General features: G+C 35.5%; 3 protein-coding genes and 1 non-coding gene across 8 annotated transcripts; 1 reads left to right on the top strand and 3 right to left on the bottom strand.

Annotated features, from left to right (window-relative positions):
* Positions 1–15,597: 15,597 nt before the first annotated feature.
* On the bottom strand, positions 15,598–15,704 carry LOC116109550. The gene has a single exon (XR_004124772.1). It is a non-coding gene; the product is annotated as a small nucleolar RNA R71 (small nucleolar RNA).
* Positions 15,705–27,499: 11,795 nt separating this feature from the next.
* LOC116109504 (putative lysine-specific demethylase JMJ16) lies at positions 27,500–34,281 on the top strand. 5 transcript variants are annotated; one of them, XM_031395720.1, is made up of 11 exons: positions 27,500–27,646; positions 28,230–28,376; positions 28,612–28,657; positions 28,752–29,034; positions 30,040–30,111; positions 30,242–30,319; positions 30,446–30,973; positions 31,066–31,290; positions 31,585–31,746; positions 32,502–32,870; positions 33,139–34,281. In XM_031395720.1, exons 4-11 carry the CDS (start codon positions 28,759–28,761, stop codon positions 33,790–33,792), a joined length of 2,364 nt encoding a protein of 787 aa, XP_031251580.1. In that variant the 5' UTR covers positions 27,500–27,646; positions 28,230–28,376; positions 28,612–28,657; positions 28,752–28,758; the 3' UTR covers positions 33,793–34,281. The 5 variants fall into 5 exon arrangements, with proteins under 5 accessions (XP_031251580.1, XP_031251579.1, XP_031251583.1 ...); XM_031395719.1 differs by having other exon boundaries at positions 28,147–28,376; XM_031395723.1 differs by having other exon boundaries at positions 28,147–28,376; positions 33,127–33,257.
* Positions 34,282–34,685: 404 nt separating this feature from the next.
* LOC116109509 (probable arabinose 5-phosphate isomerase) lies at positions 34,686–36,643 on the bottom strand. The gene is made up of 3 exons (XM_031395732.1): positions 35,970–36,643; positions 35,400–35,623; positions 34,686–35,103 (listed from the first exon to the last, which is right to left on the bottom strand). The coding sequence occupies exons 1-3, from the start codon at positions 36,597–36,599 to the stop codon at positions 34,947–34,949; spliced, it is 1,011 nt and encodes a 336-aa protein (XP_031251592.1). The 5' UTR covers positions 36,600–36,643; the 3' UTR covers positions 34,686–34,946.
* Positions 36,644–46,793: 10,150 nt separating this feature from the next.
* Positions 46,794–48,049, bottom strand: LOC116109514 (protein LIGHT-DEPENDENT SHORT HYPOCOTYLS 3-like). Its single transcript, XM_031395739.1, has one exon. The coding sequence runs from the start codon at positions 47,822–47,824 to the stop codon at positions 47,243–47,245; it is 582 nt and encodes a 193-aa protein (XP_031251599.1). The 5' UTR covers positions 47,825–48,049; the 3' UTR covers positions 46,794–47,242.
* Positions 48,050–52,401: the final 4,352 nt, after the last annotated feature.

Raw genomic sequence — 52,401 nt, 5'->3', positions numbered from 1 at the left:
AAAATATGGACGGAAGTCCATTTCCTTTGGATGGGCATCCACCTCACATGGACCCCCGTCCATAAATTTTTAAAAATAAAATAATAAACATCTATCCATATTATATGGACGGACGTCCATCTGAAATGGATGGTCGTCCATCTAAAATGGACAGCCGTCTATCTAAAATCGACACAAATAAAATATCTTTTTTAAAAAGAATTTGCTTTCTTAAGTTGAAGAAACCCCTTGTACACTCATGGCTAGGAAAAGAAGCTGAAGCTAGAATTTGATTTAAAAGAACCATTTCTAAAGTCTACTGCTCCTCAAATAAAGGCATCCTACCTTGGAAGTAACAACACTACTTCAACTGTTTCAGCCAACTATTACACACAACATCCATGCTTTCAGTTTGGTTTTTTAGTAATCCAAACAGCAAAAAAAAAAAAAAAAAAAAAAAAAAAAAGGATGAGCATTAATTGAATATGGAGTAGAAGGAAACTTGTTCAGTGTGCACTTGGAGAAGAGCAAGAAAGGGAACAAACTTTCACTTCTTCATCATCTCCTATTGCAGTGGCAAATGAAAAGCCAAGTGGAGATAAAAATGGAACTGAAGTGGAGGCTAGTAAAGAAAGTGAAGAACTTGAGCAACAACAAGAAATGGACTGGAAAACGGATGAGGAAGTTCAAGAAGTTCATGGTGAACCCTTCCATTGAAGCAACCATAAAGCTAGAGAAAAAAAGGGTTGATAGGAAGCTAAAAGAACTTGATAGGGAGAGTAGTGGCAACCCATTTGTGGAATTGTTCAATAGACTTGTTAAAGAAAATTTGATAAAGAGAAAGAGAGGCTGGAGAAAGCTGATGAGACTTTTAAGGCTCTTGACCTCAACAAGGTGATTCTTGTCCATTGAATATGGACACCTATCCATATAATATGGACGGGCGTCCATTCTTATTGTTTTATAATTTTATAATTTAAACTACGAACGGGCGTCCATTCGAGGTGGACGTCCATCCATAGTAAATGGACTCCCGTCCATATAATATGAACGGGAATCCATTGTTATTTTCGATTATACAGGAGTCCATTTGAAATGAATAACAGTCCAATAATCATGGACGCTCATCCATATTTGATGGACGGCGGTTCATTCATGGAATACTTGTTAGTATGCTACATGGTCGCGTCTAACTCAGATGACACGTCGGTCGGTACAAAATTCAATGTCTGTAGCATTATTTTATTTTAAATGAAATGGTTGAGTTCTATTGAGGGAACCCTACCTCTTCACACACAAGTGTAAACTTTGGAAATTTTAGATGCATTTTATTCATGTACATCAGCTCATGTATATACACTGCCTTTAACTGATAAAACAAACAAATAAATATCCCAGCCTTAGAGTGAGGAGCTAACACTGACTAAGTCCTCTTTATTATAGCTGAATTACTAACGTTTATTCTAGTTAAACTACTAACTACTCAAAATACCAATTCAACATAACATGTTACTGCCCATTACTGCCCTTCATATATGCCGCATTTGTAACATCTTCCTTCCTCCTTAAAATAGCACTTTTGTCCTCACAAGTGGTGTCTGAAAATTGAGTCTTCAAGCAGTTCTAGTTTTCCCATGTGGCCTTTGTTGGGGAGAGACCATGCCAATGAACCAATACCTTTTTTTCTCCCTTCTTCTGTTTATGCTCCAATATTGCGATCGGGTAGGGCAATATGCTATTGTCAATAGTTTGCATCTCTGGTAGCCATGTTTGGATGACAGCCTTTCGGCCAACGGACTTCTTTACTGGAGAAACATGAAAGATCGGGTGTAGTTTGGAATCTAAAGAGGGGTCCAGTTTGTATGCTACCTTACGAATTCGGCCTATGATTTTGTATGGCCCGTAATACTAATATCGCGCGACTAACTTCAAATTCTTCCAGGCAACCATTGACAGTTACTTGTATGGTTGATGTTTTAAGAAGACTTCATCGCCTATTGAAAATTGTCTTTCACAATGCTTACCATCATAGAATTTTTTTCATTCGAACCTGAGCTTGGAATAGCTTATCTTTTGCTTTGTGTAAGATGACATCGCAACTCTTCAATTCTTGATCAACGGCAGCAACTTTGGTTGTACTTGAAATATATGACGGGGGGGGGGGGGGGGGGGGGGTTTGTTTTCCATAGAGAACTTCATAAGGGGACTTTCCTATTGCTACATGAATTCCAGTATTGTAACAATACTTGACCTAAGAGAGCCATTTAAACCAGGTTTTGGGCTATGAATTCATCAGACAACGCGAATACATTTCCAATGTGTGATTTACAACCTCAATCTATCCATCTGTTTGGGGGTGGTCTGCTGAATTGAATTTAAATTTAGCCCCATTAAGCTAAAATAGCTCCTTCTAGAAACTACTTGTAAAGGTAGGATCGCGATCACAAATAATGGACTTCGGCATGCCATACAATTGAAAGATGCTTTCAAAGAATACCTGAGCAATACTCACTGTGACGTATGGGTAAGCCACAACAATGAAATGAGTGAACTTAGATAATTGATCCACCACCACAAAAATAGTGGTATTTCCATGTGACATCGGTAAGCCATTAGTGAAGTCCATGGATATGTCTTCCCATATTTGTGAAGGAATTGGTAATGGTTGGACACGGGTCTTGATGCTTCAGTCTTTTTATGTTGACAAACTTTGCAGTTCCAAATGAAGTGTTTATGTTGCCCTCTAAACCAACCCAATAAAATTTAGACCAAATCCGTTGGAGTGTTTTGAAGAACCCTTCATGAGTATTGTTGTGAAATAGAGCCAAAATGTCTTATGTAAGAGGGGAATCTTGTGCCAAATAGATTCTATATTTGAAGAAGATAATCCCATCAATGTACTGCCAAGGACCCACGACCGCTTCTTGTAAGATGAGCTTGACCATTTTTTGTTGTGAGCTATTGGTTTTAACCTCCTCCCGAATGGGCTCTAGGAAGTGTGGTTGGGGCAGGGATAAAGAGTTGGCTTCGACCTTGGAGTCATGTTATCGAGAAAGAGCGTCTGCCACTCTTTTTTCAGCTCTTTTTTTGTACTTAATTTTGAAGTCAAATTCCATGAGATTGAATTACCAGTTTTGTTGTGTCGTGGTTGTAACCCATTAAGTCTATAGATTTTTTAATGCTTGATTGTCAGTGCGAACTACAAATTCATGCCCAAAGAGACAGGGTTGTCATTTCTGTACATGCTAAGACAAGCGCCAATATTTCTTTCTCATAAGTGGAGAGGAGGAGATGATTACCGTGCAATACATGGCTGAAATAAGCAATGGGCTGCTCTTGTAGTAGTGCAACTCCTATTCACATGCCACTAGCGACGCATTCGACAAAGAAGACTTCAAAAAAAAATAAGAAGAGCTAACACCGGAGCTCAAGTCATGACATCTTTTAATAATAAGAATGTTCTCTTTGCTTGGGGAGTCTATAAGTAGGAATTTTTCTTGAGCATTTTCGTGAGAGGGCTAGCTATTGTGCCAAAATTTTGAATGAACTTCCTATAATAGCCACAAAGTCCTAAAACCCCGCATGACTTTTGGAGAAGTAATTTTTGGCCAATCCACTATGGCTTCAATCTTAGAGGGATCCACTGCCACTCCACGGTCTGAGATGTTGTGGCCGAGGTAACTAATTTCTCAAAGTCCAAAATCACATTTTTCTAATTTGACATACGACTCAAGCAATCGCAAAACAAAGAATACGGTCTCTAAATGTACCAGGTGATTGGCCTAACTTCGGTTGTAGATGAGTATACAATCAAAAAATACAAACACAAAGTCTCTTAGGTAATGGCAAAATACAACATTCATCAAAGATTGAAAGATCAACGGTGAGTTAGTCAAGCCAAACGCATGACCAGAAATTCGCAGTGGCCATGGTGAATGCGAAAAGCCGTTTTCTCAACATTCTCAAAGTGGACACGAATCTGATGGTAGCCTGAACGAAGATCTAGTCTCGAAGAATAGGTGACCCCGTTAAGTTCATCCAAAAGTTCGTCAATGACTAGGATGGGAAATTTATCTTTTATGGTGACTTTATTGAGGGCTCTGTAGTCGATGCACATACACCAGGATCCGTCCTTCTTCTTAACTAGGATGAATGGTGAAGAACAGGGGCTTCAGCTTGCCTTGATAATATCACTAATTAGCATTTCTGATGCTAATTTTTCAATCTCAATCTTTTGAAGAAGAGGAGAAACAAGAGTAATAAATAACTCTCTCACCGACAAGATTTACCAAACGTTGTACCCAACTTTTTTTTCACAACCAACGTCGCAGCTCATAATTGGTCAACTCTCCACACCAATTATAAATTGCCATGTGTGAGAAAAAATGGTCTCTAAATGTGCCAGATGATTGGCCCAACTTCGGTTGTAGATGAGTATGTCATCAAAAAATACCAACACGAAGTCTCTTAGGTACTGGTAAAATACATCATTCATCAAAAACTGAAAGGTCAACGGTACGTTAGTCAGGCCAAAAGGCACAACCAGAAATTCGAAGTGGCCATGGCAAGTGCAAAAATTTGTTTTCTTAACAACCTAAAGGTGGACACAAATCTGATGGTAGCCTGAACAGAGATCCAGTTTCGAAAAATAGGTGGCCCTATTGAGTTCATTCAAAAGTTCGTTAGTATAACTGGGATGAGAAATTTATCTTTTATGGTGACTTTATTGAGGGCTCTATAGTCGATACACATACGCCAGTATCCATCTTTTTCTTAACTAGGATGATCGGTGAAGATTAAGGGCTTCGGCTTGTCCTGATAATGCCACTAGTCAATATTTCTAATACTAATTTTTCAATCTCAATCTTTTGAAGAAGAGGAGAAACAAGAGTGATGCGTGCAAATGCAACACCTAATTTTACCTCACTAAATTCTAATGCAAAGTCGTGTAGTAACAAAAAGCAAGTAAGAGTCTTTCCTGCAGAGGATTTATGAACTTAACTAATTATCTACTTCTAACAGGGGTTTGTCCTAAATTAAAATAAATTAAAACAAAAACCAAGAAACTAAATTCAACAACTTAAATCAAGCAAATACTCACGAAAGAGAAATATATGAGAGAAACAAGATTGAAGGTTTATTCGCTTCCACCAGACATGAATTGCATAAAATAAAAAGCACTCTTTAACTTTCTACCCTCTTTGATTACATCAGCTCAAAAAATATCAAATGTTGATAAGTTCCATCTCTCCTTACTGAGTTGTTGGGCTAGACACGGTCGTAACCTAATTCCCTATTTATTAGATAACCTAGGATACGATCTCTAGATTCAAAGTAATAAAAGCATTAAGAAGCGAGAGACCTACTGAATCAAGGCTAAACTTATATGGTCAGTTTAGTTATCTTGAGTGTTTACCCCTAATGCATGCAAGCATACACTTTACCACTAGTTATTTAGGTTCATAAAGCGATTCCGTACTAAACAACCTAAATTGGTAATAATAGATTAACCCTAACTATTTAATTGGCCACTTAAACAATTAAGAAAATCTATTTAAACCCTATTCTTAGAGAATAAATCACATAATCAAGAGGGATCAAAAGATAAAAACATGCAGATTTTATTCATCATAAGATATATTTAGGGTTTTGAAATCACACTTAATCACAAAGGAATTAGTTACCCATGAATAAAAACAAAAACATCATAGCATTCATGATAACAAATAATACAAAGGGAAAAGAAAAACTTAGGAAAGCTTGAGTAGATTAATGGAGTTGATGATGATCTTCTCCAATCTTCTCTCCAAGCCTCTTTCAATCTCTCTTAATCTCTATATTATTGAGTATTTTTTTATTTTGTTCTCTATCCTCTCTCCTCTTTAAAAAAAAATACCTAAAGACATCCTTTTATAGTGCTAGGGTTATGGGAAAAATAATGGGAAAGTCCTATACAAAATAGGAGAACAAAATTCGGATTAAGTTTTATAAGACTTCTTGTTTATCTAAAATTCCTGTTTTATGTCGCGACGCCAATTTTTTATGCCTCGGCGCCAAACTCATTCATCACGCTTGCCTCGGCATGAAATGTTCATGCCTCGGCACACTTTTTCCAAAAATCCTTCAAACCCGAGAGCAGATGCCGCGGCGCCAAAAATTTTCTACTGTAGTGTCGAAATATCTTCATTTTTTAGTACAAAATCGTCAGAATCGAAGAAGTCATAAACATAAAAGTTGTAGCCCTGTGAGTTATCTTTCCAATTATTCAAGAATCAGCCCAATCCTATATCTACATCTCAATTTATCATCAAAACACCGAAGCATACTCAAAACTGGATCATTTTCCAGATTTTGCATGTGACGGTAAATCCACCTTAACTTCCTCGTCTCAACTCCGATTTTTGAACCGTTTGTTTCCAGTCATCAAAAATTCTCTCACCAACATCATCTCCCATCCGAATATTATTTTTAAACAATTATTCCCTGTAAACACAACAAAAACACCCGTGATCCCGAAAAGTGCATTTATGAAACAATTAAGTTAATGTATGCAAATTAACCCTACTTTCCCACAAACAATACCTATAAACCACTAAGTATAAGTGAATTTTCAAGCACTTATCAAAGAGTAATAAATAACTATCTCACTGAAGAAATTTACCAAACTTTGTACAAAACGTTGTACCCAACTTTCTCTCATAACCAACGTCACAGCTCATAATTGGTCAACTCTCTATACTAATTATGAACTGCCACGTGTGAGAGAAAATGGTTTCCAAATATACCAGGTGATCAGCCCAACTATGGTTGTTGATGAGTATGTCATCAAAAAATACCAACACAAAATCCCTTAGGTATTGGCGACATATATCATTCGTCAAAGACTGAAAGGTCAATGGTGCGTTAGTTAGGGCAAATGGCATGACCAAAAATTTATAGTGGCCATGGCGAGTGTGAAAAGTCGTTTTCTCGACATCCTCAAGGTGGACACAAATCTGATGGTAGCCTGAACAGAGATCCAATTTTGAAAAATAGTGGTCCCGTTGAGTTCATCCAAAAGTTCGTCAATGACTAGGATGGCAAATTTATCTTTTATAATGACTTTATTAAGGGCTTTGTAGTCGATACACAAATGCTAGGATTCATCCTTCTTCTTAACTAGGATGACCGGTGAAGAGTAGGGGCTTCGACTTGTCCTGACGATGCCACTAATTAGCATTTCTAATACTAATTTTTCAATCTCAATCTTTTGAAGAATAAGAGAAACTCTCTCACTAACGAGACTTATCAAATGTTGTACCCAACTTTCTCTTACAACCGACGTCGCAGATCATAATTGGTCAACTCTTCACACCAATTATGAAGTGCCACGTGTGAGAAAAATGTTTTCAACATGTACCAGGTGATTAGCCCAACTTCGGTTGTAAATAAGTATGTCATCAAAAAATACCAACCAAAGTCTCTTAGGTAATGACAAAATACATCATTCATCAAAAACTAAAAGGTCGACGGTGCATTAGTCAGGCCAAAAGGCAAGACTAGAAATTTGTAATGGTCATGATAAGTGCGAAAAGCTGTTTTCTTGACATCCTCAAGGTGGACATGAATCTAATGGTAACTTAAACGGAAATCAAGTTTCAAAAAATAGGTGGCCCCGTTGAGTTCATCCAAAAGTTCGTCATGGAATGGGATGAGAAATTTATCTTTTATGGTGACTTTATTGAGGGCTCTATAATTGATACACATACGCCAGGATCCATCATTCTTCTTAACTAGAATGACCAGTGACGATTAGGGGCTTCGGCTTGTCCTGATAATTCCACTAGTTAGCATTTCTGATACTAATTTTTCAATCTCAATTTTTTGAAGAAGAGGAGAAACTCTCTCACCGACGAGATTTACCAAACGTTGTACCAAACTCTTTCTCACAACCAACATCGCAGCTCATATTTGGTCAACACTCCACACCAATTATGAGCTACCACGTGTGAGAGAAAATGGTTTGTAAATGTAAGAGGTGATTGGCCCAACTTCGACTGTAGATGGGTATGTTATCAAAAAATATCAACACAAAGTCTCTTAGGCATTGGCGAAATACATCATTCATCAAAGACTAAAAAGTCAATGGTGTGTTAGTCAGGCAAAAAGGGTGATAATAAATTCATAGTGTTCATGGTGAGTGCGAACATTCATTCTCTCGACATCCTTAGGGTGAACACGAATCTAATGGTAGCCTGAACGAAGATTGAGTTTCGAAAAATGGGTGGCCCCGTTGAGTTCATCCAAAAGTTTGTTAATGACTGGGATGACAAATTTATCTTTTATTTGGACTTTATTGAGGGCTCTATAGTCGATACGCACACGTTAGGATCCGTCCTTCTACTTAACTAGGGTGAACAGTGAAGAGGGATGCGTTGCTACTACAACATGTATAAATAGCAAGTGCACTAGTCGCACAAAGTAATAAAGTGATGAGTGAGTATCGTTCCCACGAGGATTGGTTGCTAAGCACTAAGTTTTCTACTGTTTTCAAGTTGGAGCAATCGAATTTGTTTGGATTAATGGGAGAAAATTAAACTAAAACTAAAACAAAAATTACTAAATATTCGAAGCTAAAATTATGAAAGCAAGATTAGAAACAAGGTAATATCAATTCAAACAAACGGGTAAGGTTTTGACTTCATTCGGACTCTATTGATTAAACCTCCGGATTATGCTATTTCCATATTCACATGCATTGATTGTTAATCGAATTCTCTAAATTGTAAAACATACCTTCTCAGGCTATGTTTTCCTACTTTTTCCTATTAAACTTCCGCACCCAACAATTTGAAGATTAATAGTTCTAAGCTCATTAAGCACATGGAATCCTAGATTGATTTCATTGATTCTCAAATCTATCTCTAGCATTCAATACTACAATGGTGATTACCCAAGAAGCTTAACATGACTCATTTCTCAATCTCATCATGTTCATCAATTAAAAGCAATAAAATCAGAATAACCACACAATGCATGTAATAGCATATGAAAATAACAAAAATCAATTACTTAATCCATGGAAATCCGAATTACATCAAAACTCTAGTTCATAGCTAATTCAACACAATAAACAAGAAAAACAATAAACTCAATGTTCAACATATTGAAAAGAGAGAAAAGACAAGAGATCTCCCCTAGTTGAAGAATCCACCAGATTCAATCCCAAATCTTCTCACTTTTCAACCCAAAATTCGTCAAATCTAAACTAAGGAAGATGAAAATAAGCTGCTCTAGACTAAAAACGACGACCTTCTCAAAATGGCAAAGTTTTACTTTTATACCTCGCCCAAAATGAAACTGTGCGTTTTAAAGAAACTGAAATTTGCAGACTTCGCCGCAACGATGAAGTAAAATTAATTCTTGTGCGTAACTCATTTCGCCGCGGCGAATCTTCATGAAAAATTTTAAAATTACAGAATTGGCCTCTGCTTGCTTCTTTGCTTGAATCTTTAATCTTCGATGCTCTCCCATGGGAACAAGCTTCATAGTGCTTTACTCCACTTCAGAACTCTCCCAACATCTGAGATATGCTTACTTCTGAGTCCAGAAACTCCAATTTGCTCGTTATTTGCTCAAAATGTCTATTTTGGCCTAAAACACAATATGTAAAGAATTAAGTAGCAATTTAGGCATAAATGAAATAAGAAGTATCTAAAATCCGGCCTAAAAGCCTAAATAAAACAATATAATCCTCGAATTATCAGTAGAGGCTTCGACTTGTCATGATAATGCCATTGGTCAACATTTCTGATACTAATTTTTCAATCTCAATCTTTTGAAGAAGAGGAGAAACTCTCTCACTAACAAGATTCACCAAACATTGTACCCAATTTTCTCTCACAACCAACGTTGTAGCTCTTAATTGGTCAACTCTCCACACCAATTATGAATTGCCACGGGTTAGAGAAAATGGTCTCCAAATGTACCAGGTGATTGGCCCAACTTCGACTGTAGATGAGTATGTCATCAAAAAATGTCAACATAGTCTCTTATGTACTGGTGACATATATCATTCATCAAAGACTGAAAGGTCGACGGTGTATTGGTCAGGCCAAAAAGCATAACTAGAAATTCGTAATGGCCTCAGGGTGAACACGAATCTAATGGTAGCCTAAATGGAGATCTAGTTTCAAAAAATAGGTGGCCTCGTTGAATTCATCCAAAAGTTCGTCGGTGACTGGGATGGGAAATTTATCTCTTATGGTGACTTTATTGAGGGCTCTAGGTCAATACACATATGCCAAGATCGGTCATTCTTCTTAACTAGGATGACCGGTGAAGAGTAGGGGCTTTGGCTTGTCCTGATAATGCCACTAGTCAACATTTCTGATACTAATTTTTCAACCTCAATCTTTTGAAGAAGAGGAGAAACTCTTTCAACAACAAGATTTACCAAACATTGTACCCAACTTTCTCTCACAACCGACGTCACAGCTCATAATTAGTGAACTCTCCACACCAATTATGTACAGCCATGTGTGAGAGAAAATGGTCTCACAAAGTACCAGGTGATCAGCCTAACTTCGACTGTAGATGAGTATGTCATCAAAAAATACCAACACAATGTCTCTTAGGTACTTGCGAAATATATCATTCATTAAAAACTTAAAGGTCGACGATGCGTTAGTCAAGCCAAAAGGCATGACTAGAAATTTGTATTGACCGTGGTGAGTGCGAAAGATGTTTTCTCAACATCCTCAAGGTGGATACAAACCTAATCGTAGCTTGAACAAAGATCCAATTTCAAAAAATAGGTGGCCTCATTGAGTTCATCCAAAAGTTCGTCAATGATTGAGATGAGAAATTTATCTTTTATGGTGACTTTATTGAGGGCTCTATCGTCAATACGCATACACCAGGATTCACCCTTCTTCTTAACTAGGATGACTGGTAAAGAGTAGGGGCTTCGACTTTTCCTAATAATGTCACTGGTCAGTATTCTGGTACTAATTTTTCAATCTCAATCTTTTGAAGAATAGGAGAAACTCTCTCACTGACAAGATTTACCAAACGTTGTATCCAACTTTCTCTCACAACCAACATTGCAGCTCATAATTGATCAACTATTCACACCATTTATTAACTGCCACGTGTGAGAGAAAATTGTCTCCAAATATACCAGGTGATCGACCCAACTTTGGTTGTAAATGAGTATGTCATCAAAAAATTACTAGCATAGTCTCTTAAGTACTAGCGAAATGCATCATTAATCAAAGATTGAAAGGTCGATGGTGCGTTAGTGAAGCCAAAAGGCATGACCAAAAATTCGTAGTGGCCGTGGTGAGTGCGAAAAGTTGTTCTCTACATCATCAAGGTGGATACTAATCTAATGGTAACTTGAATGGAGATCCAATTTCAAAAAATAAGTGGCCTCGTTGAGTTCATCCAAAAGTTTGTTAATAACTGGGATGACAAATTTATCTTTTATGGTGACTTTATTGATGGCTCTATAGTCGATACACATACGCTAGGATCCATCTTTCTTCTTAACTAGAATGACTAGTGAAGAGTAGGGGCTTCGACTTGTCTTGATAATGTCACTAGTTAGCACTTTTAATACTAATTTTTCAATCTCAATCTTTTGAAAGCATGGACAATGGTACAGACGGCTTGAGATTGGTTCTGCACTCTTTAAGGGGATGCGATAGTCATGATCTCAAGAAGGTGGAAGCCCCGCGGGTTTAGGTAGGACATCAGAATACTGCCAAAGGAGTTGCTGAATTTCTTCAGGAATTACAGGTGTTATCGCTGGTTGAGGAACAATTCCCTTTAGTTGTAATAGCTATCCTGGTTTTTTGTTTGTAATTTTTTCCAAACAAGCCATGCTAACAAACCGATTAGCAGGTTTGCTTGAGCCTTGCAATGTGACCCTTTTAGCTTGAAGTTGCAAGTTCATCCGAAGCTGAGTGAAATCCCAATTAATTACTCCCAATGTTCTCAACCATTGTGTACCCAATACAATGTCGTATCCTTCTAGAGGTAAGAGAAACAAATCAATTAACATTGTAACCCCTTGCAAGGTAATTGAAACCTGTAAACATATTCCCAAGCTTGTTAATTTCTCCCCAGATGTCGTAACAACTTCTAATTTGCGATTGTGGTTGGATGGTCGAAGCTCAATTCGATTGGAAAATTCTTCACTCACGAAATTGTGAGTCCTGCCTGAATCGATCAGAACAAGAGTTGATTGCAAATTTACTTTTCTTGTTATCAGCATGAGGGCGTCATTGCCGCCAAAAGCATGGAGGGAAATTCCTAGATATGTTGAGTCTGCAGCTTATATCGGTGTCTCAATTATTTCCATCTCCTCATCACTATCAAAGTCGTCCAAAACTGCTTGAATGGAGAAAAGTTTCTGGCAGCGGTGACCTGGTATGTACGAATCATTGTAGAGAAAACATAATCCCTTTCACTTTCGTTCATTAATTTCATCAAGTGGTAATTGACAGAAAAAAGAAGTTGGACGAGGTGGATGTCGTGTATTTGGAACAGCCAATTTGGTGGAATTTTGGGAATGATTTTTCTGCGTAAGTGTCCTAGTGGATACTTGTATTCTTTTGTTTTTGGCCTCATAAAGTTTGGCAAGCCCAATTGCAGTTGATAAAGTTGTGGGACAACCCGTTGTACTTTAACTTGGAGAGAATTCGTAAGCCCACTGATAAAACAAATCGTCGTGGAACGTCCAATCTTCCTACCTTAGCGAGGAGTTTTTCAAACTGAGTTTGATAATCTTGAACGCTTCCAACTTGTCTCAGTTTCGTAAGTTCGCCAAAAAAATCAAAAAACTGATTCGGCCTAAAGCGTTGTAGGAATTCATCTCGGAAGTTAGGCCAAGTGATGGTTGGAGTTTCCTGAATGAGTAATTGATGCCACATCTAAGGGTCTCCTGAGATATGGAATGAAGCCAACAAGACTCGTTCTTCAAATGGAGTTTGGTGATATTGAAAGAATTGCTCAACGCGGCATAACCAACTAGTTGGGCCCTCATGCTTGTCGAAGCATGGAAAGTCTAGCTTAACTAACCTTGGTGCGTATCTGGATGTGGATCCTGTCCCAGTTAATGTGGTGCAGCCTTGGGTGGGTGCTGAACCAAAGCCTTGTTGATGAGCCACAGAGTGGTCCCTTTCCTCTTGGTTCCGTGGAAAAGCAGGTTGATCGAGTCGAGCCGTGATTCGAGAGAAGATTTTTGTGATCTAATTGGAAATGTTTTGAATAGTGGACTCCAACTACTCAACACACTGGTCCATACCTGAACTCTGATACCAAGCTGGTACGATCGTGGTCTTTGCCTTGTGACCTATCTTGATATTTTAAATGAAATGGTTGAGTTTTATTGAGGGAACCGTGCCTCTTCTCATACAAGTGTAAACTTTGGAAAATTCAGATGCCTTTTATTCATGTGCAACTGATAAGAGCTTGAAATTTTATATTTTGTTAGTGATTTAATTGGATTATTTATGGAAAAATGTGTTTAAATTGTGGTATTTGAATAAATTCTTTCATAAATACCTTTTAGGGGATCACGGGTGTATTTTGAGTATTTTCAGGTTCAAACAAATATGTGAAGGGAAAAGAATGATGTTGATGAATTCATGACGCGTAGGAACAAACGGTACAAGAATCGAAGTTAAAACGAGAAAGTTGTGACGCGTCGAAGATATAACATAAAATCTGTAAATCCTTCAAGATGAGCGTGCTTCGATGTTTCTGTCATAACTTGAGCTGTAGAAATCAGAATTTGATGATTCTGGTGGCGTTGGAAAGCTTCTTCAGAGAGCTACAAAGTTCATGTTGATGACTTTACCAAATTCAGAAGATCATGGATGCCTTGGACAGAAAGAACTATCACCGCAGCGACTGTTCTTACTGCCGCGGCGATGGGTCACGGGCTTATTATGTTAATGCATTATCCTAATCCGAATCTGAATGGGCTAAGGCATTTACTCTTTTCCTAAGTAAGATCAAAACCCTAGGATATAAAGAAGGGTCTTTAAGAAGTTTTTAGGGAGTTTTTTTGGAGAGAAAGAAAAGGACGGCTACTCATTTGGAGATCGGGATTCTTGAAGCTCTCGTTCAACGATTAGAGAAGTGTTTATATTTTTTTTTTCTTGAACTCATGTCATTTAATAGAATGATGGTTTTTATTATTGCAATTATGAACTAAAACTCTTTTCTAGGGCTAAAGATGTAGCCCAATTTATGAATATGTGTTGACGTTATCTTTATTGATTTCTTATTGAGCATTAAGTCTAAGTTTTATTATTGTGTGTAATGCTTTCAATTCTTAAGGATCCGAGGGTTGAATGATATCCTGGGTTGAGTTGGGTTGAGATCGAGAGATGAAACCCGATTTGTCTAAGGTAATAAAACCATAGATTGAGCGAACGCTAGAGATAGGTTGCCACGATCTGTGAGGCTCTGGTAAATTCCATAGAACTTAATGATCTCTTAGCTTCTAAATCCAACTTAGAGATATTTTGAGTTGTTGTTTAAGGGTTAATTCACTAATTGTTCGAGAGAAAATTGGGGTAATAATAAGGAGTTCGACCTTTAGAATAAGCTTTAATAGGTTAGTAATGATCGTCAATACATAGGATTAAATTGGTGTGAAATCTGTGCCCTAGGGTTTAGCCATATTGATTTTTATACCAAAGTTATTCTAAAATTCTGATTTCATTTAGATTTTAATTTGTTTTCTTTTTCATTAAAGTCATTCATAAAATTCTATTTCATCAAATAGCAATAAAATAGACTAGTTTGGTACTTGGTAGGTAGTTCTCTTGGGATTCGACACTCGTTTACTCGAGCTTTATTACTTACACGATTTCGTAAACTTGCGAATAGCCTGTCAAGTTTTTGGCGCCGTTGTCAGAGAACTATTTTATTTTACCAATATCAATACGAAATATTTAGTTGCTAATTTGATTTGTTTAATTTTTGTTTACTAATTAATTTTTATTTTTGTTTGTTTTGTTTGTTGTTTTCAGCTAGAATCTGGAGAGTTTACGTTCAAGAGGTGGTGGTGATCTTAATCCACTAGATTTTGAGATTGAGAGAACCGCTAAACAGTTGAGGAAAGAAAAGAGGCAAGCTGAATCTGAAAAATCAATGGCTATCACAGGAATTATCAATCCTAATATGGGAAATCAAAAGAATGAGAATGAGGATACCTTAGGAGGAAATGCAATAGGTGGAGCAGCAGTGGTTTAGAGAGCATTGAAGGACTACTCTAGTCCTACTATTAATGGGTGCTATTCTAGCATCAGGAGACCACCCGTTCAAGTGAATAATTTTGAGATTAAGCCAGCAATTATTGGAATGATTCAGCAGTCGGTCCAATTCGCTGGGTTACCTAATGATGATCCCAACCTGTATATCGCAAATTTTCTGGAGTTATGCGACACATTCAGGCATAATGGAGTATCCGATGACGTAATTAGGCTAAGGCTTTTCCCATTCTCTCTTCGGGATAAAGCCAAGGCTTGGTTGATTTCTCTACCATCTGGGAGCATCACAACCTGGAACGAGTTAGCTCAAGCATTCCTCACTAAATAATTTTCACCTGCCAAGTCTGCCAAGCTGAGGAGTGAGATTACGAACTTTTAACAATAAGATTCAGAGTCATTGTATAAAGCATGGGAAAGGTATAAGGATCTCTTACAGAGGTGCCCTCACCAATGTTTACCAATCTGGTCGCAAGTGCAAACGTTCTACCAAAGGTTGCTACCAACTATTCAAGCTATGATTGATGCTACAAGTGGGGGAGCCTTGAACAATAAAACGCCAGAGGAAGCATACAATCTGATTGAGGTGATGGTGAACAATAACTATATGAGGACTCCAGAGAGAACTTCAATAAGGAAATCAGCGGGAGTGCACGAAGTTGACAGTTACACTACATTGGCAGCTCAACTTTCGAACATCCAGAAGCAATTAGGTAATGTGTTGAAAGTAAATGCAATTGAATCTTCTTCTCTAATATGTAACCTTTGTGTAGGAAATCATTTATCGAAGGATTGCCAAGAAGGGAACCCATTTGCTCAGCTTGAACAAGCCAATTACATCAATAATTTCCAAAGGGGGCAAGGGAATCCATATTCTAATACATGTAATCCAGCATGGAGGAAACACCCAAACTTTTCATGGAGCAACAACAATGAGCAAAAACAAGCTCCTGTTTTTCAACCTCAAGAGCCAAAATCTAATTTAGAGAATGTATTGACCAAGTGAAGAGACAAGCAAGAGTTTTGAGAAGACTGACGTCCTGGTTCAAAATCAATCAGCCTCTATTAGGAACCTTGAGACTCAAATTGGGCAAATTCACAACATATTAGAGGGAAGAGTTCAAAGAGTTTTGCTGAGTGATACAGAAAAGAATCCCAAGGAACAAGCACATGCAATCACCTTAAGGAGTGGATGAATTTTGAAAAATTCAGAGGGTGAAAAATCGAGGCAAGAATAAGACCTGAAGGATGAGCAGAAGAACGATTGTCGCAACGGTGATGACGGTGGCCACGACGAGCGTGAGAATGCGAAGAAATTCTTCAGAAATAGGGACAATCGCCGTGGCAAGCGTGATCATGCTTGCAATTCGTCAGAAATTTCAAATAATCGTCGCGGCGATGAATCTGGTGGTCGCGGTGAGCGTGCATCTGAGCAGAAACTTCTTTCAAGCCAGGCAACCCTTCCATACCCACAACGGTTGAAAAATCAAAAGCTCAATAAGCAATTCGGTAAGTTTATTGACATGTTTCGAAGTTTACATATTAATATCCCTTTTGTTGATATGCTAGAATAGATGCCGAAGTATGCGAAATTTTTGAAAGAGATCCTCATGCACAAGAGAAAATTCGAGGAACACGAGAAAGTTATAGTCACGAAGGAATGCAGCGCACTGATTCAAAAGAAAATCCACCTAAACTACGAGATTCGGAGAGTTTTACTATCCCTTGTATTATTGGTAGTTGTTATTTTGATAAAGTGTTATGTGATTTAAGGGCAAGTATTAACTTAATGCCGTTTTCCATCTACAGGAAGCTTGGATTAGGAGAAGTGAAGCCAACCACCGTGTCTCTTCAATTAGCTGATCAATCGATAACATATCCTAAGGGGGTGGTAGAAGACGTCTTGATTAAGGTAGACAAACTGATTTTTCCAGTAGATTTCATAGTGTTAGACATGGAGAAAGAACCTTTAATTTTAGGACGACCTTTTCTAGCCACGAGTAGAACATTGATAGATGTCCACCAAGGGAAATTAATCTTAAGGGTAGAAGATGAGCAAGTAGAATTTGATGTTTTTGAATCTATGAAGCATCTATCTAAACTAGACTCATGCTTTAAGATTAATGTTCTCGACACCATAGTGGAGCAGAATTTTGAAGAGAGTTACCCCATTTTTCCTTTAGAGAATTATTTGATGAATTCTAGAGATCAAGAGGATGAAGTTGATAGTGAAGAGATGAGAAAGTGTTTAAGATACTTAAATGCTTTACCACCCTTGGTTCGTCCTGAAGCTAATTCGATCAGAGAAATTGGAGCTATGGCATCTCAGTCAACTTTACCAATCACAAAGGCACCTACACTTGAGCTCATGCAACTACCATCTCATTTAAGGTATGCATTTTTAGAAAAGGGTAAATTTTTTCCAATCATTATTAATGCTTCTTTGAGTGTTATAGAGGAAGAAAAGTTGTATTAATGCTTCTTTGAGTGTTGTAGAGGAAGAAAAGTTGTATTAATGCTTCTTTGAGTGTTGTAGAAGAAGAAAAGTTGTTGCGCATATTGAGAAAATACAAGAAGGTTATTGGATGGACAATTAGGGATATAAAAGGCATCAGTCCTTCAATCTGCACGCACAAGATCCTAATGGAGGAAAGTTATAAGCCTACTGTCCAACCACAGAGAAAATTGAATCCATCAATGCAAGAAGTGGTCAAGAAGGAGGTGTTGAAGCTCTTAGATGCAGGAATCATATATCTAATTTTGGATAGTGCATGGGTAAGTCCAGTCCAAGTAGTGCCAAAGAAGGGAGGAATGACAGTGGTCCGTGATGATAACAACGAGCTGATTCCAACACGAACAGTCACGAGATGGAGAGTATGTATCGACTATCGCAAACTGAATTTCACGACTTGTAAGGACCATTTTATATTGCCATTCATCGATCAAATGTTGGAGAAGTTAGCTGGCCATAAGTTCTATTATTTCCTGGATGGTTATTCAGGCTACAATCAAATTGCTATAGCACCAGAAGATCAAGAGAAAATGACTTTCACGTGCCCATACGGAACATTTGCCTATCGAAGAATGCCTTTTGGCTTGTGCAACGCTCCTACAACTTTTCAACATTGCATGATCTCAATATTCTCTTATATGGTTAAGAAGTCCATTGAAGTTTTCATGGACGATTTTTCTGTTTTTGGAGATTCTTTTGATGATTGTTTAACTAACTTATCTAATGTTTTGCAGAGATGTGTTGACACTAACTTGGTGCTAAATTGGGAAAAGTGTCATTTCATGGTACGAGATGGGATTGTGTTAGGTCATCGGATATCCGCGAATGGAATTGTGGTGGATCGAGCGAAGATTGAAGTCATTGAGAAACTACCTCCTCCAAATTCAGTGAAGGTTGTCAGAAGTTTCCTTAGGCATGCGGGCTTTTATAGGAGATTCATACAGGATTTCTCTAAAATCTCTAAACCTTTTTTGTGATTTATTAGCTAAGGATGTTCCTTTTAATTTCAGTCAAGAGTGTTTAGATGCATTTAAGTGTTTAAAAGCAAAGTTAATTTCTGCTCCTATTATTGTTGCGCCCGATTGGGAACTACCTTTTGAACTCATGTGTGATGCAAGTGACTATGCTTTAGGGGCTGTTTTAAGACAGCGGAAAGGTAAGGTTTTGCATGTGATTTATTATGCCAGCAAGACTTTAACAGGACCACAGTTAAATTATGCAACAACTGAAAAATAATTTTTAGCAATAGTATTCTCTATTGACAAATTTCATTCTTATTTGCTAGGTACCAAGGTTATTGTGTACATTGACCACGCTACGTTGAAGAACCTCGTAGCAAAACGGGATTCTAAGCCAAGATTATTGCGCTGGGTATTGCTTTTACAGGAATTTGACTTGGAGATTAAGGACAAGAAAGGAACGGAAAATCAAGTGGCTGACCATTTATCCCGATTGGAGTCTAATGAAGAAGTTCGAGAGGAAGAAAAGCCAATCAACGAATACTTCCTGAATGAGCAATTGTTTGCTATTCAAGAAGGGTCATGGTTTGCAGATATTGCTAACTATTTGGCGTAGAAAGTATTGCCTCATGGAATGAACTCCCAAAGACGAAAGAAATTTTTTGCAGATTTAAAGTACTACTTTTGGGAGGATCCATTTTTGTACAAGCATTGCGCCGATCAAATGATAAGAAAATGTTTGCCAGAAGAAGAGATGACGAATATTCTTCGTCATTGTCATTCAATGGAAGTTGGTGGTTATTTTGGTTCGACAAAGACTGCCGCTAAAGTTCTTCAATTAGGATTTTTCTGGCCAACTCTTTTTAAAGATGCTTTTCATTTTGTTATGAGCTGTGATGAGTGTCAACGGGTTGGGAACATATCTAGGAGAAATGTCATGCCTTTAAATAATATCCTAGAAGTAGAATTGTTTGATGTGTGGGGGATAATTTTATGGGATCTTTTCCTTCTTCGTTTTCTAACCGTTTTATTTCAGTTGCTTTAGATTATGTTTCGAAGTGGGTGAAAGCTGTTGCGTTGCCAACAAATGATGCTTGCGTAGTTATCAAGTTCGTGAAGAAGAATATCTTTTCAAGGTTTGGCACACCAAGAGTCATTATCAGTGATGGTGGTTCTCACTTTTGCAATCGCCAATTCACAACATTGTTAAGCAAGTATGGGGTTACACATCGAGTTACTACCCCATATCACCCTCAAACCAGTGGCCAAGTAGAAGTATCCAATAGGGAGCTGAAACAAATCTTGGAAAAGACAGTAAACACCTCTCGAAAGGATTGGGCAACCAACCTTAATAATGCACTATGGGCATATAGGACGGCATTCAAAACACCAATAGGAATGTCGCCCTATAAGATGGTTTACGGAAAAGCTTGTCACTTGCCAGTAGAGTTAGAGCACAGGTCATATTGGGCAATGAAGTTTCTGAATTTTGATCTACCAGCCGCAAGAGCAAAACGATTACGGCAACTCAATGAGATGGAAGAGTTTCACAATAATGCATACGAGAATGCCCGAATCTACAAAGAAAAGACTAAGCAGTGGCATGACAAACACATTGTGAACAAGGAATTCAAGGAGGGCGACAAAGTGTTGTTGTTCAACTCAAGACTACAACTTTTTCCGGGAAAATTGCGCTCAAGATGGTCTGGCCCGTTCATCATTCATCGCGTGTTTCCGCATGCGGCGATAGAGCTTCACCACCCGACGAAGGGAACATTCAAAGTCAACGGCCAAAGATTGAAACCTTATATTGAGAATGGGAATGAAGACGAGAGGGTTTCAATTCTTCTTTAAAATCCTAATTGATGACAACAAGGAGTTGAGCTTAAGACTTTAAACAAGCGCTTTTTGGGAGGCAACCCAAGATTTCAATTCCGTTTGGTTTTTATTTAATTATTCTTATTTTTATTTTTTTCTATTTAGTAATTTTTGGTGTGTTATGTTGTAGCGTTATTTTATTTTATTTTTTTAGTTCGTTAATTCAGTGTTCCAATTGTCTTTTTCAGGTTATTGGCAAAACACATTCAGGGAACAATCAATGAAGGCACCATCACGGTCGTCACGGCGGTATAAACCATCGCTGCAGCGAGCGTGAATTTGCGCATGAACAAAGGAGATTAGTGATTAATCACGCTCGCCGCAGCAACGCACATCATCGCCGCAACGAGCGTGAGTCCAGCGCGAAGCCACGACGAAAAGCACGATCGCGGCAACGATCGCACCACGTTTCATCACTTATCTTTTCTCTCTACAGTTTATTTTTTTTTCCTCTCACAAACTTCTCTTCCTCTCTATACAACACGCTAACCATCACTTCCTTTCACAAATTCTCAATTTGTTTTCCCTCATTACTCACTAACACACTCAATTTCACATCACAATTCGCATATTAAAAGAGCAAGTGGAATTTTCGCAACAAATCAGAGCTAGGGTTCCAAAGAGACAATTTGGGGGTTTTTGAAAATTCAGCTAATCCATACCAATTCAAGGCACATTTGGACAGAATACAGCTCAAGTAAGTGTTTCTCACCCATTTTGCAAAGTAATTTTGATTGTTGAAGATTGGAACCCATTGATTTGAATTTTGTGGGAGTGTGGGATGATTGTTGTTGGTTGTTGAAGATTGGGAGAGATTGATTTGATTTTCTTGGGAACCTGTGGTTATTTTCGTGATTGTTGATTGTTGAATAAGAGAAGTAGTAGTTTTGTGGGAGTGTAGTGATTTTCGTTGGGTATTGAGAGTGGTGTAATTGTTTATTTGGGTTAAGTAAGAAACAATGATAATGGCACCCAAAAGAAAACCCGGAAGTGATAGGAGAGAAAAAGGAAAAGGGCAGGCCTCCAGTGACATCCAGTTTGTTAGTCAGGCTGCCCAGGAAAGATATGAAAATTTTGCAAAGAAACCGGGAGGATTTATTGAAGAAAAAGGGCTAGTGTTTACAGAAGATTTTGGGGGAATAACTGATGTAATTCAAGCTCTGGGTTGGGAGATATTTTGCAAAGAACCCCCGGCTCCTGCTGTTGCCTCTGTGGTAAAAGAGTTATATGCCAACGTTCCTGATAACGTTAATGGGAGGACAATGGTAAGAGGTAAAGAGGTAGTATTTACTGCAGCTGCTATAAATCAGTTTTATAGGCTACCACAAGTTGAGATAGATGAGAATGCTTATGCCGCATACAAGCAACAGGTGGATTATGAGGCAGTTATTAATTCTCTCACAGAAGGGAAAGCTACATGGTTTATTGCGGCTGGGGAACACATCCGTTTTGAAAGTAAGTTTGTGGACTCAACTTCGCGCATGTGGTTGTATCTTGTGTTCTTTAGATTGATGCCCTCAAAGCACATGAGCATTGTTAGCAAAAATAGGGCAATTTTGATTTATGCGATCCACCACAAGATGAGGATGAATGTGGGTGAGATAATTTTTCAAGAGATTACCCATTCGGCAAAGCGTAACAAGACTGGTTTTTACTTCCCTCACATGATTACTGAATTATGTAAGCAAGCTCAAGTGCCTTTGAATGCTGAAGACTTTTTCATCCCGCAAGGAGTATGTCTTACAATGCAAAATCTCACCAATGGGGGCAGAGTAGAAGTACCCAGGGCCAAAGCCTCTTCATCGACGAAGCTATCCCAAAGAGATCAATTGTCAAAGTTGAATGAAGACATTGAAAAATTGAAAAAGCAACAGAATCGTCAAGAAGCCTGGATGACGTGGATGAGTGGGCAAATGAGGGTGCAACATGAGATGCAAAGATTGCAACTTGCTCATGCTAGGATAGCAGCACCAAGGTGTGAATGGACTGATTTTGTATACCCAGCGGATAAGGCGCAAGGCGATGCTTCTGATGATGATTCTGAGGAGAGTATAAAGGAGTAGATTGAAAGTTCAGTTGTGTTTTTATTTAATGTTGTCAGTGTAGTTTGTTTTTGTTGTTTTGTTTTGATGTACTTGGTTTTTTTTTTTTTTTTTGTTACCGTTTGTTCATTAAGTCTTTGTGAACTCTTATTACATTGTTATTGATAATGCTCTTTATATCCATTATTTTTTTTTTTCTGTATAACAATGATGGCTGACAAGGTCTGTTTAGTGTTTTTTTTTTTTTTTTTAAGAACAAATTTGGCGTATACGAACTGGACAGCCTTATTACATTGAGGAATGTGATAACGTTCTCTTTCTCTTGTTTCTACTCTTAACATTGAGGAAATGTTGATTTTTTTTTGTTGGGGGTAGCAAATTAAGGAATTTAAATTGAGCAGAATTTTTTTTTTTTTTGGATTTAGAGAGCAGTTTTGTTTGTTCTTTTGTTTTATGTTGTGAGTTTAATTTTTTTTCTCTTGGATGAAGTTATATGTCTATGATAGGGATGTGATTGCAGTAACATAGAACTAATGGAGGACATTAATTTTTACCTTTAATTACGGATGTTTGTAAATGTTAATGACATTTAGTTTGAGACCCTAGTGATATGTGGATTGAAAGTGGTTCAGTTTACCTACTTAGAGATGTATTATGTGTGAATTTTCCATGAACATTGTTGCGATCTCAACAAACTCTATAACTCATTTGACAACTACTCAAGGCGAAATCCTAGAGTTCACATCACTTAAGAAATGATTTAGGCTGTTTTTGGACCGATTGAGCCTTTCAAGCCAACCTTTTTTAGTGTCATCACTAGTTAACCCTTTGAGCCTTTAAACACAATTTAGCCTTGTTTTGTTTTCTTTATTTGAACTTAATGTTTACCCTACCCTGATTATGAGCCTAAAACGCAATCCGACCCATGTTATCTTTAAGATAATTTTTATTCAAGCTTAGTAAGAGTAATGGTGCGGAAGTGTAGTTTTGCCACAACCCAGGTTTATGCGAAGAAATTGGTTGGGGGTTGTGGAGTGCTTGTAAGATCAGTGGGATTGTATGTGTGTTTTCTACTTTCTTCTTATTAAGTATCTTTTAAAAAAAGCTCAAAAAAAAAAAAAAAAAAAAAAAAAAAAAGAAAAGTGGGCGTTGAAAAGCATTGTGAAGAGTAGAATTATGAATGGGTTTATAGTATTGTCAAAAAGAAAAAGCTCGATAGAGGTTGGGAAACTATTGAGTGAAAAAGGGAAGTGTTGTGTATGATAGTAATAAGATTGAATAAAAATTAAGTCTCTTAATTTTTTTTTTTTTGTTAATTTCCCTTTTCGTTCCTTCATGAACTCATACCCTAGCCTAACGTTACAACCTTTACAAAAACCTATTGATCCACGGTAATGTGAAATTCTACATTAGTGGCGAGTGGTTTGAAAAGTGAGCCTATGAAGTTTGATTCCATGATTCACATATAAGTCATAACCCGAATACTAATATCAAAATCTTATTCATGAATTTTATGCATAAAACTATCCAAGTTTGTAGACTAATGGTTTGTGGTTGTATGGATGTTCTAGGGTCAATAACGAAAACGAAATTGATGTTTGCATTGTCTATGAGTTTACATGATTTTTAATTATTCTATTTGTTTTGTGTATATGCGATTTTTGAGACACTTCTATGAATTGATCCAAGAATTTTTGTTAGCTTAGTTCTTTTTATGTTTATTTTTATTTTTGGAGTTCATGTTAAGTTTAGTGTGGATGTTTATGGGTATCATCGCTGGAAACCCTCACGAGACTACAACACATCCGACTAGGGCCGCTTAGGGGTTTAAAGGCTTGTTGCATACGCTAAATGCTATCGTGTCAATCTACGAAAGTGATTTAGGAGAGTTTAGATATAGGTTTTAAATTAGTTGCTTTATTTTCAAGCTTAGAGACTTATTCTATCGTTTAGTTCGCTAGGGACTAGCAAACAGCTGGTTGGGGGTTGTGATAAGAGCTTGAAAGTTTATATTTTGTTAGTGATTTAATTATATTATTTATGGAAAAATGTGTTTAAATTGTGGTATTTGAATAAATTCTTTCATAAATACCTTTTATGGGATCACGGGTGTATTTTGAGTATTTTCAAGTTCAAACAGATATGTGAAGGAAAAATAATGATGTTGATGGAATTCATGACACGTAGGAACAAATGGTACAAGAATCGGAGTTAAAACGAGAAAGTTGTGACGCGTCGAAGATATAACGTAAAATCTGGAAATCCTTCAAGATGAGCGTGCTTTGATTTTTTTGTCATAACTTGAGCTGTAGAAATCAGAATTTGACGATTCTAGTGGCGTTGGAAAGCTTATTCAGAGAGCTACAAAGTTTATGTTGATAAATTTACCAAATTCTGAAGATCATGAATGCCTTGGATAGAAAGAACGATCATCGCAGTAACTGTTCTTACCGCCGCGGCGATGGGTCACGGGCTTATTATGTTAATGCATTATCCTAATCCTAATCTGAATGGGCTAAGGCATTTACTCTTTTCCTAAGTAAGATCAAAACCCTAGGATATAAAGAAGGGTCTTTAAGAAGTTTTTAGGGAGTTTTTTTGGAGAGAAAGAAAAGGACGGCTACTAGTTTGGAGATCAAGATTCTTGAAGCTCTCGTTCAACAATTAGATAAGTGTTTATATTTTTTTTTTCTTGAACTCATGTCATTTAATAGAATGATGGTTTTTATTATTGCAATTATGAACTAAAACTCTTTTCTAGGGCTAAAGATGTAGCCCAATTTATGAATATGTGTTAACGTTATCTTTATTGATTTCTTATTGAGCATTAAGTCTAAGTTTTATTATTGTGTGTAATACTTTCAATTCTTAAGGATCCGAGGGTTGAATGATATCCTGGGTTGGGTTGAGATCGAGAGATGAAACTCGATTTGTCAAAGGTAATAAAACCATAGATTGAGCGAATGCTAGAGATAGGTTACCGCGATTTGTGAGGCTCTGGTAAATTTCATAGAACTTAATGATCTTTTAGCTTCTAAATCCAACTTAGAGATATTTTGGGTTGTTGTTTAAGGGTTAATTCACTAATTGTTCGAGAGAAAATTAGGGGAATAATAGGGAGTTTGGCCTTTAGAATAAGCTTAAATAGGTTAGTAATGATTGTCAATACATAGGATTAAATTGGTGTGAAATATGTGCCCTAGGGTTTAGTCATATTGATTTTTATACCAAAGTTATTCTAAAATTCTGATTTCGTTTAGATTTTAATTTGTTTTCTTTTTCATTAAAGTCATTCATAAAATTCTGTTTCATCAAATAGCAATAAAATAGACTAGTTTGGTACTTGGTAGGTAGTTCTCTTGAGATTCGACACTCGTTTACTCGAGCTTTATTACTTGCACGATTTTGTACACTTCGAATAGTCTGTCAACAACATCTCATTTATATAGATTGCCTTTAACTAATAAAATAAACAAATAGATATCCCAACCTTAGAGTGAGGAGCTAACACTGACTAAGTCCCCCTTTATTTTAACTGAACTACTAAACTTTATTCTAGCTAAACTACTAACCACTCAAAATACCAATTCAACATAACATGTTACTGCCCATTACTGCCCTTCTTATATGCTGCATTTGTAAAAATCTAGTTATTGCTTGTCTTGTTATTATATATATATATGAATGAAATCATAAAAAGGCATAAACTTTGACGCTGATTCTTAAAAAAAAAAAAAAAAAAAGTGTATTGTTGATTTGATATATATCATGCTTTCTTTTTATGACAATATCAATCGATTTTATTATCTCACTTGGAATCGAGGACTGAGGAATGATACTTTTTTTTTTATACTATTTTTGGATGACCTAGTGATTCGATAGGAACTCTTGAGTGTATTACTCAATAGATCCTGAGTTTGAATCTCTCCTTAGTTGTTAATAGGGTAGCCACTGGAGCTCTTATTTAACAGGTAGTTTTAAAGTCCTAGAAAATTAGTTGAGATGCGCATAAGCTAGTCTAGGCACCCTCGACGATTAAAAAAAAAAAAATGATACATTTTAAGACACCAAGTAATTAAGAAATAAATGCTTGCTTTTATATGTACATATAATCTGGTTAATTTACTTGATACTTGATCCTTGATTTTTTATTTATTTATTTATTATTATTATTATTATTTTAGGTTTATACCCTATTCTTTTAATCCATTAATAAAAACATACATTAAAAAGCTAATTAATTTGGTCCGTGTTTGTTGGTTAACAAATTAATAATAGTGTTATATTCTTTAATCTGAATCCTCTGAATTTCCAGTTAGGTTTGAAGCACTATGCAGTCCATGTTGATTTCATAATTGCATTAAGAATGAAATTGGATCCATGACCCCACCCTGTTTGATGGATAACATGCACACGAATACTCTTTTATTACAAGAAGATACTTAATTGGATTAACTAGTCAAACCATTTCATTAATTGGAAGACTCATAAGATTAGAGATGTCTACGTGGACAAGATAATTTAAATGAGATAGGGTACCATTTATGCATCCAATCAAACCGTATTATACATATACATATACTGATTTTTTAAATCAACATGATTATTTTCTCATTACATATGTTAAAGGTATTTTTCACAAATAATAAAATAAAATCATAGAATTTATTATTTATTTTTACAGATAAAAGATAGCCAATTTCGTTAATATCCTCAAATATTAATTAAAGAGAATTATTAACTTATTAATTTATTATACCAGCAGCCACCACTTGATTCTAGTATCACGTGATAAACACGTGTTTTATTAAACGTATGACGTCAATGATCTTCCAGTTCACGCTTCAAGGGCGTAATCGTAAATTCATCCTGAAGCCTGGCTGAAACTGATGGGCAGAGAGAATTCCCAACTCGAGTACCAATTGAAGCCACCGCCAAATACAATCCAATCAATCTATGGTTTGATGACATCTGAATATTACGCAATATCTCGCCATTCTCTTATGTCTGGTATGTGAATTATTTTTTCATATTTTGGATTCTTTTACAGTTTCTTCTGTAGTCTACGGACAGCATTATTGTGTTTCTGCTTTTTCTTTCTTTTTTCTTAATCTTAATCTGCATTTGAATTTGAATTTCATGCTTGAGGTGTTTTTTTTTTTTTTTTTTTTTTTTTTTTTCAATTTTTGCTGTGTGAGCAGTGAGCCTTGTTATGGGTTTTACTTATTATTATTTTTTATTTTAAAAGAAGTTTTAGTTTTCTTTTTGCTTAAACACAGAATTTCAGTTGTAATGATGCACTGTTATGTTGCAAAATTTGATTAGGATTTCTGTACTAATTCGAAATGAATTGCGAAATGATTTGCTATTAAGAAGTGTCCCTTGGCCCCAGAATTTCCCTAGAGCAAATTTCATTTTGAGTTATGGTTGAACGCTTCCCGGTTTCATTTCTTTCCGTTATATCAACCAATTGGGTGCCATTACCTGTTACTGTTATTGGCTTCTTGCAGGAAAGTGCTGGTCTCTAATTTTTAACTGGAGATCAATGTGGTTGATAATATAGCTGTGTCATTTTAATATTTTATGTCGTCAGCTCTGCAACCAGGACTTCAAGAAATATGCAAAATAGAAAACCATATCAGATGTTGATATACATCCCTGTTTAGAAACCACCGAGTGAAGAAAGAGCAGACAAGCAGAAGAAAGATTCAATCTATTTATCTTTCTAAACCGTTTGTAGGTAAGTTTCAGAGCTGAAAACAGAAGTCCTGTTAACTTAACACCCATGGGTTGATGGATTTCATACAAGTGGTTACACTCTTATAGGACCTCACTTCCCTTACCGGTAGTATATTCACTTTCAGATTATTCCCAATTTAAAAACCTGGGATTTACTTTCTCCTTTGTGGTTGGCCTTCTCTAATCTTTGTAAGCTTGTTTTTCATGCATTATCTTCTGTTATTGGCTTGTTGCAGATGATTACGGCTTTGGGTTGGTGTGAACTGTTAAGCAATTGCCAAAGTGAGATTGACAGTTGGAATCTACTCTATTATTTTCAATGTGTTCAAATACTATCATTTTCTATAAATAGCTTTAATGTCAATCTTCTTTTCAGATTGCTAATGGGGACAAAAAGTGTTAGAAAGCGTTCCAGAAATGAAGATTCGGATAAACTTACAGTTCCACCAGGTTTCATGTCTCGTACATCCTTCCTATTGAAGAAGGTAGAAAATTGTGAGGAATCATGCAATACATCCAAAGATCCGGACCAGACAAACACTGTATCGGGTACGGTTGATGATGCCACACTAAAGACATCTTGTAGGAACAGACCTTGGATACTTTATGAACAGAACAATCTGAATAAAGTGGAATCTGAGTCTGGCCAACCTGTTAAGGTTAGATATCTTTTCTTTCTCATTAATACTACACATACAACATTTTTATACAACATGATGTGGCAAAAGATAACTAATTAATTTTAAATTAAAAATAAACTTTCACTCAATCATCTTTTGTCACATCATATTGCATGAGAAATGTTGTATGAAAATGTTGTATGTGTAGTATTACTCTTTCCTTTTGGGGAATTCTGTAAAAGTACATTCGTAAACTGCAATTTTTATCATGTAGATGACACTTGGGTCTGTGTGGGTGAGTTAAGGTTAGGTTGGGCTGGGGTAGGGACCTGGAGAGGTTGATTTACATGCATATATTCACAGAATGGAGAGAACATACTTTCACAAATTACCTTTACAAAATTGTATTGTAGTCATAAATTATGTGGAAATGATTAAATGAAGTTGTTGAGATATGAATGATAAGAGAAGAAAGGTTTGGCTCTTAGATTGAGGCACTTCAGTAGGTTGATCAGTGAGAGATGTGCTGAAACAGAAGACCAAGGACTACATCAATAAAAAAAACTCTTGAGTTTTATTGATTTATTTGTTTGTGTCAGGCAATCGTGTATTTGTAGATATTCTAGATGGTAGAAAATGGCAATGGGGTTTTTGTGTAGCTGTCCTAATGTTGCTAGAATGTTGCTCTTTGGGGTAGAGTTGAGCTGCATTCATGAAATGAATGATTTGTTGGAAGAAATAGTGGTTTGAATGGAAATTATATTAAATCTAGTTTTTATCCATAGAATGCATCAAAACTTCTGAGTTTATTTTTTATGATCAAAGCATTTGACTAAGGTAGGGAATTCAGACATTTGGTATTTTATAAATTAGTTTAGTCCTTATGTAACTTTGAAATTGGAACACTTCTATGAGAGGGAAAATCTCCTGTTTTTTCGCTAAAATGAAGGAATGCTCTGAGGATAATTACATAAATAACTGGGTTAGTTTATATTTTCTATGTTTGATTTAAGTTGTAATCGTTATGTAATATATTTTTGACAGGAACTCTCTTCAAAAACTTGTCTTCCAAAAGGTGTTACCCGTGGTTGCCCAGATTGTGATGATTGTCTGAAGGTTCATTTTCATTTATTAAATGATTTATTTTCTGTTTCAATTTTATGAGTTGTAAATTTCAGTACATTCCCACGACAGTTCTTTCTTATGCTTTGGTGTTCATGGAACAATTAATTAAAATTTGAAACAGGTGACTGCAAGGTGGTGTCCTGAAGATGCAAAAACAGATGTCATTGAAGAGGCTCCTGTTTTTCACCCAACTGAAGAGGTCTCTCTTTTGTAACTGTAATAAGTGAAGTTTGAACAGTATACTGGCTCTGCTTCGATTTCTGTTTGATGTTAAGAGTGTTCTGCACATTTATACTTGTTGAGGGAGCTTGAATTTTATATGCAGGAATTTAGTGACACACTTAAGTATATCGCAAGCATACGTCTCAGATCAGAACAATATGGAATATGTCGTATTGTTCCTCCTCCTTCTTGGAAGCCACCATGCCTTCTAAAGGAAAAAAATGTATGGAATAGCTCTACATTTGTTACCCAAATTCAACGGATTGATGAGCTACAAAATCAGTATTTGCAGAGCGAAGCAGCTAAAATTGATCAAAATATGAATGGCAAAATGGGAAGGACCTTGAGAGCTTGTTTAGGGTGTGGGGTTGGTAATGGATGTGGCATGAACTCGGATGAAGTTGGATGCTTCAATGTTGAAGGCTTTGAATCTGAACCTGGACCAGAATTTACTCTTGAAAGATTTAAGAAATATGCTGAAGATTTCAAGGACCAGTATTTTTGCTTGAAAGATATGGTTAAGAGTGTGGATGCCAATTCCACAGTGTTTCAAGAACAGTCAGAACCATCAGTGGAGAACATTGAGGGTGAATATAGACGAATTGTTGAGAATCCATCAGAGGAAATTGAGGTATGTAGGGAAAGGATATAATGAGTTCATTGAGTTTATAAACTTTCTGTATTATTGGGCATTTCTTTTATCATGCTAGTGCACTGTTGTAGGTGCTTTACGGTTACAATCTGGATACTAGGAGTTTTTGCAGTGGATTTCCAACTGTATTTAATTCTTCGGAAACTTCAGACTACCAGAAGTATTTGAAATCAGGCTGGAACTTGAATAACGTACCTAGGCTTCCTGGTTCTCTTCTCTCTTCTCATAACTGCCATACTTCTGGTTTATTGGTACCTCAGCTATGGATAGGAATGTGTTTTACTTCAGTTTGTTGGGTAAGATTTAATTATTTTCCTCTGCCTGGGAATAAATTGATAGTTCCATGATATTTTAGATTTTAGTTGCACATCTGAGTTCAATTATATCATCTTCATGCTAAGCACTTTATGGTGATTGTTATAGATCTTGAAGTATTTCTAATGCTCTGTGAATAATGAATTTTGTAGGTTGTAGCTATCTTATACATAGTTCTTTTTTTCTCTCATATTTTAATTATTGCTACAGAGTTCTTTATTTCCTTCCATTTTTTGGTTCTTGCTTTTAATTATCCAATTGGTCTTGGAAAGCAGAAAGTTGAAGAGCACTATTTATACTCACTCTGTTATATGCATATGGGTGCGCCTAAAATTTGGCAAGGCATCCCAGGGAGATATGCTGTCAAGTTTGAAACTGCTAGGAAGAAGTACGTTCGAGATTTGTTATTTGAACAGTCTAAGTTGCGTGATAGGATGGTGAGTGGTCACCTCTTTATTTATCACTTTGTGTAAGAAAAAAGCTTCTGTTCAATAAAGTTGTGTTATTTTATGTATGTTTAGTACTACTTTGTTGGCATGCTTTTCCCCTAGAATGAGGCAAGGACATCATAGAGAAATTTTGTGAGTGATACTCTGTTAAATACTTGTTTCTGCTTCCAACATGTTTTAAAGTATGATTTCTGACATTCCTCCACCCTTTACAGTATTTTTTGGCTTAAGAAACTGGAAAACTTTGTGGATACTAAATATAAACTTTGAAACACAAGCAGTGATTTTTGGTCCCTGTGTGTCTCTGTGTGTGTGTGTGTGTGTGTATAGAAACAAAGAAAATTGTAATAATGGAAGGGAGAATTTACGGAAAAAAATATTTAAGAAGTTGAAGAACCTTCATGACACTTGGTAGATGCCAACAAAGAAGATCTTTTTGTTACAGCATAATACTGTTTCCATCCTTTGAACAATTTGTTAATTATTATTGTGAAAACATGTGCATGTCAATGCAGACAAAAAGAAGCCGTTTCTGCAGATTCTCTAAATGAAGTTATTGCTAATAATGTTTAAGCTTCACTATAGGAGCTGTCACTGTTACCATAAAGGTTCATCATTTTAGTGGCCACTTGCTAAAGTTATTATATGAGAAAAAGAGAAGAAATTTGAGATTTTATTACTGGACGTTATTTTATAGTCAGAAGAGTTCTTTGATGTTATGAGGTTCAAAATATTTGAAACAGGTCACAAAACTATCTCCTTCCACCTTGAAGTCTGAGGGTATACCCGTTTATCGTTGCATTCAATATCCTGGAGAGTTTGTTCTGGTCTTTCCTGGAGCGCATTATTCGGGATTTGACTGTGGCTTCAATTGTTCTGAGGCAGTAAATTTTGCCCCCATTGATTGGTTACATTGTGGTCAGAATGCTGTAGAACTCTATAGAGAACAGCACAGAAAGACATCTATTTCCCATGATAAGCTATTACTGGATGCAGCCAGGGAAGCTGTCAGGGCACAATGGGAAATTTTGCTGTTAAGTAAGAACACCTTAGAAAATTTAAGGTGGAAGGATGCTTGTGGAAAGGATGGGATCTTAGCAAAGGCACTAAAGGTAAGCCCTTGGCTTTCAATTCTTCCCTTCCTGTTTGTGGTCTGAACTATTCTGCCTTAAGGGTATTGAAGTAATTGTCAAATTCGCTTCCCCGCTGGGGCAAGTAGAGGCATTATTTTTGGATTCTTTTTTGACGCAACTGCATTTTGCTTTACCTGTCAATACTTGTCTTTCGAGCAATTAGCCTGATTAAGTGTTTTTACAGAGGATTTTACTTTCATTTATTTATCTGTGCTTTCTTTCTTTATCCATTTTCTCTCTTTTGTAGTCACGTATCAAGTCAGAAAGCAACAGAAGAGAGTATCTTTGCCCCTATTCACGATCAAAGAGGATGGGTGAAGACTTTGATGTTTCCAGCAAAAAGGAATGCAGCATATGTCTCTACGATTTACACCTTTCAGCGGTGAGTTGTCCCTGTTCTGCCAACATATATTCTTGCCTAAATCATGTAAAGCAGCTCTGTTCTTGTGCTTTGAGCGAAAAGATTTTTCTATTCCGCTACGAGATCAGTGAGTTGGATGTTCTTGCTGAAGCTGTGGAAGGAAAACTAAGTGCAGTCTACAGATGGGCTAGAAATGATCTTAAGCTTTCTCTTCACTCTTCTGTTTCCAGAGATGGTTTACATCCAAACTCTCAACCGGAAGATTCAAAACAGAAAGAGCAGAAATCCCTAGATGCTGCTACATGTAATGGCTTTGGGAAGAAGGCCTTCTCTAGCATCAAAGAAGAAATGAAGGCACGGATGCTTAAAAAAAAATGCTCAAGTTCTGGACCAAAAGAAGAAGAGAAAACTTCAAAACCTTCCGTTGTTTCAAGCAGAACTGCAGAAAATAGTTCCCTTTTAAGCAGACAGGAGGTGTTAGAAATCTCTTCTGAAGAAGATAGTTCTAGTATCTCATCCTCAGAGTCTGAGGAGACATGAGATCTTGATTTCAGTTTGGGAAAAAGACACGATCCTTAGCTTCAATCGAAAATAATCATGGCCTTCCTGAAACAGATTTCTTCATCGTGACTTTTAAAATGTATTTCTGGTGAGTACAAGAGGGAATACTCTGTTTGAGTTCAAAGTTGAGCATATTAAAGCTCCAAGAAGAATTTGATTCTTACTGATGTTTAGGGTGACTAATCATGTGAACAAATCTGCCGACCGTACATTACAGTACATTCAACATAATTTTCATACCAAAAGAAAAACTTCCTTGATCAATATGAACAAATTAGCTGAAACAGAGGATGAATATGCAACAGCAGCTTAAGGCACATACATAATTTTGCTAATGGCGCACTGTTAGATGATAGATGCTTCTAAAGAAGTTGTATACTTTTGTTCTTAGTTCTCATATACAGATTGTAATCCTCTTCAACACTATGTAGTAATGAAGTATATTTGAGCAGTTCATATTTTGAGTAACTTGGTCTACTTTTTTCTACATCACACAAGTTTTTTGTCATTGGTTTAGTTAATTGGATTTTGTTTATCCTTTTGAATTTTGATTACTTTCTTTGTTCAACCTTGTTTTCCGCTTGCGATTTCTTCCATTTATCATCTCAGCGACATATGCTACGGGCAACACCAACACATTTCAGAATTCATATTACACCTCAATGAGTTGGGAGTGTAATGGATTGTCTTTTTCATTCGATTAGACAAGATTCACATCATCAGAAAAGTATGTGATTCACTAACCTCAAATTATTTAACAGACGTGATTTATCGAAAGTTTCCACATTCATCAATTATTGAGATCTAAGTTAGGTATATTCCAGATTTCAACTTTCACTTTTTTCTTCTCGTGATAATGACGAAAACCCACATGTAGTAATGATTCTTGTAAGCCAAAAAGAAACCAGTTTCTCGTTTCTAATGAATACAAACTCACACACTTTCTCCATAGACCTGTAATTCTTTTGTAATGATATTTTCCCTTTAATCTATTTGTTATTTATAGCATAATAGTAAAGCTCTAAGGGGAGTACAAAGAACCAACCAATCGGGTGATTAAAAATTTTAACAGAAACAAAGAATCGTGCCACAGCTAATACTCAGAATACCCACAAGGAAGGCTGCTACACAAATCAAAGGCCAGCTGAAACTAATCCGTGCAAAGTGATAATTCCAATCAATAAATTTTGGTCATTAATCACAGGCAAAAATTGTACAGGAGATGGTGGTGATTCCATCTTCTGCATGGCTTCCACTGCCATTGCATCTGGGCCTATTGCTCTTGGGTTCCTGATAATAAAAAAAAACAAAACAAAAAAAAAACATGAAACAGTTGTAAGCTTCCATTAATTGCAAAAGATGGGTGTGCGCATATAGGTGTTTCCACTTTCCACCCACTTAATTATTGATCACCTTTTGCTCATTGTCATTGAGCAAAATGGTGAGAAACTATAAGCTTCCATTACTAAAATTATACAAACTACATTGGAATTTTCAAGCTGCTATATAATGTAATCTGTGGTGCACAAGTGAGGTAAATCTCTATAGTGAATAAAACAAAATGAATTAAATATCAGTTCATTTACCTGTTACACATTTCACCCACAGTGAGCTTAAAGATGCCCTCTCCACTAGCCTTGAGAGTGCGCCGCAAATCACCATCGGTAAATGTCCCAATCAGGTGATAATTTTCATCAATAACAAGCAGACACCCACATCCTTTACTGGTGAGTTCCACCAACTGATCCATTATCATATCTCCCTCTTTACAAACTGGAAGCTCATCCTGTTTCTTCATCACATCTTTCACCTGCACCCCCAAACACACACACCGACAACTAAATAATCACTATCACATTATTACCAATCCAATAAGAAAACACCTAAGATCAAGCACAACTAGGAGATCTAAAACTCAAATAGTTACATACACAATTTCCAAACTTTTGGTGGTAAAATTTCACTTTCAAAGGTACTGCTACCCAAATTAAACAATTAACCGAGTAATTGAAATGAATAAGTCCTAAATTTACCCAAATGCCAAAAGATTATCTACAGCAACTTATACATTGCATATAAAATCAGTGGAAAATTCAAATTCAATCAATAACATATCAAGTCTTCATAAAAGATCCACAAATTAATCCGAATCTGACCTTAAAAATCAAGCTTTTTCCGATCCTTCCAGCCGGATGATTAGCTGCATACTCTTCTTTGCTCAAATTCCTAGCGCCCATCATAGCAATCGCCACCGTGTCCCCAAACACCATCTGAATGGCCGTCGACGTAACCGGCGCCAAATCAAACGGACACAACTCCCTCTCAACCGGCAAATGCACGTTCATATCACAAACATTCGCAAGCGCATTACCCTCAACCGAAGTCACCGACACCAGATACGCACCCTTAGCCTTGGCGCACGGGACGACTCTCAACAACTCCTCCGTGTTTCCGCTCTTACTAAACAGAACCAAAACGTCTTGATCGTTCAAGATCCCGATATCGCCGTGAAGGGCGTCAACAGGGTTGAGAAAACTGGACTTGATGCCGAGAGAGATCAATGTCTGGGAGATTTTGTTGGCGACGAATCCGGACTTACCGACACCTGTAAAATAGATTGTACCCCGACATTTGAGGAGGGTTTGGGTGAAAGACAAGGTTTGAGGCAAGGAAAGGTGTTGGAAAAAGTAGTTAAGGTGGTTTTGTTGGGATTTGAAAAGGTTTAAGAGGGTTGTTTCAGAGATTTTGGGAGATGGGAAGTCTAGAGATGGAGGGAGAGAGCCCATTGTTTGTTGTTTGGGTTTCGGATCTACTAGTGTATAGTAGAAGACAATGATATTTAACGGGAATGGCGGGGTGGGAGTTTGGTAAATGCCGTTATTTTTCGCGGTAATGATGTGAACGAAGAAACTAGAAAGTGATTTCATGTCGGTGGTGTGATAAGGTTTTTGCTGGCATTAAATATGCTGATTTTTTGAAAGAATGGATTGGATGATATTTGTTTCTATTTTCATTTACAAAATGGAAATTTTGTTTTAAGGAAACAAAATTTTTATTTATGTAAGACCAATTTTTGGCACTTCTTCACTTGCAGCTTGCAATGGTTAGTTCAAATAGTGGTGTGATGAACTGGAAATTATATAATAGTAAGAGCCCAAATCAAATTGAGCTTTGTGGGCTTTAGTAATGCCGAATTACCCATTAACAGGGTTTAGTTGGGTCGGGCTCAATAACTCAGCCCAGACCTAAAACTAATAATGTCAAAACATAACTTCGTATAATTCGAGATTGGGAGTTCCACACATTTGAAATTAAAAATACATCTTTCCCTATAAGATGAACCTTGTGCTAAAGTGAAAGGTTAACCAACAGATTACAGAGCTCTAAATGCACAAAAGAAAGGGTTCATGTGTTGAGAAAACATGGTTGTGCTTTTTGGGGCAAGATTAATGTTGAAGAGGAACAAGGACCCAACAAAGGCTATGGAGTAAACAGTATTGGGCCTGTAGAGAGGTCCGCAATTCCAAACAGTATGAGAAAGAAAATTATTGAGACACAATCGGCAATGAGCACATACAGTAGAACAGAAACAAATAATTTCATATTAACGAACCCTCGTTATTACTGAAACATGTACATATGTCAAATTTACATTAAATCATATTTATTGTTCTATTGCATGATGGATCCTCTTTACGTAAAAGATAAGTTTGCATAGTTTCTTTTTCTTCCGATCAATTAAATCTATGCCTGGCTCTAGCTGTCTTAGTAATTAATTATACGTCTATCATTTTCTTTCTTTCACAGTCAATCAAGTTTTCTTATATCGGTGACAGAGTTGACTGGTCTGAAGTCTGAACACAAACAATGACTTAATTAAATTAAACCCATCTGTCTTTCTGGTGCGGTCCATCATCTTCAAGATTCAAAAGTTTCTCTGAATGATTGGTCCACTTCGTAAATCAGTATTGGCCTGATAGTTGATAATATCAATCAACTTCAAATTCTAATTAATATATATTATAGCTCTTTGCTTCAAACTTAATATGCACATAATACAAATATTATTCGTTTTAAAGTATATATGCTCACATTACATATTAAGACTACTGTGTGCCCTAAGATTGTAAACATTAGGGTTTTCTAGATTTCTGAAGTTATAAATGCTTACATGCTCCTATCCAGCATGAAATTCAAAGATATGTATAGCGTGGTACATCTCTATAAATGGCAATTTGTGAATGGCATTGACTGAAAAAGTAAAAGCTAAGTTAACCATAGATTTAGCAAGATCAATGACCAATTAACTAAAGGGCTGAAGACTGCCAAAGACAAGCAGGGCCCGACGTTAATTGCCCTTGCTCTTTACCACACTCACAATGTAGATTTGCCTAAGCTTGCTTACTCATGCATGCTAATTTGTACAATAAGGTATCAGATATTCCCATCCTTATAAATAATCAGACTGAGTTTTCATTTTGGAAGTATATGTGAAAGTGAGTAAAAATAAGAAAACAAAACGCGGGCTGTTAATCTTGACTGAAAAGCGCTATTGAAGACAAACGGATAGCTGCTGAGAATTCGTCATCTTTCTATGGAAACAGAACTACTACAAAATCAACTGATAAAAAACAGTACAAATTACAGTCTTAAGAAGCAAGCTGCCTACAACAGACACGTGGTAAACAGTTGATGAACTGCGTGGAACGGAAGTGGCAGGGTCCAATCTACATCAGATAATACATTTATATAAATGCGATTAATTGACCCGCTCTGCATTCTGCCAAAAATCAAAGCATGCGGTTGAAGAAGGGGCCCCCTCTCTCCTCCTTTTTTCTTCATTGAGTGCATGTGCATCCTACCTAAGCTTTGGTAGCTAGTAATTGAATTGAAACTGATGTTGGACTGGACAAGTTAAACGTCTGATAAAAATAGAGTTTCCGTTTACGGCTGGTCCATCTCTGTCAATGTCAATCATTCAAACCAAAACAAAGTTATTAGGTAGCTAGATGAATATAATTATATGGGAGACATCTGAATCTCGTTTGGCAATGAGAACAGACTTAAAGCTTAAATGGGAAGAAAAGGAAACTATTAAGTCTGCGTCAACGACAATGGACTTCGATTTCTGTGCTTTTTTGTCATTTCTGAATACACCACTTCAATAATTGTCCACACTTGGTTGCTTCTGCTAGAGAAACTATCCAGCTGTCGTATTAGTTTGTAATCCATTCCTAGGGGTGGTGACCTTATAATATAGGAGTAACTATTATTTAACTCCTTTTTGTCTTTCGGGGTAAAATAAGTGGAGTTTGTTTTTACTTAAAGAAAAAAGAATTAAGTGGGACCCATGTAGAATCTCACATTCTTATAAAGCCACGGCAGTTGCTTCAATGTGACATGACATCTGCGAAAATATTATTTATACTTTCAAGAAAACAAAAGGAAATTATTTTACTATTTCTTTACTTCAAACTTTAAAACAAAATGTCCGTATGATAAAGTATTTTTTATGTAAATCAAACCGCTAAAAGTGGAATGTATGGACCCATCCCACCAACAACGTCTAAGATTTTGACTGTTTTGGACCCCATTTAGGTAATTAAAAACATTAAAAAAGAGATTAAAGGTGATGATGAGGACGCGACAAGGATCCTGTACGGTCCACACACACCGAGGGCAAATTGATCCTACCGTTAAAAGATGGGAAATTAGGTGTGGTTGGCGCCTTGGCGGTGAGATTAGTAATGTGCTGTGGTAAATTTTAATAACAGTAGGCTTTAAGTAAGTACGTGTCACAGTAGCCGACATAAATGACAGGTTTGCACGTGGGGCTAGCACGGTTGGTGGGGTCCTGGGTCAAATCAGGGACCCACCTGTATATTTTTGTCAAATTAAACGTCCCGTCGGATTGACCGTAGAATGCGGGATTCTCGTACGAGTGAGTGATTTTGAATTTTGTGTATTGCGATGCTGCCTATTCTTGGTAATTTCCAATTGCATGGAAGGAGATGGAATTACCCAAACATATTTACCTCGTTTGTATAAATTTTTACCATTCAAATACAAATACATAATGTTGGTCGTCCCCGTCCTCAACGGGTAATTATTTTCTGACATTGTTTTAATATGGATTCAATTTGTTTTGCCGTAAATACTTATAATCACCATCGATGGAGGGCAAAACATAATTTTAATCTGAAGAAAATCATGGTAAATTGACGTCTTCATCAATCACTTTTTTACAATTTCTAAAATATTTGTTAGAAAACTTAATTCAGAATTTACGGAGAACTTTTTCTTGAACTTTGTCAAAAAGCTCTACTCCAGAATAATATTATATCATTCATTGAAAGAAGACAAATCTTAAGTCCGTCTGTATTAAAAGTATAGATAAAGTGAACTGAAATCAAATTGAATCGAAAATGTGTTGGATTAAAATAAATGTAAAAAGAATAGGGAAAATGGAGAAGCTTGACACTCAATTTGGAGGGCTGGGATCTTGCGCGGGTGTGAAAGGATGTGCTAATCCGGTGTGGGGTTGTTTATGCAAAGAATTGAAAAGTTGTGTTTAGATCTTTTAACTGCGAAGTGCAGTAAGTTAGTGTGGCAGGAGGGACCTTCTTTAACAGAGAGAAGGGTGCATGCATAAGTTTAAATCAATGATTCATCACACACTATATTGGGAAGGTAAATTTTGGCAGACTTACTGCCACCCAAATTAACCCTCATTTCCATTTTCTACAGTTGCCGCAGTGGCTGACACCAGCAGCTAGCTAGTACGTATGCCACTATATTATCACATCACTCCAGAATTTGCTAGAAAATTTCATTTGATTTTACTCTTCATTTCCTTGTTTATTCTCTACGTATATATCCACTGCCACTCCTTCTTCACCAGAAGTTGCTTTAATTTCAAAATTAAATGAATCACGGTGGACCTGTTAAAGCTTAAACATTACTGTTTACTGGGTCAGATTATAATTACTTAAATAAAAATTAAAAAAAAAATGGAGATGATTATAAATTATAATTACTCCTTTGAATGTTATTACTATAAGAGAAATATTCAACATAAAAAGTTACTCAACCTTGAAGCCTTGCTGTGACGGTTCATGTCTTTTCTTGCGCTTAGTTCTTTTCTTTTCCGGTTTTGAGAACTGGACGGCTTGAAGTCTGTGATGAGATGACTGCTCATTACAGTTAAATATTCAAGGTCCTCATCTAAATCTAACACATGTTAAAATATAATTTTGTTGTTCTTAATTAATTAAATATGAAAGATGTGTGTGTTCCAATTCTTGAATTATGGTTGCGCTTTTATAAGAGAGTATCTGCTTACAATCAATTGATTACCAAAAAGTTCAATGTACATAAAATCTTTTTATAGTCATAACGGTGTCACTAATTAATTTATTACTATGAAAAGTAAAACCTTTATAAAATCATAATGGTGGGACTAAATAATTTTATTACTATAAGAAAGTTATAATTTAATAGAGGTGTAGTTACAAAAATTTCTTATTTTATAATTCATATTTTAGTAGTACAATATTAAGATTTCAATTCATATTTTAATAGTATTATGATTTCAATTCAGCGTTTCAAATACCTACTTTTTAAACGAATAGAATATCGTATCTTAGAACAGCAAAGATAAGTGTCCTTGATGAAATTGTAAATACAATTGCTGCATGGGTTAACTGATATGAAGCCATAGATAATTGTTAATTGTTTTAAGCATTACAAGGTTAGGCCCCCTGATGTCGATGAATTACAAGTTATAAATAAAGTGGATGAGAAGAATCAAAAAGTCATTGTAGAATTGAGTGATCAGACTTGACAACTTCATTACACTAATCGAATGGATATTAATGTCTTTCTCAATAATTCAAATGAGCAATAAGTCATGTATACTTCAACTGAAGAAGAAACCATTGCTACAAGTACCCAAGAAAAGAAAAGAAATCATCATGAAGATGATAGTACGGAAATACAAAAAGTTTCGTAATAAGAAGCTTCAAACATACTTGAGTAGCTATAAATATTTTAGCTTCAATAAGAACATGTTTATGCTAGCAAGTAATGTACTCGCAAGTTAAAAGATGTGGTAACAACTCTAAAGTATAAGTCATTCTCCAAAACAATTTTAAATAAATATTTTATTTCATTGTAAACCTTTAATGTAACAAATAATATATTTTTTTTTTACAATATACGCATAATTATTACTATGTATTTCATCTTAAACCTTTAATGTAACAAATAATATATTTTTTCTTTTTTTTGCAATGTACACGTAATTATTATTATGCAGAGACAACTTTCCTTAAGACAGGAATTAGAAAAATTATAACTTACTACAATGTGTAGTTTATTATTATTTATAATTATCCCAAGTTGGGAATATAATTTTTTATGATTATGTAGAGTTTATTCTTATATAGANCTGCTTCTTCACCAGAAGTTGCTTTAATTTCAAAATTAAATGAATCACGGTGGAACTGTTAAAGCTTAAACATTACTGTTTACTGGGTCAGATTATAATTACTTAAATAAAAATTAAAAAAAAAAAAAAAAAAAAAGGAGATGATTATAATTACTCCTTTGAATGTTATTACTATAAGAGAAATATTCAACATAAAAAGTTACTCAACCTTGAAGCCTTGCTGTGACGGTTCATGTCTTTTCTTGCGCTTAGTTCTTTTCTTTTCCAGTTTTGAGAACTGGACGGCTTGAAGTCTGTGATGAGATGACTGCACATTACAGTTAAATATTCAAGGTCCTCGTCTAAATCTAACACATGTTAAAATATAATTTTGTTGTTCTTAATTAATTAAATATGAAAGATGTGTGTGTTCCAATTCTTCAATTATGGTTTCGCTTTTATAAGAGAGGATCTGCTTACAATCATTTTATTACCAAAAAATTCAAACAGTAAAACCTCTCTATAATCATAATGATGGGATTAATTAATTTTATTATTACGAAGAGTAAAACTTTTTTATAATCATAATGATTGAACTAAATAATTTTATTACTATGAAGAGGTTATAATTTAATAGAGGTGTAGTTACAAAAATTTCTTATTTTATAATTCATGTTTTAGTAATACAGTATTAAGATTTCAATTCATATTTTAATAGTATTATAATTTTAATTAAGTGTTTCAATTGCCTATTTTTTAAACGAATAGAAGATCGTGTCTTAAAACAGCAAAGATAAGTGTCATTGATGAAATTGTAAATACAGTTGCTGCATGGTTAAACTGATATGAAGTCACAGACAATTGCTAATTGTTTTAAGCATTACAAAGTTAAGACCACTGATGTCGATGAATTGCAAGTTATAAATAAAGTGGATGAGAAAAATCAAAAAATCATTGTAGAATTAAGTGATCATATTTGACAACTTCACTACACTAATCGAATGGATATTAATGTCTTCTTCAATAATTCAAATGAGCAACAAGTCATGTATACTTCAATCGAAGAAGAAATCATTGCTACAATTACCCAAGAAAAGAAAATAAATAATCATGAAGATGATAGTACGGAAATACAAAAAGTTTCATGCCAAGAAGCTCCAAACATGCTTGAGTAGCTATAAATATTTTGGCTTCAACAAGAACATGTCCATATTAGCGAGTAATGTACTCGCTAGTTAAAAGATGTGATAACAACTCTAAAGCATAAGTCATTCTCCTAAACAATTTTAAATAAATATTTTATTTCATCTTAAACCTTTAATGTAACAAATAATATATTTTTTTGCAATATATACATAATTATTATTACGTAGAGGTAACTTTCCTTAAGATAGGAATTAGAAAAATTATAATTTATTACAATGTGGAGTTTATTCTTATTTATAACTATCTTAAGTTGGGAATATAATTTTTTATGACTATATAGAGTTTATTCTTATATTGAGTATCACTATAGAGAAGTTTTATTATATATATATATATATATATATGTATGTCAAGTCATCATTTAGTTAGGATTTGCTTTTCGAATCGATTAGTGGCTTATTAGGATTCCATTATAACTACTAAGTCATTCTTCTATAATTTGCACTTTGTCAATCAGGTCACTCTTTTGAAGGAAGAATTATGGACCCTAGCTAGATCCCTAGATACACCTGAATTAATGATTTTGTGACTATGCCTCTCGACTCTCCAGAGCCATTTTCATATCATTATCAGCATATATATAATTTTTTTGGAAGAAGCCAATTAATCATAGTCTTCTCCTGCTACTGCTGCTGCTTAATTTATTGTTCACCGCTACCTTGTAATTCAAACACTTCAATCCTTGTTTCAGTTATGGTGATCTTCATCCTTGTTTCAACACTTTAATGTCACCGCAATAATTAAGCAAGTTATCTGCTTTTCACATGAACACTTGGCTTCACTAGTTTAGGGTAATGATTTCATCCATGAAACAAATTGCAAAAATTGTCCATTGATGGATTATGATCAAATCTCTAGTCATTCAAAAGATTCTTTTCGCTTCCATCTTTACTAATGTGAAAGAAAGCTAGGCCCATCGAGAACGTTTTGTCGGTAACTTTTAAGAATGATGATGATGATGATGATAACGATAATAATGAAATAATGTTATTTCTTCTTTACTTTTAGTCTGTCACACGTTATGATAAAAAGAAATATATATATATATATAGGAATCAAATTACAAGCGGAACTCATATATAATGTTTATACATGATAATTCCCATATAATCTAATACTAGTTAATTTAACACCCTAAAATAATCTAGTTATTAATAACCTAGTAAGAGACTCTGATGTCACATATCACTCACAAGAGAATAACTTAACAAGTCGATAGAAATATAGGAAAGTTGTACGACAATCACATTTACTCGAATTTTCCTCACGATTACCATCCAAACTACACCTTCTCTTCCTCTTAACACATGAACATAAAAATGCAATGAATGAAGAGGTGGTAATTTAGATAATCCAGTCATTTGTAACGTCTCTAACGAATTTAAAGAAAGCATTCTGTAGTTGCCCTAAACTTTTATATAGTCAATTGAGGAAGTTATTTACCTGCCCTTATTCTTGGTAACCTTCATTTATAACACATTATGTAAATGTTTCACAATTAATTCTAGAGTACTATGTTACATACATCACCATTCAAATTTAAACAGTGATGCCAAAGTTATCAAAATAGAGACGAGAGCTTCAATTCTGCGATCTGCGACCTGGATGACCATACCCGGCCCTATAGAGCAAAGAGAGACCTAACTGCCAAAAGTGATGAGCTGAACTTTCTTTTCAGTTGAACAGTAATGTAACCAGATCATAAATTAATTTTTATAAACCAATTGAAAAACGACATGCATTATGACTTGATATGAACAATGGAGAAGAGCGAATTAGATGATCGATAACTGCAGGATCAAGATCTCAAATCTGAAGATAACTATTTCAGCCAAAACCATTAACCAGCATTAATTCTTAGCACATGTAAACAAAGACAGATAGTTGATGGTGAAGAATTAACTCAGATGATAAGTGAGTCACATATCACTGAAGAACACACACATCAGGCACAAATATAACCTTCAGACATGTATTTTATCGTCTCCATGGCAGTGGAATCAATTAATGACAATTAGTTAAAATAAAAAGAGAAATGAAATCACTTTTGGAGTAAGTTAATCCTAAGGAAGCTGAATTCATCGCAGGCTAGATATGTATGTTGAGAAATGAGAGAGTAATGCTTTTGATATTACATTAATATGAGGAGGTCCCTTAATACAAAAATTAAACCATATTATAATCACAGCATGATAAACTAAAATGATTAGGGGCACCTATATAGATCTCCTCTATGCGTCAAAGTGGCAGTTTCATACCCCACTAGAATCGCTTAAAAGAAAAGAAGGTTCTCTAGCATCTGTTCCATTTACCATTAGTGTTTTCCTTCTTAGCCAATGGCTCATATATACAATCAAACACTTATTCTTCTCCGAACATGAGCGGGATTATGCTAATTCTTCTTTTAAGCCTAATATAATCAGAAAATCCAAAAGGGATGGCCGTATCAACCAATCACAGATCAACTGTCGGCCAAATTGATTAAGAAAAATTTTCCCTCGAATCTCATGCATAACTTCCTTTCTTAATTGCCTAAATGCACTATGAGCATCAAATATTCAATAACAGCAAACAATGGATGTTAAGTACTTTTTGTCCCTTATCTATGCACCTCTAATCTAAATACATGTCCAACTAAATTTCACTTGATTGGAAATCTAACTAGTTTCCACTGTTTAATGGTTCTTGTGGTCACTGTAATTTATTTCATCGAGTAATTGTCTTTCCTTTTTTCTTAAAAAACTGAAACCGATATGTCAAATAAGAGAAAATTTTACATGTAACTTTACTGATATAGTTTAGAGTATTTAATTTAACAAATAAATCAAACCCATAGTTAACCAGAAAGAAATCAAATTGTCTGCCATTTTCATTGTTTCTGGCCTTCACCTGAGCCTGAAATGACAGCACTAGTGAAACGACATTTATCAATTAATTGAAAAAATTCCAGGGCCACTGTCAAGTTTTCGTTGGCAAAAGTGCGATGTTAATAACTTCAATCAATACTATATTAATAAGGGCTTGGAGTTTTAACTTCACACACTATAAATTATAAACCATGCATATAATATAAGTATTCGAACAGTAAAGGATTTAAAGTGACAACACACTATAAGTCAGATATAAAGAGTAGCAGAGATGAGAAACTGAGCACCAGCTGCAACCCAGTCATCTTAGACATATATATCCATATAAATATATTATAAGAAACATCTGACATATTATTCTTAAAGTAAAGTAGTTTCAAAGATTTAACAACCACGAACTGAATTGCCAACACCCATTCATGAATTAGGAAATTAAACATTATGTAAAAGAAAGAGAGTAAGAGAAAGGGACGAAGAAATACATATATAATCTGCAAATCTAATACTTGACATAGATGAATATTCAAGTACATAAAACGAGGAGGGCAATTAGATGCTCTCTCGGTTTCACATGGACAATAACTGCTAGTACAATTAATCCTACTACCACTTTTAGAGTATTTAACTACTAGTCTCCTACTGGTAACACCATCACTGTTCGCATCGAAAGCAGATTCAAAGGTATCTCCAGATCTAACCATTTGCTTACTGTCAAACCAAACAGACAGACGACAACAGAGAAAACAAGTAGACTAATTCTACATGTACTAAAGTACCATAATACTAACTCATAATAACCAGAAATAAGAAAATACCCCACATAGATCAAGCAACAAGAAGATAAGAAGAAGTAGAAACTACAACAGACCATACTGTGAAAACTTCTTGCTTACGGATTTTCTTTATTTTCTCTTCTTCCATCATATGTTTAACTTGCACCTGGTTGTGGTGGGAGAAGTGGAATTTGTTGCTGCTGAGGTGGACGCTTACGCTTCTTCTTCTCATAGCTAATCCCTCTTGCTTTAGACTGCAAATCACGAACCTCACGAAGATAAAGCCGCACAGCGCGTGCACCAAATGGGTTAGCCTCAGGTTTCCCACCGTTTTCTTCAAAGGCGGCGCGTAGACGGCCGATGAGCGCGTCGAGACTGCCCCATGCCTGGCGGAGAGGGCAGGGGCAAGGAGCAGGAGGGTTTGGGTGTCCATAGAAAGGGCAGATAGGGGTGTGGACTTTGGTCTTGCCAAACTGATCCAAGTAACGAAGAAATTCAAGGACGTGTGCCCCACTGCAGCGAGAAAGAGAAAGAGGAGGCCTGTGGTTTTTAAGGTATTGACCAAAGGTGTTCCAGTCGCGTCGCTTCTGGTTCTCGTAGCGGCTGGAACTTGTTGGCGATGGAGACGATGAAGAAGGGGCTGCAATAACTGAGTTCTTGTTGGGTGTGGCTAGGTTTGGGGTGAGGCTTCCTGCGTTTTCAGTGTTTGAGTTGTCCATTTCTTGGATTGAATCCATGGAGATGGAGAGCAAGAACTAAGACAACTATCCAATTTTTCTTGTAGTTTATAAGTATGGTACTTCTGTTTGTTCGTACGAGAGGTGTTTTTACTTCTGTTTTTTAGGGTTTTCTCTTTTTGTGATAGGAAGAGAGTACTAGTATAATAATATAGAGAAAGAGAGAAGAGAGAGAAGTAGTTGAGAAGATCGATGGTACTGAATCTTTGGTTTCTTATAATTCTTGCTGCAGTGAATGAGATTTTTTTTTTTGGTTGGCAGATGTTACTGTTGATGAAAACAACCACACACTCATTCAAGAAAAGAAAAGAAAAAATTAAAAAGAAAGAATTATTGATTGATATTACAGAATTTCCATTTTAGAGGAGAGAGATAAAGAGGGAAGAGAAGGAATGGAGCAACAATGAAGATTTAGAAGAGTAATATTGGGTGATGATAGGCTGAATTTGGGTCCGATGAGATTGATGGGAGTGAGTGAGAAGACTCTCTCCCTCTCTTGTAGTTTCTATGTTTGAGTAATACTAGAAAGTTTTGCAGTTTAGTGGAATTTTGGTAGGCTTTGTTTTCAGAAATTGTATCAAGTCATTGTTTTTTTCCTAGAAAAGGAGGAACAACTGACCTCTTATATAGACTTGTTTATGCCTTAACTTTCATTATTCAAGATATATTCTTATTATAGTAAGAGGAAAGAGGTCAAGAACTGTAGCGTTAGGGCTTGTGAAAATGGCAAAATAAATGAAAAAAAAAAAAAAAAAAGAGAGAGAGGGGGGGGGGGGGGGGGGGGGGGGGGGGCGCTGTGAGGTTGAGATGGAGACAGCCAAAAGTTCAAGGGGTAAAATTTAAGTGAATACCATGATTTTGTTTCTTGAAACTGTAGTATTGATGACAGTTCCTTCTCCAACTTACTATTTTGCCCTTTTCAATCGTCCTTTTTCCATCTCTCTCCTCTACAGAATTTTGCTTATGTGTTTTCATAATTTCACAACAGGCGGGAGGAATTTAATCATATAGGTTAATAAATATTTTAATTGTATTTGAGATGGGATTAAGTATTCTTTAGTAAAGAAAAGACAAAATAAAGTGTGAAAAGTTTTATACCAATACCTCATATGATATCAATAATATTAAAGAATCTAAATTCAGATTGCAATAATTAACGTCTTAAATAAGTATATATATTTATATGTAAATGAAGTTGAAGTTCTAAAATAAATTAATTAAAAAAATATATAAGAAATACACACCTCAACAAAAAACACTTCAAATCATTCAATAGTAAAAGATACTTGAACAAAATAACACTTTAAAATCGTTTAAGAGAAAAGATTACTTGAAAATTAAATAAAAAATATTTCTGATAAAAAATTCTATGTATATCATTGTCTACTAATTGAGTAAATATTTAATTTAGAAAGCTCCATTCTAGTACTGGTAATTGGATTGATCAATCTTATTTGTGATGTTGTTTCTTATTTACATGTTAGATATGTAGACTTACGGTCGTATTTTAAATTGCTCTCAGTTGCTCCAATATTACTGCCAGAGTCATTCCTGTCTTCATGACGATGACATGGCAATTGCTGGAATTCTTGAAGGTAATGATATCCTACAAGTTTACCGAATATATATATAAAAAAAAAAAAGTTAGTGCCTGATCTTCACTTTTTTTTTTTTTTCTTGTTTCAGGTCATTTCTAAAAGATGTATTTAATTAAAGAATCAATCGTTCTACATTCTTTATAACTTTACATCCCTTTTAAAAGTTTTTTCTTTTGATAGTGATGAAAAACATTATATGCCATCACTTTGATGATTAATCCCATTTCAATTGTGCGCATTCTCTCATACTAATTCTAAAGAAAATTGAACCTTTAGTCCATAGTTATTTCAAATAACAAACAAAATCTATCATCAAAACCTTTTAGCATTAATAATTAAATTATCATGGTTCATGTAGATAAGAAGATAAAGAATTAATAATCTTCAAGTTTTCAAAAGGTAAGAAAGAAACATGGGTGGCACATAAAAAATGGGATGTCTAATGTCTGGTGAAGTGTTCCAATGGCATTGCATTAATGACATTCTTAATTAGAAACCTTACTAATGAAAAAATCGGAGCCATATAATAATGGAACACAATCTTGGGACAACAAGCTCCTGTGCCACTAACATGTCAATTGTCTCACGGATCAAGTCTACTGTTGATGCACAGTATATATATATATATATTATATATATATAGAGTACAGAGGAACAGAAGGATTGATTGAAATGACAAAAAGAAAAGTTACTAACCACGGTGAAATCATATTTAAGCAATGGGTGGAAAAGCAATGACATGACAGATGATGTAAATAGCTCAGTGAGTGTCGATGGTGATTGATTAAATTAAGAGAGACGACAATAAACGAAGAGACTAGCCACCAAGATGCATCAATTTCATCGAAAGCCTGGAGTTTTTAGTGTGAGGCCATATCTATGTTTTAAGGGTGTTGCAGATAGACCAAGACTTGCATCTTTTGCTCCAAAAAAATAAATAAATAAATAAGACTTCTCGAGGATAGCAATTGATCTGCATTCCAACTAAACCGTTTGCATATATACTTCCAGTTAGGCCTTTGTTTCTATTTGGCGAGTCTCCCTTACACCTGAAAAATATGTCCCATTAAATTGAGTGCTTAATTATTGACTAATTAAATAATTTATTTTTTTAATTAATAATAATTAGTAATCAAAACCAATGCTTTCCTAGTCCTAGCGCAGACAATTTCGAAACCCATGAATTTAGGGAATCATTGGCTTACTCTATAGCTCACCGCCCTTGTTGTCCCTTGCTCCCCATCGAAAACTTCAAACTTACATACACTAATCTTCCTTTACATATTAATTAATGATTTAATACATAAACATGTATACATACTAGAGATTAATCAATTTGGCTTTAGTACACTTTCGAATTACTCTCTTAGCCTTTTCTCTAGACCTAATTCCTTTTATCTCTAAATGTCTATGTACTTAAACTAGTTTGGAAATTTTATTTCTCTTTAGCTGGATTAGTTAAAGAAAAGGATAATTATGCATGAGACTAAATAAACTGTTTTTGTGTTATATTTTAGAGTTATCGACTTTTTCTAACCCAAATAATGGTTTAATAACACTTTCACACCCACGAATTTTTAAAATATCATTTTATTATTTAAATTTATGTTTCGACAACGAACAAAGAGCAAACTTGGTTCATACTATTAAAGCTTTTGAAGATGGGAGATCAATGAGTCTTTTGATGGTAGAATGTTGGATTTTGGTGGTTGGAATTGATCGAAATTTGGCTTGGGAGGGGTGTTTATGCAAACCCTAATCACTCGATTGTCAACGATTAACGAGGTCGACAGGAGTAGGGTTTGAGAGGTTTTGGTAAGTGATAATCAAGAAAGGGAATGATGATGACGTGGGGTCACAATGATGTTGGAATCAGAAACGAAATATAAATTTATATAATAAACTAGTATTTTAAAAGCCATTATTTACTCTATATTTTAAGCATAGACCATGGAAGAGAAAAAAAAAAAGACAAAAAAAAGGTAAGTAATATGTATGATAAATAGTATCATTAAGGTGCTGGTTTAGCCAATTATGGTAAAGACATATCACGTGACAAGTTAATATATACTCACATTAATTTGCAAATTTGGATGTGAGACCAACAATGGACCCATTAAGTGTTGCATTCGAATTACCCCCTTTAGGTAAATTAGAATGGGCAGTTAATAATCAAACTTATGTTTTCATTTATGCCGTTTGTGTATTTAATTAATATAATTGCTATGCAGGAAAGGTATAAACCAGAAGTTTTCGTGGGCCAAAACCTTGCTTAGTTAATTAAATACCTCTTCACTTAGCCACTGTCTTACCAATTTAAGACATATTTACTACTATTAGAAACTTATCAATTAAAAAACTACCCATAATTTGAAAACAATTTATATTTCACTCGATCGCTGTGCAAATTGAGAACACTTTATTCTTGCATCAAATGTATGTGCATAGTAAAACGCAATTATCCATAACCGCCAATTAAATCAGTGACACATATCTATATTTAACTCTTAAATTTGTGATATATTTTTGTTTTCTCGATTCTGGTTAGCTTCTTAAAAGCACACAATGAAATTTATTCACACCAAAAATATTTAAATTTTAACAAATTCCCCGCTATATGGGATGAAATACATTTATTTTCCACTGTATATACAGTAGTTTTGTTAATAAAATAAAGATTATGTCAAGAAATCAATTATATAATTAATTAAACTCATAACAAGCATGAGAGATTATCTTAAAATGACAATAATTAAACTCTTATATATACAAGGTCAAATTCTTCGTGAAGTTATTAATTAATCAAGAGAGCAACTGTGCACATTCATCTTTCCCCGTTTAAATTGCAGTCATGCATGATTCTTAATTTCTTGATATGTTTAAACTATAATTTATAATTAAAAAAAAAAAAAAAAAGTATGTTGTAAGAGGCGAGGAGACATTTGAACAGTACCTAATTGGCGTGTGGCTTGCACAAAG

The sequence above is a fragment of the Pistacia vera genome, unplaced genomic scaffold (assembly GCF_008641045.1).
Source record: "Pistacia vera cultivar Batoury unplaced genomic scaffold, PisVer_v2 Contig581, whole genome shotgun sequence".
Lineage (NCBI taxonomy): Eukaryota > Viridiplantae > Streptophyta > Magnoliopsida > Sapindales > Anacardiaceae > Pistacia > Pistacia vera.
This window is presented reverse-complemented; position numbering and strand designations above follow the sequence as displayed.

What these genes read in the sequence shown, in the direction of transcription:
- LOC116109504 (XM_031395722.1), top strand. Translation starts at nt 28,759, where the DNA reads ATGGGGACAAAAAGTGTTAGAAAGCGTTCCAGAAATGAAGATTCGGAT. An exon ending in AGTCTGGCCAACCTGTTAAG is followed by an intron (nt 29,035 to 30,039) that starts GTTAGATATCTT and finishes TATTTTTGACAG; the next exon opens with GAACTCTCTTCAAAAACTTG. An exon ending in ATTGTGATGATTGTCTGAAG is followed by an intron (nt 30,112 to 30,241) that starts GTTCATTTTCAT and finishes AATTTGAAACAG; the next exon opens with GTGACTGCAAGGTGGTGTCC.
- LOC116109509 (XM_031395732.1), bottom strand. Translation starts at nt 36,599, where the DNA reads ATGGGCTCTCTCCCTCCATCTCTAGACTTCCCATCTCCCAAAATCTCT. An exon ending in GAAAAAGCTTGATTTTTAAG is followed by an intron (nt 35,624 to 35,969) that starts GTCAGATTCGGA and finishes TTGGGGGTGCAG; the next exon opens with GTGAAAGATGTGATGAAGAA. An exon ending in GTGGGTGAAATGTGTAACAG is followed by an intron (nt 35,104 to 35,399) that starts GTAAATGAACTG and finishes TTTTATTATCAG; the next exon opens with GAACCCAAGAGCAATAGGCC.
- LOC116109514 (XM_031395739.1), bottom strand. Translation starts at nt 47,824, where the DNA reads ATGGATTCAATCCAAGAAATGGACAACTCAAACACTGAAAACGCAGGA.